A 70,855-nucleotide genomic window follows, 5' to 3' on the forward strand; every position below is an offset into this window, starting at 1 on the left:
CAGATTTCATTCCTTTGAGTACCCTTTGGGTTAATTCCTGCAGGTAGTGGTGTTTGGTTGTATAAAGAACAAGTAGGTTATTTCCTTATACTTTCCTTGACTTGTTGGCACATGATGGAAAATTCTTTTTTACTGCCCATTCCTGACTATATCTTATTAATTGAAAAAATAATGAAATCAATTCTGTATCATCTGGTATAAATTCAGCTGTTTTAATATGTAAAACAACTCTTTCTGCATATGGCAAATCGGTAACTATGTTGTGAGGTTCTTTAAAATTCCTTAGTACCATGAGAATAGATAATAGTTTTGATTTTTGGACCAAACCATAAGGGCTTTGGTTCAATTTACTTACATTTTCTGATTTGCAACCTGCCTTTCCTGATTTATTTGCATCAGTATAGAATGTAAGGGCTCCAGTTATTGGTGTGCCCCATACAATGTGAAAAAGGATCCATCTAGTTCTCTTGAAAAGTTGAATTCTCTTACTTTCGTGATAGTTGTTGCTAATCTCTTCAAAAATACTACAAGTTCTTTGCAGGGTTCATTTTCTTCAAATAATTTGTCAATTTCATTAGTATTAAAAGGTACTATAATTTTTGCTGGGTCTATTCCTGTTAATGGATGAAGTGTTGTTATGAGGTTTATGTCCTGCCCAGTTCCTGCAATCATTAAGTCCCAAAGAAACACACAGAGGTTTATATTGATTGGCCCATTAGCTGAGGCTTCTTATTAACTTTTAATAACCTATATTAGCCCATTATTCTTGTCTGTGTTAGCCACGTGGCTCAGTACCTTATTTGGCAGTCACATCGTGCTTGCTCTGTGACTGGGTCACAACTACAGAATGCACTTCCCTCTTCCCAGAATTCTCATTGCCCCACATCTACTTCCAGCCTGGTTGTCCCACCTATACTTCCTGCCTGACTACTGGCCAATCAGCATTTACTTAAAATATAATTGACAGAATACAGACCATTGTCCAAAGCACTCCCCCACCCATCTTTTTTTTTTTAAAGGAACCAAGAACTCTGAATCTAATACCCTTTGTTTAGCTTTTCTCCTGACCATTAGCCATAACAAATTGTAACCAACATTGTGAACAAATGAAAATATCCATAGTCCATTTGTTGGGAATGTGGATGTAGTTTTCCAGGTTACTTCCTGCTGCTTGGGGGCACTGATAAACTTATGGGGACCTAAAGAAAATTTAGAATTATCACCAAGTCATGACTGGAGTATCCTGTGAGGCTTGATCATCTCAGGCAGCAGTCTTGAATTTGTTTTTGATGAGAACTCAGACATCTGGGCCATCTGTTCCTACCAGATATTTTTCAGTGGTCTTCCTTGATCAGACCTGATTTTTCTTATCTCAGAATAAATTTGTAGCCTCTCATTTTCAATGGAAATAAAAGCAAAACCTCTTCTCCAAAGTAACATACCTTTTGAATTCAATTTTTTTAAAGATTTTTATTTATTATGTATACAGTGTTCTGTCTGCATATATGCCTACTCTCCAGAGAGAGCACCAGATCTCATTACAGATGGTTGTAAGCCACCATGTGGTTGCTGGGAATTGAACTCAGGACCTCAGGAAGAGCAGTCAGTGCTCTTAACCTCTGAGCCATCTCTCCAGCCCTTGAATTCAATTTTGAAGTAAAGGTATTTTCAAAATATTTATGTTTTATTAATCCAGCAGCATTTATAAACAAATATCTTCTAGCAGCTATTGCTCCTTCCTCAGCAGTCAAACATTCTAGAGCCTATATTTCTGAGAATATTAAAAGATATTACAAACGGAGAAAACCGGCCATTTGGGCTGTACAAGAACAAGCAATTGATGTCCCTTCAGAGATACCAACAGCCTTGCCTCTAAAATGGTTGACTGAGAAACCAATATGGACAAAGCAATGGCCTTTAGCTGAGGAAAAGTTACAGGCTTTAGAACAGCTGGTACAAGAACAATTAGATGCTGGACATATAGAAGAATCTACCAGCCCTTGGAATTCTCCTATATTTGTGGTCAAGAAAAAATCAGGTAAATGGAGAATGGTGACAGATCTCAGGGCCATCAACAAGGTTATTCAACCTATGGGCCCTCTGCAATCTGGAATTCCTTTGCCCTCTTTATTACCAAAAGGATGGCCTCTCATAGTTATTGATTTAAAGGATTGTTTTTTCACTATACCTTTGCAAAAAGAAGATAGAGAAAAATTTGCCTTCACAGTGCCTACTTATAACAATTCTCAACCTTCGAGGAGGTACCACTGGGCCGTCCTCCCCCAGGGTATGTTAAATAGCCCCTCCCTGTGCCAATATTTTGTGAACCAACCATTGCAAATAATACACAAGAAATTTCCCAAATCTATAGTATACCATTACATGGACGACATTTTGTTACCTGATTCAAACATGGATACCTTGAACAGACTGTTTGAAGAAATAAAGATACTTTTACCTAAATGGGGATTGCAAATCGCTCCTGAAAAGATTCAGAAGGGAGATTCTGTTAATTATTTAGGTTATAAAATAGGTTTGCAAAAAAATTAAGACACGGGCTGGAGAGAAGGCTCAGTGGTTAAGAGCATTGCCTGCTCTTCCAAAGGTCCTGAGTTCAATTCCCAGCAACCACATGGTGGCTCACAACCATCTGTAAAGAGGTCTGGCGCCCTCTTCTGGCCTTCAGAATATTGTATACATAATAAATAAATAAATATTTAAAAAAAATAAAACTAAATCTATAAAAAAAAAAGAAAAAAATTAAGACACAAAAAGCACAAATTAGGAGAGATCGCCTACGGACTCTTAATGACTTTCAAAGACTGTTAGGAGACATTTCCAGTCTACGACCAGCTATTGGAATAACACCTGATCTAATAATTCATTTGAACAAAACCTTGGATGGTGATAAAGATTTAAACAGTCCCAGAGAATTAACAGCTGAAGCAGAAAAGGAACTGACAATGATTGAGGAAAAATTACAACAGGCACATGTGGACAGGGTGAATCCAGAGCTCGATTGTATTCTCGTCATACTACCATCAAAAATTTCTCCTACAGGAATTTTAATGCAGAGAGATGATATTATTTTGGAATGAATCTTTTTACCACATAAACCAAGTAAGAAACTGAAAACTTATGTGGAAAAAGTCTCTGAGTTAATTATAAAAGGCAAGCTGAGGCTTCGTCAACTAGCAGGCATAGACCCAGCAGAAATTATAGTGCCTTTCACTGCTGATGAACTAAAGAAATTATGGGAAGATAATGAACCACGGCAAAGAGCTTGTGCTAATTTTTTGGGAGACATTAATAACAACTATCCAAAAAGTAAGAGGATTAACTTCATAAAAAGAACTTCTTGGATTCTTCCTCGAATCGTCCGTGATGCTCCAATAACTGGAGCCCGTACATTCTATACTGATGCCAATAAATCAGGGAAGGCAGGTTACAAATCAGAAGACTTGGGTAAGGTGGAACAAAGTCCTTATAATTCTGTCCAGAAGGCGGAATTATATGCCATTCTTATGGTGCTAAGGGATTTTAAAGAACCTATTAATACAGTCACTGATTCACAATACGCAGAAAGAGTTATTTTACATATTGAAACTGCTGAATTTATACCTGATGATAAAGAACTAACCTCATTGTTATTCCATGTTCAAGATTTGATCAGGAACAGGCTTTGCCCTATGTACATAACACACATCCGATCCCATATGGGTCTGCCAGGTCCTCTAGCACAAGGTAATGCAGAAATTGATCAATTATTGATTGGTAGTGTGCTACAAGCCTCTGAATTTCATAAAAAAACGTCATGTTACTAGCAAAGGTTTGAAGAAAGAGTTTTCAATTACATGGCACAAGCTAAGGAGATTGTAAAGAAATGCCCTACTTGCTCTTTCTAACCAAACGCCACTGCCTGCAGGGGCTAATCCAAAGGGCACCCATAGGAATGAAATCTGGCAGATCGATGTGTTCCACTTTGCAGAATTTGGCAAATTAAACTATGTTCATCACACATTGACACTTATTCAGGCTTTCAGTGGGCAAGTGCTTTAAGTTCAGAAAAAGCTGATTCAGTAATCATTTATTAGAAGTCATGGCTATCATGGGTATACCTACACAAATAAAGACGGATAATGGTCCTGCTTATGTCTCTAGGAAAATGAAACGGTTTTTTGATTATTACAATATCAAGCATGTTACAGGTATACCATACAATCCTACAGGTCAAGCAGTCATAGAAAGATCAAATCGAACTATAAAGGATATGTTGAACAAACAGAAAGGGGTGGAAAACACCCCCAGAAATAGGTTACATAATGCTTTGTTGACCTTGAATTTTCTCAACGCTAATGAGAAGGGAACAATGGCTGCAGAAAGACATTGGATAATGGAAAAGTCTACTGAACTAAATCAACCAGTTTATTTCAAGGATGTGCTGACCTCACAATGGAAGCCAGGAGATGTGCTGCGTTGGGGAAGGGGTTTTGCTCTTATCTCCACAGGTGAGGAAAAATTGTGGATACCGTCACAATTAATAAAGGTTCGGTTTGAAGAAGAGAAGCCACTTGGAAAAGATAAGTAACAATTCTTTCATAAGGATGGCGTGCATACTGATGGTAAGAAATACAGATAGGTTGGAGGCAGGGTTCTTTTCTTATCTCCACAGGAAAATGCTCATCTTCAAAGAAATTAAGGGACCCTGAATATTTAATTACTGATGGATGGACATATTTTGTAAGTATTACAAAATTTTTTATATATATATGTCTTATTAAACATTTCTTTATAAATATGTAGAGCTGGTTTTGAAGTTGGACTCTGGCTCAGTCCCTCTCCAATTCCAAGCCTGTTAGTAAGAGAAAAACCCAGAGTTTCTGGAGTTTCTCTCTCATGTCAAGAGCCATGATATGGGACAGAAAGAAATATGAGTTTAGAAAACATCTTTGCTTTTCTTCATATCTATCATACTTTTCATTGAATATATCTATCATGCCTTTCATTGAATATATATATATATATGTATGTCTATATATGTCTATATGATTAATGTTTAAGTTTTTCACAATGAACAATGAGTTTTTCCTGAAGTGACATTTGAAGTTTCCAAGAAGAAGATGGGGCCCCACAACAACAACTCTACCTGGTTGATATGACGTCATGATACTGATAGCGCTACTACAAGACCTGTTTTGGGTACCAGCTGCACAAGACGATCCCAACTTGGTTAGCTGAAATGGTGCACATCTTGTACAATATTCTGGCCAGACCTCCACAAAATACTCAGAGACTATTTGCAATTTTAAAAGACATTGATCTTGAAATTTAACCATCATTTTACTTTCACAGGATCCCCCAGAAAGAATGTCGCCCCCATGACAACTGGAAGTAATTCTAGAGGACGACGTCCCCTCTCCCAGTAAAGTTTGCCCCTGGGTTTAGGGACATCATTTAGGGGTTGGGAGGTTGGGGGAGGAATTTTATAAGCTCAGGGATCATTTTGAAAAAAAAAAGAGGGATGATGGGATAATAGATTTATAATTGTGAGTTACTGTCTTTAGAGAAATATATTGGTATCGATTCTTGTATATTGATACAAAGTTAAATTATATTGACTATTGTATGCATGCATGTTTCTACCTGTTTAAAACATTTTTTATGTATTGACATATATTGTATTGATATATATATATTGTATATATTTACCATATTGCAGCGTACATTTCTACCTCTGATTAAGATACTTATGTAATGTTTGTGTATTGATATATATTTACCATATTGCAATGTATATTTGTACAGTGTTTATATTTGGAGGTCATTATCCTCATTTGTTACCCAGTTGTTTATTGTCTTAGTCTTTAAGTTAGATAGATATTGAGAATTAGATAAATAGTCATCTAAGTTTGTCATTTATAATTAGACTAATCAGGTTCTCTAGATATATAGAGATTATACTTAGTATAGATAGATAATCTTCAACCTCTTCAAAGAGCTGTAGAAAATGGCCTTTAATCTAACTCAGAGTTTCGTGATAGTGAGACACAATTGCTCCTGGCAACACTGCTCTATTCCCAAGAGAATGTTGAGCACCAAAGACACTCCACCTGGAGCCTTTCTATTTGGCAGAACTGGCCTTTGGGCAAAGAAATGCCCATACCTCAACCACTGACAGAGATACAGAGCGTGCATCAATGGATAAAACAGGACTGTCATATCCTGCCAAGACAGGGTAAGATAGTTTTGAAAAGTTCCTTGCCTTTAACAATGGTATGTCAGTTATGTTAGGCCTTAGCCAAAGTTGGATGACTCAACATTGCAAACGAGACTTTGGGTGATTGCCCAGGTAGTCAGTTGTCTCTGTCAATTGTTGCACATTTTGGATATATCTCGTTTGTTAAGTAATATTTATTCCCTTCTCAGATCTTTGACGGAATTGAAGATTATATAGTTGTAGTTACTCTCTACATTATTTAGACTCCTTGAGATAGAATGTTTAGCAAAACTTTTGTTCTCAATATTGTTTGTTATATTTATTGTTATTATTGTATATAGTTGTATTTGGTTTAGTTCTGTCTTATTTAGACAAAAAGGGGAGATGTAGGGATAAGTCCCGCCCCTAAGGGGGCATGTTTGCCTTGGGCTAATGTTTGCCTATAAATTTGGCGAGCGTGCTCCCAGCCGCTGTGATAGAGATATGAATAATTTACATTGATATGGATTTTGTTTTAGTGATTTAAATTTAAGGTCAATTTTGTTATATATATATGTGTTTCTGATCTTGATTAAGGAACTGTGATTGTGTAGTTCATTTAAAAATGTAATGTATAATTAGAAATATAGATGGTTAATAGATAATCATAATAGTCAAGTTTGTAGTCATGTTAGTTAAGATTTTCTAGATGTACATAGATATATTTTAGATAGGCATTCTTCATATCTTTCAAAGATTATAGAATATGGCATTTTAAATGTTTTAATAACTTAGGACTTTTCATGACAATGAGACACTCTGCTCCTGGCAGCACCAATCTATTTCAAGAGGAAGATGGGCATCAAAGAGGCTCGTTATGGAGTTTGATAGCCATTTGGGCAAGAAACTGCTCTTGCCTGGACTATTGCATAAACTGGACACAGAGAACCCACAGAGAGAGGACTACTGAACTTGCGTAAGGTAAGATGATCTTTCGGAGTTCCTGATTCATGAAAGAGTCTGCGAGACATTCTGCAGGACACAACAGATAGTGACTGAACTGACTTTGAATTTTCTGCTTTATGGAAATGTCTGCTGGATAGCATGGGCCTGTAGGCCGAAGATGGATGCCCCAACGGTACAGAGAAACTTTGGATGACTGTCCAGGCAGTGAGATGTCTCTGTCATTTCTAGAGTTTGAAAGTTGCTTTTTTCTTGTTTGCTTAGGTAATATTGTATCTTTCTGGAGTCTTTGATGGAGTTAAGAATAGTTAGTTATAGTTATAGTTTTCCTTATTTATGATAAATATTATTGTAATTTTTACTTGATAACTGTTTTGTTATATGTAATTTTGCTATGTTAAAGCCTTTTTTTTTTTTTGTTATTTAAACCGAAAAAGGGGAAATGATGGAGGAAGGTCATTGGTTAAATAAAAAGAAACTGCTTGTCCCTCATTGGTTAGAAGATAGGTGGGAGGAGTAAACAGAACAGAATGCTGGGAGGAAGAGGAAGTGAGCTCAGACTCCACAGCTCTCCTTTCAGGAGCAGATGCCTCAGAGAGACGCCATGCTCTGCTCTCCCGGGCAGACGCGATTCAGCTCCGACCCAGGATGGACCTAGAATCTTCCCGGTAAGACCGGTGCTCACAGATTATTAGAGATGGGTTGATCAGGATATCAGAATTAGCCAGTAAGGGCTAGAGCTAAAGAGCCAAGCAGTGTTTAAATGAATACAGTTTGTGTGTTGTTATTTCTGATGTAAAGCTAGCTGTGCGGGAGCTGGGCGGGACAAAAAGCAGGCCCGCCACCCTTATTACTACACCGCTGCTTTCCTGGTCTCCGCGGGAACGGTGGTTCTGTAAGTCTATTTCTCCATTAAAGCTGTATATATATTTTTACAATCTGTCTGCATTCCTTTACACCGTTACTGTGGTTCCTGAGGAGGAGCTGGGCATTTGAGAGGATTCCAATTGATAAGGTAAAAGTCTAGCTCTCAGGAATGAAAGTCGGTGGGATTGCTTCCCTATAAACAAAGTTAAGCCTTGTTTGGATTCCCAAGAGACCTCTGGGAGAGAAGGCTGACAAGGCCACCTGTGCCAGTCTTTAAATCTGCTTCGTTGTTGGTCTAAATTCCAAATGGTCCTTTAAAGTAAGAATATTTTAATTACTTATATCTATATGGGTGCAGGTGCCCATGAGGGCCAGAGGTATCTGATCTTAGGGCCCCTGGAGCTGGGGTCACATGTGGCTGGGAGCCACCTGACATGGGTGCTGCGAACAGAACTTGGGTTCTCAGGCTTCTGTGGGTGACAGAGTGGAGCTGCGTTGCTGTCTCCTTGATATAGACCTTCTTCTTAACCACCGAGCCAGCCCTTCACCTACCGTTTCCCCCTTAAAAAACATCTTTAAAGGCAATACTACGTCTTTGTCAGCAGCCTTCAGAGTGCAAGTTCGTTGTGCTGTTATCCTTGATTCTCAACCCAAACTCTAGGTGAGGGCCTCTTTTCCTTTATCCCCATCATTGTCCATCTCTCTAGCCTACCTCAATCCACTTCCTGGGAAATTCATGAATTTTTAAAAAATGAAGGAAAGTATTGGTGTATTGATAAGGAAGTATGTTGCCACACTCAGGCAGTAAGTAGTCTAGACTTTTGAAAAGAAACTGAAACCATCCATGCTAGCCAGAGGAGAATGGTCTTTCAGAGGTGGAAGATGGTGGGGAAGGGGGGCAGGAGGGAGGGGGGACAGCGGCTCCATGGGTTGAACAGCTACCTCAAAGGACCAGGAAAAGGTACTTTAACAAGCCGGAGGGGGGGGGAGGGACTGGGGCAGGCAGACATAGGGAAAAGGTTAGTGATCTGGGAACCGCACTTGGTTTCTGTGCTATGCACATACACTTCTCATGATCCGCCCAGCATTCCAAGGTCTATGCATACATGTTCACATACTATATGCACACCTTGGCAGCCAAGACTCCTGCCTGGATCTGCAAGCGGCATGCACACTTCACTCTGAACAACTGAATGAACATCTCCTCCCCTTAAGGACCATCCCATCCAGCCACAGATTCCATCCAGTCATACACCAGCTACATCCAGTTACAGGGGTGGAGGGGCCCTCTGGCTTGAACTCATCTTGCCTGTGTGAAGTCTGAATGAAAATGGCCCCATAGACTCAGAGGCAGTGGCTTTATTGGAGCTGGTGTGACCTTGCTGAAGGAAGTGCATCACTGGGGTTCAGGCTTTGAGGTTTAGGATGCTCAAGCCAGTCCCAGTGTCACTCTCTCTTGCTGCTGCCTTTGGATCTGCATGTAGAACTGTCAGCTACTTCTCCAGTGCCATATCCGCCTTCATGCCGTCATACTTCCCACCGTGACAGTGGACTAAACCCCCAGAACCAACTGTACGCCACCCCCAATTAGATGTTTTCCTTTATAGAGTTGCCGTGGTCATGGTGTCTCTCCACAGCAATCGAAACCCTAACTAAGAAAGTGTGCTTGTTCAATAAAGCAAATTGAATCCTCTAAGGGAATTTGTAGGGGAAAGTCCCTATTAGCTTTTTTGTGCCCATGCTCAATGCATGTGCATTCCATGTGCAGTAGAATAGAGGATGCAGAGCTTTAAACTGTCTACCAAACCAGCGATCACCCCCACCAAGGCAACAACCTGAGGCCCTGACTACCTTCACTCACTCACTCTTATTTTAATTAATTTATTAAACTTCATTTTATATTCTAGCTAAAGTTCTCCCTCCCATCCTGCACCCTTACCTCTCCCCCCCCCCGCCGGCCTATCTCCCACCTACCCCCCAACAGATAAGAGCTCCCATGGGGAATCAGTACAGTTTGGCACATTAATCTACAGCAGGACCAGCCCCTCCCCTCTGCATTAAGTCCGAGCATGGCATTCCCTTAGAGGGAATGGGATCTAACAAGTTACCTCAACGCACCAGGGAGAGATCCTGGCCCCACTGCCAGGGGTCCCTCAAATAGCTCAAGCTTCACAGTTGTCTCCGGCATATGGAGGGCCTGCCTAGTTTGACCCATGGAGGCTCCACAGCTGTCTGTCGAGCTTGGTTCAGGTGTCTCTGTAGACATCGCCATCACGCTCTTGACCTTCCCTGTTCATGTATTCCCTACTCCTGGCTTCCCAGAGTTTGGCCTGGTTCTTGGTTGTAGATCTCTGCATCTGGTTCCATCAATTATTGGAAGAAGGCTCTAGTTTCTCTGGAGCTGTGGACTGTTATCTGGTTGTCCTTTACTTTCTATCTAATATCCACTCACGAGTGAGTACATACCATGGTTGTCTCTCTGAGTCTGGACCTCACTCAGGATGGTTTTTTCTCGTTCTATCCGTGTGTCTGCAAATTTCATGATGTCATTGTTTTTTACAGCTGAGTAATACTCTGTTGTGTAACTGTACCACATTTTCTTTATCCATTTTTAAGTTGAGGGGCATCTAGGTTGTTTCCAGGTTCTGGCTATTATGAATAATGCTACTATGAATATTGTTGAGCAAGTGTCCTTGTGGTATGATTGAGCATCCTTTGGGTATATGCCCAAGAGTGATATCGCTAAGTCTTGAGATAGATTGATTCCCAATTTTCTGAGAAACTGCCATACTGATTTCCAGAATGGCTGTACAAGTTCTCACTCCCACCAGCAGTGGAGGAGCGTTCTCCTGACTCCACATCCTCTCCAGCATAAGCTGTCCTCAGGATTTTTGATCTTAACCATTCTGACAGGTGTAAGATAGTATCTCAGAATCATTTTGATTTGCATTTTTCTGATGATGAATGTTATTTCCTTAAATGTCTTTTGACCATTTGAGTTTCTTCTGCTGTGAATTCTGTTTAGTTCTCCACCCCACGTGGTACTCTATGTGAGAATTTAGTGTGTAGATGACGAGGAGGGATCGCGGGATGGGAATAGCAATCTGAAACTGGAAAGCAATCTACAACGACACATACTTGACAACAAAGAGGAAAAAGTGCTCAAACTATCTCAGTAGTGACCTACAGACTAACACAACAGGAAAAGAGACAAGTGGAAAAGAAAAGGAAAAAGAAAAGGCAGAAAGCAGTCTTTCTTTAGAACCAGAGCAGATGCCCCCGAGGGGGTGCACCGTTCCTGGAGATACTGCAATACCAGGTCGATGCGTGGAGTGGACGGAGCAAGCTCCTATTCCAACTCCTAGTTCCAAAAATCCATTTAATATATTGTCCTCGGATAGAGGACGTATCAGATATTAAACTGATAAGAACAGATACTACACTTGATCTTAGCCAAAAGGCCGAGAAGCGATAACTCCTTAAGCACACGCGCCCGCTACACTCACCTGCGCGCACACATTTATATCGCGGTCGTCCACACTCACGCGCCCGTGGACTCGTGCCCGATATCCATTCTTCTGCTCTATCCTGACCGCTACATCGTCTGCGGGAAAACCCTGTGAGACCAGCGTGGGCCGAGAAGTTATCGATGCCCTTTTCGCTCCCAGAGTTCCTGAGAGCCGCGGCCACGGCCTTATTTGCATGCCCCGCCCAGTGCGCAAGCCGTCTGTTCTGCGCAGCACAGCGTTACCCGAACGCCCGCCCATCTGCCCGATTCTTAATATTTCACAGTTGACGGTACCCACAAAGGTCCCTCCCTACCACACTCCCCCGCCCCATATCTAGTCCATTGGGCATTTCGCTTGGCCCCAAGATGAGATCCGCGGCTGAGGGGAGATCCGGTCAAGGGGTGGGCGGAGCCTTGGACTAGGGGGCCTTGGAATTTCAGCTGTAAACGTTGCTCTCTGGGGGTTTTTGCCCCGTCCTGTCTCTCTTCGTTCCTTTCTTTCCTTCTTTGTCTTGTTTTCACATGGAAGCCCAGACCTGAAATTTTCGGTGATCATCCTGCCTCAACCTGATCGTGTTCCTTTTTAATACAGAGTTAATTGGATGGTAGTTTTGCCCGCCTTTAATCCCGCAGTGGGGAGGCAAGGGCAGGTGGATCTCAAGTTCTAGGTCAACGTGGGCTACAAAGCGCATTCCAGGACAGTCTTGGGCTAACACAGAAACTCTGTTTCGAAAAACAAAACCCAACCATCCAAACAACCAATAAATAATAAAAACAAAAAGCTGCCAAACAGAATAAACATAACTCTGGGCCGAGGATAGAGGTTCATGCCTGTAATGGCAGCATTCAGAAGGCAGAGGCAGGAGAGATCTCTTACGGAGTTCGAAGCCAGACTAGTTTATGTGAGTGAGTTCCAGGTCAGCCAAGGGCTCCATAGTGAGGCTCTCAAAAAAGAAAAACAGGAAAACCTCACTTACGCACACGCGCACCTATTAATCGTGAGCAATCAACAGACAGGCTGGTGGGTCAGGCCTGTGCTGTGCAGTGAAAAGCTAAGCTATCTGGAAACAAAGGGAGCGCCTTAGGGCGTGGGGTCAATTGGGACAGCGCTATAATTTAAAAGGGGCCAGAGGGAGTCATACCATACAACAGGGCTCACATGTAGGTTTACTGGAAGAAGAGAAAGTGGCCAGAGATCAGTCCCTGGGGACAAGCGGGGTGGGGGGTTGAAAGAGGGGGGAAGTGAGGTGAGCTAAAGAGAGAGAAGGGAGGAGAGAGGCAAGAGATAGACACTGGAGGAGGGCAAAGCCGACCCTTTAAAAGTGAACCAGCGAACGTGCACAGGAGGACCACTCTTAGCGGCTGCAGCTGAGGACCAGCCTCTCAGGACCCCAAGGGCAGGCCAGTATAGCCTGAATATTAACGGGAAGTTTGGGTTTCTAGATAGGAACAGATGTGGGGAGCAAGCCCTCATTTTCCAGGATAAAGAGAGTGAAACTAACCTACTAATTTTTCATTGATCTTTATTTATTTATTTTGGTTTTTCGAGACAGGGTTTCTCTGTGGTTTTGGAGCCTGTCCTGGAACTAGCTCTTGTAGACCAGGCTGGTCTCGAACTCACAGAGATCTGCCTGCCTCTGCCTCCCAAGTGCTGGGATTAAAGGCATGCGCCACCACCGCCCAGCTTCATTGATCTTTATACTCGGCATGAGAGTGCCGACCTTCACACACCACACACATATGCATAATAATAAACAAAACCTTAATAAAAAAACAAATATAGAACTGAGCATATTTGGCTCCCACCTTTAATCCAAGCACTCAGGAGCAAAAGCAGGTGATCTCTGAGATGGAGGCCAGCCAGACCTATATAGGGAGTTCCAGGATATCCAGTGAGACAGTCTGCAAACAACGGAAACAAAAAGAACAAATGCTGGCCAAGAAGGTAGAGGGAAGACGGTTCTCACACAGCACTGATGGAAATACAAACCAGCCTATCTGCTGTGGAAGTCAATACTGCGGTTTATTCGAACTAAGATTCCCACATAGCAGAGCTACCCTGGGTATTTACATGAAGGGTTCCAACCCGTCACAGACACACTTCCACAGTCAGTCGTCTGTTACAGCCCATGCTCAACAGTAAGCTACGGACCTGTCCCCAGTGACAAAACACGGAATGGATGAAGACCGGGTGGTAAAAACCCAGCAGCGGTGGCACACGTCTTTAATCCCAGCAGTCTGAGTTCGAGACCAGCCTGGTCTACAGAGTGAGTTTCGGGAGAGCCAGGGCTGTTACACAAAGAAACTCTGTCTTGAAAAACAAAAACAAGTAACTAAGAAAAGAAAGAAAATGTGGTGTATCTACAATGCAACTGTTTTCAGTCTTAAGAACCAACTTAAGTTGTCTGCCGCAGAAACAGTGCAGATAATCTAAGTAAATTAAGCCTCTCAAACATTTTTTCTTCCTATGCTTCCTAGACTTTACATAGATCCACATATATACATGTATGTAAGACATGACAGAACAAGAGTGGGGATAGAGCTGAGAAAAAGGAGGGTGGGGGAGTATGAGATAGAATGTATGTTAAACATGCAACAAATGCTTATATACACATATTAGCGAGAGAGAGAGACATGGCTGTTGTGTGACAAAACTCTTCCTGGGGAGACAACATCCAACTTCCCACCCCAGACAGGGTCCCAGACAGATGAACACACAAATACCACCAAAGTCCAACTTGTTGAACTAAGAAGGATTTTGTTGTTTTCTGAGACGGGTTCTCTATGTAGCTGTGGCTTTCCTGAGCCAGTATTTTATTGGATGAGAGGTTACTTACAGGAGCAGAAACGACTCAAAGACAGCTGCATCACCATCGACCACCCCAGCATGGGTGACAGCTCACAAAGCCGGGAACCTGGAGCACACTTCACAGCCTACAGGCAGCTCGACAGGCTGAAAAGCGTCCCTTCCAGGAGCCTCAATTGGTCTAAACCTGTTCCAGGTAGCTGTTGGGTCTCCCAGTCTTTGCAGCTGGGCCTGCCTTTGTGTAGGAGGGACTCTCAGCTTGTTTACTCTGCAGGGAGGAGCCTAGTGAGTCTGGTCAGTTTCAGGGACTTCCTGAAGCTGTTTTTTTAAAATATTTATTATTTATTATGTATACAATAGTCTATCTGTGTGTATGCAGAAGGCCAGAAGAGAGCACCAGACCTTATTACAGATGGTTGTGAGCCACCATGTGGTTGCTGGGAATTGAACTCAGGACCTTTGGAAGAGCAGGTAATGCTCTTAACCACTGAGCCATCTCTCCAGCCCCCTGAAGCTGTTTTGAGTTGTTTGCCTTCCTGCTTAAGGAGCTTCCTGCAGGGTTTTGGAAGAAACTGTTGCAAAACAGTGTTGGACTGCTGTAATCCTGGAGTTTGCAGAATGAAGACTGGAAAATTCAGGCAACACAATAAATTTTTCAGGACCCACTGAACTGAGGAGTTCCAGGCTACAGAAGGACACTGTCTTTACCATTTGTTTATTTTGTTTTTTTTTTAAATATTTATTTATTATGTATACAATATTCTGTCTATGTGTATGACTGCAGGCCAGAAGAGGGCACCAAGTCTCATTACAGATGGTTGTGAGCCACCATGTGATTGCTGGGAATTGAACTCAGGACCTTTGGAAGAGCAGGCAATGCTCTTAACCTCTGAGCCATCTCTCCAGCCCTGTTTTTTTTTTTTTTGTTTTTTTTTAAGGTTTATTTATTATGTATACGGTGATCTGCCTGAATGTATCCCTGCAGGCCAGAAGAGGGCACCAAGTCTCATTACAGATGGTTGTGAGCCACCATGTGATTGCTGGGAATTGAACTCAGGACCTCTGGAAGAGCAGTCAGTGCTTTTAACCACTAAGCCATCTCTCCAGCCCCTCTATTTTTTTTAAAAAAAATTATTTAATTTTATGTGCATTGGTGTGAGGATGTCCAATCCTTTGGAACTATAGTCACAGAGAGTCGTGAGCTGCCATGTAGGTGCTAGCAATTGAACCCGGGTCCTCTGAAAGAGCAGCCAACTCTTAACTTTTGAGCCATCTCTCCAGTCCTTGTTTCTTCTAAAAATGGAAAGAAATAATTTGAGACCAGCCCAAACCGTTATGGGTTTGGGACGTTCAGAGATCCACCAGACTGACCACGAATAAATTTTAACAAAAAGGAGGCTTTTATTCAGTATCAGATACTGGCACCAGGTATACATGGGGACTCAGGAGTCCCAAAGGCAGCGCCAAGCCACCTCAGTCAGGGGTTTATAAAGGCAAACAACACAACGTTACATTCCGTCTATGTACAAGCAGAAGGTTATCTTGAGCAAAACAAGCTTCTGTTTAACAGAAGCAGGAATAGCAGATGACCTTATGACCTTGCATAAAACAACAGTTGTGTTAAAATTGTATCAAGACCAGACTATTACAAAAATTAACCTTAAAAGCCTGAACATTGGGAAGTCCTTTTTCACTTTATAGTTCTCTTAAGCACAGTAATTTTAAACTTTTAAACATGAGGTAAACCATCAACAGAACATCAGCCATCACAAGGTTACAAGAGAACCTGTTTCCAAAAGTGTGTGAAGGGAGTGTTGTGGGAGCTGGCAAGACGGCACAGCAGTTCAGAGCACTAACTGCTGTGTCAGAAGACCCAGAGTTCAGTGCCCAGCCCTTGGGCCAGCAGCCTCACAACTGTCTATAAATTTGGCTCAGGGAATCTGATGCCCTCTTCTGCCCTCCCAGAACAGAGTAAAAAATATTTTTTGAGAGCTGGGTGTAGTGGCACACAACTTTAATCCCAGCACCCAGGAGGTAGAGGCAAGAAGATCTCTGTGAGTTTAAGGCCAACTTGGTCTACAGAGCGAGTTCCAGTTTAAAAGGGGAAAATTACAAAGAGCTCCCAGGTCCCATCCAGTCCTAATACGGGGAGAAGTGATTGGGGGCTTTCCATGGTGACACACTTGCAGCCTATCAGGGAGTTCTGTGGCTCAGTGGTTCAGACAGGCTCTGGGCCAACCAATCAGAAGGGGGTGGATTGTGGGTTACACCAGTGTGAGGGGTTTTGGGTGGGGGGACTGCCGTCTAGCCTCAGGAAATTGTGGGTAGCAGCTCAGGGCAGAATGGCAGGCTGGGACGAATGTAGTCTCTGCTGCTAACTAGAATCTAATACACCCACTCCAACCGTGGCTCTAGCACCTCTCTCCCATTCCCTCTGCCTTGCTAAAAACCAGTATCACAACCCTAAAGCTAGCCACCAAGGTCTTGAAAGACCCTCCAAGAGTCCTCTGGGGAGACCCTTCCCAAGGAACAGCGAGACCACTTGTACGGATGCAAACAGCAAGAGGTTTATTCAGATACACAGGTACCTGGGGTGACAAAGTCTCTCGGAGGACTTGTGCACCTCCAGGTCGGGGTAATGGGTTTATATATGTTTTGGGGAGCAAAAAGCGCGGTACAGAAGCAAGAAGCGTAGTTACAGGGTTTTCATTGGTCAGTTTGAATGTGGCCGAGTTCAGGTTGGGACAAGGTCTCTAGTTCCCGAGAATTCAGATATGGGCTGCCTTGGCTCTTATCTAGGGCAGACTTCACCGTTCCTCCCCGCCTGGGACAGACAGCGCCTAGCCACATTCTCGGTATTCCCGTTCCTCCCCCGGCCCAGCCACAGGTGTCTCTAGCTCGTTTTGGCAGCTTCTAAACTGCCCTTTGTTCAAACCCTGAATATTCAGTACAAGCCTTGTAAAATGGCGTTACTGGTGCTAAGTTGTTTAACAAGCTTGGGGGGGGGGGTGTCTTTCAGTCTATTCCCTTATTTGGCCACTTCCTCCTCCTGAGGCCGCCTACCAAGGCCCAGCTATCAAAGTACTGAAGTTCAGCAATCAAAAGCCCCCTTTGGCTCACCTAATTAACACAGTGAAAACTGAATGCCTCTTCCTAACACAGGGTTTCCCAGTTTCCTTTATAAGCCAATGTGCCTATGGGAACGTCTGTGTCCTCTCTATCCAGAGGTAGCCCGCGTCATCCCTCCCTCCCCACCTCAGGGCGAATACTCCCCTCTTCACCTTCACCCTCTATTTCCTGACTTTGCCTGATTCCTGGCCTCCTCTTAGTGGCTGACACCGATTCTTTCAGCAGAGCCCTGTTCTGACCCACTCCATCACCGGAACCACCTTTGGGGGTTTCGGGAGCTGTCGGTCAGCGCGGCACACTCTGGGGTGGAACAGCGAACTAATCCGATTCAGGACGCCTTTACAGTTTCTATTTCTGTGAAGAGACACCATGACCACAGCACGGTGTCTTATAAAGAAAATATTTAATTGGGGTGGCTTGTTTACAGTTCAGAGGTCCAGTCCGTTATCATCATGACAGGGAGCATGGCAGCGTGCAGGCAGACGTGGTTCTGGAGCTGACAATGACAAGTCTTCACCAGAAGGCAGCAGGAAGTTGATTACCACATTCAGTGACACTGGAGAAGACCTCAACCCCGCCCCCACAGTAACACAGTTCATCCACAAGACCACGCCCATTCCAATAAGGCCACACCTCCAAACAGTGCTTCTCCTTTGGGGGGGAGGGTGCATTTTCTTTCAAACCAGCACACACGGTATTGCTCCCCAAAGAAACTGGTATCCTGGAATAAAAACAAACGGTTGTAAACTTCTGTTATGGCGCAGACATTGATGAGGGAGTAGTGGACCCGAGAGACAGGCAGCCTGTGTTATACTGCGGCCCAGTTCCATTCTGCACAGGGACCTTTTCCCACCATTATGACAGGGCTGGAGCCTCCCCTAGACCTCTTCCAAGCCGCCAGGCAGGATTTGGGCCTCACTCTAGGGTGTTCGTGGATGTCAGCAGCTCACTAGTCAGACATGTAGAACTTCCCACGAAAGTCAGAGGGCAGGGCCTGTGACAGTCAGTAGCGCTGGTGCAGTTCTTATAGATTCAGTTCATCTTCTTCCAAGCTAAAATCTGAGAGACATTCTTCCTCCCTTTGGCCAGGCTGAAGGCAGTTGACCTGCAGGATGAAGAAGGCCCACCAGGGCGGTGGAGAGGACACTCTGCGGTCACTCTGGGGTTGATATTCCCTAACCATGGTTCCCAACTCACTGCTGCGTGGGCTGATCCAGGATAGAATCTGTGATCTCTCCTAAACTTCTGCAGAGGGATTTGGGGGTGGGTAATTCAGCCAGAAAGTTTATATCAGAGTTGAGAGCCTTCCCACTGGCCTGGGAAAACATCTGCATACCACGCTGACTCAGGGGAATGGTTACCACGTCACAGAGATCCACCTCACAAAGCAACACAGAGAAGATGCCCAGCTGACTTCTGGAGCCGCTTTTCTAAGCTGTATTATGGTTTGCAGGAGAGGTGGCTCAGCAGTTAAGATCACGTGCTGCTCTTCCAGAGGTCCTGAGAGTGGTTTCCAGGACCCACAAAGTGTGGCTTGCAACCACTTGTTATTCTGGCTCCAAAGACCTGATGCTTCTGGTCTCCTGGGGCATCCACACTCATGTGCCCATAACCAACCATACCCGTGCCCTGACAAAGCTGGGCACACAGTGGCGTGTTTTAAAGTGGAAGTTATTCTGATAGTCCCCTCTCCATTGGTGAATCTACTGCACAAACTGATTCCAGAGTCCGAGGCCGATTGCTACCTCATACAGCCAGAGAGACGGACTTGTTTTCACTTTTTGTACTTTTTGGTTTACTTGTTTTTTATTATTTATTTAATTTATTTATTATATATACAATATTCTGTCTGTGTGTATGCCTGCAGGCCAGAAGAGGGCACCAGACCTCATTACAGATAGTTGCGAGCCACCATGTGGTTGCTGGGAATTGAACTCAGGACCTTTGGAAGAGCAGGCAATGCTCTTAACCACTGAGCCATCTCTCCAGCCCCGGTTTACTTGCCTTTAGACAGTGTCTCACTGTGTAGCCCTAGCTGTCCTGGAACTCACTCTATAGACCCAGGCTGGCCCCAAACTCACAGAAATCTGCCTGCCTCTGCCTCCTGAGTATTGAAATTAAATTTGCCATCACATAGGGCAAAGGCTAGACTTCTTTCTGGGAAGTGGTGGTGCACATCTTTAATCCTAGCACTTGGGAGGCAGAGGCAGGTAGATCTCTGTGAGTTCGAGGCCAACCTGGTCTACAGAGCTAGTTCCAGGACCGCCAGGGATACACAGTAAAACTGTTTAAAAAAAAAAAAAAGAGTAAATGAACACCACAGCCCAAGGGCTACTACTATCCTCACTACTTTCTCACTTTGCTGCAGACTGCCCTAACCTCTCTGGGTGACGCCGCCTTGCTGCTGACCAAGCTTCTGTTTGCCTTGTATCTCCACTGAATTCCTTCTAGGGAGAAAAGAGAGCCACGGAGAAACACTTGCCCAGGAGATCCCTGCTGAAGCTGAACTAAACTATTGCTCTCCATGGAGAAACTTTACTTTCTGAGATGGCGGCCACTCTACCTGTTCAAAGAAAATCACTTCAAAGTCCTGGGGTGCATTAGGTGATCAAAAATCCCCACGTGAAGCTGGGCAGTGGTGGCGCAATGCCTTTAATCCCAGCATTCGGGAGGCACAGGCAGGTGGATCTCTGTGAGTTCGAGGCCAACCTGGTATACAAGAGCTAGTTCCAGGACAGGATCCAAAGCCACAGAGAAACCCTGTCTCGAGAAAAACAAAAAACAAAAAATCCCCACAGAACATTCTCGAGGGACAGACACACGTTGGCCACTACTGCTGGAAAGGAATCGTCTATGTAATCGTGGCTGCTTCCTTGAGACAAAAATGGCAGCCTATCCTCTGTCATTTTTTGCTGAAGACATTCCTATAAGTCTGTCATTATATAACTGACTTATAGGAATGTCTTCACCAAAAAGAATCAAAAACAAGGGGCTGGAGAGATGGCTCAGTGGTTAAGAGCACTGCCTGCTCTTCCAAAGGTCCTGAGTTCAGTTCCCAGCAACCACATGGTGGCTCACAACCATCTGTAATGAGATCTGGTGCCCTCTTCTGGCCTGTAGACAGAATACTGAGAATACTGTATATAATAAATAAATCTTTAAAAAAAAAAAAAGAATCAAAAACAAAAAAATTATAGAAAGGTCTTCTTCTGGAGAGACGGGGGAATGCAGGGGTTTAAATACCACACCGTATTAGAGCCAGTTCCCTGGTGGCACACATCAGCGAACTGCCCTGTTCCGTGTGTTCTTGGGAGTCATGCAGAAAATTCTGGAGAGCCGGGCGGTGGTGGCGCACGCCTTTAATCCCAGCACTCGGGAGGCAGAGGCAGGCGGATCTCTGTGAGTTTGAGACCAGCCTGGTATACAAGAGCTAGTTCCAGGACAGGCTCCAAAAACCACAGAGAAACCCTGTCTTGAAAACCAAAAAAAAAAAAAAAAAAAAAAAAAAAAAAAAAATTCTGGAGAAACCACTGCTCACGCAGCCTGGCTTCCTGGAGCAGGAACCTCCCACCCATCCTGGGGCCACAGTTATAGTCAAGCTCTTAGTGACCTCAGTTCTCTTCAGACTCCACCCAAGGGGGCAGAGGACAGGACTAGTAGTTCAGGAAAAGCCCCCAAACTGCCTGTACTTCAATGCATTTCCTTGAGAATGCTGCACAGTGCAGTCCTGCTGCTGTGTGGGTCCTGACTACCCCAGCTAGGGACACCCAGGGCTCAGGTCCCCACGCACCTGGATTAAACTCTGCAGGTCTTCTTCACTTTCGGCATCGATGGACTCTTCACCGGGTCTGTACTCCACCGCGACCTTGCCACTTTCTGAAAGTGAGAGGCTCAATTCAGGGTTCTTTTTTTTTTTTTTTAATATTTATTTATTTATTATTTATACAGTATTCTGTCTGCTTGTATGCCTGCAGGCCAGAAGAGGGCACCAGACCCCATTACAGATGGTTGTGAGCCACCATGTGGTTGCTGGGAATTGAACTCAGGACCTTTGGAAGAGCAGGCAGTGCTCTTAACCACTGAGCCATCTCTCCAGCCCCTCAGGGTTCTTCTTGTTCTCAAACTTCCACATCAAACACAGTCGCACCAATGAGTGCTTACGGTCTCTAGAGGCTAGAGCATGTCTCCAGAGACGCCACATCTCACAGTGCAGTTATTAACAGAACCATCATTTCATTCACTCTAATGGTGTCCCCAGGAGATGGGGACACCCTCTAGCCTGAGATGGAGGGCAGCTTAGTAACCCTACATGTTTACAGGTCACTCTAGCTATGGCACAGGAAGTCAGTACGCAAACCCAAATGTCCAACACTCATCAACTCTCTTAGTGCCAGGCAAGCAAAGGAGCAGGGCCTGCAGTGACAATCGATACCCAAGGAACAAGAGCGTTTGCTGCCACTTTTCTCCTATACATGACAAAGAACCAACCCGAGACCAGCGCTGTGGGAGAGTCGCATGAATGAAAGCATAATCTGGAATGTTCCAGATAGCCGCATTTTCATACTGTTTGTATTTTAAAATGAACTTTCAGCTCGCCAAGATTCAAGCGCTCCGAATAACTGAGAGAGGCTCACCCAGAACCACGATGGCCAACTTCTGGAAGGCATCTGCCAAAGCGCTCTGGATTGCGAGCTTCTGCGCGGTCTTCCTCTTCATCAGAAACGAGGACTGTCCTGGAGCCAACCACACAGATGGATTTCACATACCTGAAAGGAGACTGCCGGGGGCTCTGTGTTTGCTGTAGAAGCACGAGGACCTGTGTTTGCATATGATGCCTGTGTAACAGCTGGGCCTGACCCTACACATGTCTGCAATCCCAGCAGTGAGTGGGGCCGAGACAGGGGGCTGCTATCTTCTAGCTGGCCACAAAGAAAGACAAGCGCCAGGTTCAGGGAGAGCCCTTACCTCGAATGAATAAAGAGGAGAGTACACCCAACACCTTCTTCTGGCTTCTGGGCTTACACACACAGGCCCACACACCTTATCTGCACACACACATTCGCATACACTACACACAAATGCATCATACACCAAAAATAAAAACATAAGTAAATACTTACACGGAATCATACACCAAAAATAAAAACATAAGTAAATACACGGATAGCAGTTATTCTTTGTTTAAAAAGAAAATTCACTTACGATTCCGTCTGAGATCACTGGGTAACTAAAGGTGCGCACAGCACGAGGAGCTGCCGAATGGCTCTGATGAGCGCACATAAGGACAGGGCCCATTATCTTACAGGCCTGGTGTGTTCTGAAGTTCCTCATGTAGTAACTATGGGGTCCAAATGAGGGACGGACACAAGGCTCCTATCACTGGCCAGTTCCAAAATGACAGACGGGTGCTGCAGCTCAGGGCTGGACTCACACCAGCCAGGTCAGGTGATGCTGTTGATGAATGGCCCTATCTATCCAGCAGTCTCAGGAGACCACCCCACACCCTCCACTAACACTTTATATTTGACTTGGACCCCTCATGCTGAGAACCATGAAGTCTAGAAAAACAAACAAACAAACTAGGGACTGGAGACGTGGCCCAGAGGTTAAGAGCACTGGCCATTTTTCCAGAGGTCCTGAGTTCAATTTCCAGAAACCACATGGTAGCTCACAACCATCTATAATTAGATCTGGTGCTCTCTTCTGGCTTCTAGGCAGAACACTGTATACATAATAAATAAATAAATCTTAAAAAAATCAATTGGAGTAGCTTTTCACATTGGCTTTTTTTGTCTGTTCGAGCCATTCCATTAGTAGGTAAAGGACTGAGTGTCTATACAGAAGTTTATGGCAATGTTAATAACAATAAATGATGTGTCTGTGTGTGTTTCTCTGTGTCACTAGTACAGGTGCCTGAGGAGAAGAGAGGCGTGAGACCCTACTGGATCTGCAGTGACAGGTGGGTTCAGCCACCTGACGTGGGTCCTTTGCAAGAGCAGTCTGTTCTCTTACACTCTGAGCCACTTCTGCTGGGACAGCTGAAGGCTGAGATAAAAAACTCTGACCAATTATTTCAACACAAAGCAAGTCCTTAACCAAAAACAACAGGCATAGGAGTTCCTGCCTCCCCTAACCTCAGGACAGGAGGGCAGTTCTACGGTGAATGTAAGGGTTTTGTCAGGCACGTGCTTACGTGAAAATCTACATTATAAGGCATAAAAATTCTGCCTAGGACTTCAGTAGTTTGGCGATGAAAGGGCCTGACTAGTAGCTGACAGAGTGAAGAGATGGAAGAAAAGACAGAAGGACAGAGAGACACACTCCTGCCGCCCTCCCTCCGCTTAGAACAGACCTTCCTCCTCCGGCTGGTGCAGAGGCTCCTCAGTGATGCCGACTCCGGGGCTCTTGCACCCGTAGGGCGGCAGAACCACCTCTACAGCACAGAAGAACTTGAGGCTCCGCTTCTGCACAGGCCCCGTGAGAGCCCCGTCCTCCGCTCCAGAGAGCTCCTGCAGCTGGGAGAGGTTGGATTCAAGCCCTTCTAGGATTTCGTTACCTCTGAGACCCAAACCCAAGGTTTCACCGCTGCTAGGCCAGCTCTCCACCACTCAGCCCCAGCCCCACCTTGCCTAAGATTCCAATGGAGAAACATAAAAAATAAATCCCAGGTCCCAGCTCCCAGCTGGAGCATTCTAGAGCTTCCAGAGCAAGTAAGATCTGCAGAAGAATGCCATTTCAGGCAGTCAAGTCTTACTAAACACACAGACTACTAGGGAAACCATGGACTCCATCAGCCAGTGAACTGGGAAGGGTTTTCCTAACTCTCAGACACATCCACCTATCCTCACCCTTGCTGGCCCCTGACGTCCTCCCCGAAATCTAGGATTCTAATGCGGAAGGAGAGCCACTTACCCTGATGATCCTTTTTGACCATCCATTGAAGCCAAAGTAGTAATTCGCCAATTCTTGGCACCGTGAGCTGTTTAGGGCAAAGGTCCGGTGCCGCAGTGCTTTCTGTCTGGTGCTGAGACGAACCTGCAGTCAGGAGAGACCCAGAAATTGCACAGCCTGCAGAGTCTAACTTGGAGATACCTGAGGTCAATCAGTTCCAGCTCCATAAGTGACAGTGAGGGTCAGGTGGATGGAAGGATGGCCTCAGTCCTGCATCAGAGTGAGCCCCAAGGGCTGGAGAGATGGCTCAGAGGTTAAGAGCACTGGCTGCTCTTCCAGAGGTCCTGAGTTCAGTTCCCAGCAACCACATGGTGGCTCACAACCATCTGTAATGAGATCTGGCGCCCTCTTCTGGTGTGTGTGCAGGCATGCAGGCTAAATAAATAAATATTAAAACAAAAAACAAAGTGAGCCCCAAACACGTGCTATCTGCCCATCCAAGCCTCAGTGCTGTCCTCCGTCATTTTTAGGATCCCTGGTTAAGTGGCAGTTTGCCCTGGGAGCTGGAGATAAAGCCCAGTTGGTGGGGTGTTTGCTTGGCATACAGGAAGTCCATGGTTCAAGCCTGAGCACTGGTGAACTGGGTGTAGAGCAGAAGGAAATAACTAAGAAGCCCTGCAGAAAGAGTCAGGTTGTGAGCTAGCAAGGATATTGTTCCGGGTTTCCCATCTAGTCGTTGCTGCTTGAGATTATGACCCAAGAACACGGAGATGAGATGAACCTTCAGCCACCCAGCTCCAAGTCAACAACCCCTGTTACAAGTTGGGCACCTAGATACAGGGTTGGGTACTGTGATCACAGGTGAATCACACGCATGCCTGGTGCCCAGGCTGAAAGGGAATATGGAATCCCTAGGAACTGTAGTTACTAGAAGCGATTACGAGCCATTATGTGTATGCTGAGAATCAAACTTGGGACCTCCGGAAGAGCAGGCAGTGCTCTTAGTGACTGAGCCATCTCTCCAGCCCCGGTATCTTAACTGTTATTTCCTTCACCACTCTATCAAAACCTAAGGCTTATGAAATGGTGTCATTGTCCCAAGGGCACTGGAAACTCGTGCTTTGTAATCTTCCCAGCACCACATACAATATCTACCTGAGACATGGTCACAGGCTGAAAACAAAGTCCAATAATTAAAGGACGACTGACAGGCAATCACTTCAGTGCTCGGAAGAGGATGATCTAGGAGAGAAGAGGGTCTTGAACAGTGTACAGAGTAGAGATAATACGCTTGGAATCACTACTGACTAGAATTCTCCGATTCAATCAAGTGGAGGAGGAAAGCAATAGGGACGAGAGTAGACCAGACCATGGGTCAGCAGCAAGTAGGCAGATCAAGGAGCCAGTAGCACAGGTAGTGGAAATGAGATGTTGTCCTGCGGCTCTGGGCAAGCTACGTGGTTTGCTGTTAATATTGAGTGGAGGTTAATAAGGATGCTTCTAGAACCTGAGGGGGTTCTGGACAGGCTGTTTGAGAATAAAGACAATCAAGCATCCGTCATGTTACAGCTATCCGTTTATCAAACTCACATTTTAAATCCAAATAAAATAGAAAACGCTTATGAATATCTCTTAAATTTTAGGGCAACAAAACGACGAGGGATTTTCATCGTTACATTTGGGTTTGATCAGTTACTATCATGATGAACCTTGTATTACCAGCCATCCCGAGTTTGAGTTTCTTCATCTAGGAATGCCTGGAGGCTCAGCGAAAACGCACCTGGAAGCTCCCTGTAAAACCAGAGAGCCGCACAAACGCTAGCTCGCTGTGGTTCTGGGAACTTCATTCCAGACCCCGCATTTGCACCCACCTTCACGGGCGAAGTCTGAAAAAGAGGCTTCCCGTCACATGCCTTTTGGGCTTTCTGCGCGTCCCTCGATGAGTAAAACTTGATGATGGCATAGAAACCAGGGCGAGCCACGGCAGCGTTCGGGAAGACTCGGACTGAATACAGAAGGCCAAACTGGGAGAACACTGCGGACAGAGAATGCTGTGGGAGGCCCACGACGTGAGTGCTCATCTCCAGTCACCGAGAAAACCCAGCTCCCACGAGTCCCCGCAGGAACAAGGGCTTCCTCAGAGGAGACAAGCGCGGGTGGCTAAGGGTGCACGCTTGGCTCACCAACAACCGGGTCCCCCTCCGTGCGGGTCCCCGTCCGGTTCCCTCCTCCTTTCCCTCCGCGCGGCCACTCACAATTAAGGCCTCAGCTGGGGGACCGGCGCTTAGCTCCCACACCAACAAAACTTTGTCACTCTGGGTGGGAACAGCGAAAGAAATCAACTCCGCCATGGTAAAGCCACTGCGCCTGCGCAAGGAACTACCGCGAACTTCCAATTAGGAGTAGCACAGAAGGGGCGGCGCTAGATGAGGACGGGGCGGAGCCCAGCCTCCACGGCTTTCGCTTTCCTAAAATTTAACACAGAGCAGGTATTTCAGTGCCAGTCCTTACACATATTTGGACACACCCTACTGGGTCTACGTGACATTTTGTTTTTTGTTTTTCGAGACAGGGTTTCTCTGTAGTTTGGGAGCCTGTTCAGGAACTAGCTCTTGTAGACCAGGCTGGGCTTGAACTCACAAAGATCCGCCTGCCTCTGCCTCCTGAATGCTGGGGATTAAAGGCGTGAGCATCTTTAAATGAACAACGTTAAAACTTATTCTCACATGTGCAATGTCGCTTAATACAATTACCATTATGTACCTAGGCACCAAGCTTAAAGACAAAATCAATCCCGTTTAACCATAACCACTTTAGAAGCAAAGAGTTTAAAATCAGTTACTTTTGTAGAGACCAGATTCCTTAACAAAGCCCCTAGCCTCCCATGTTATTAATTGACTGATTTTATACATACTGCTTACAACAAACAGGATCATACAACAGAAAAATCCTCGCTGCAGTCTCAGAACCTAGAAAACCCGCCAAGAGGAGCAAGCATATTAACTGTCACTATTACAAAACCCAGGCCACTTATTCTCACTTTTGAACCGCTCGATGTACCCCGAAGGGATGCACCGTTCCTGGAGGTACTGCAATACCAGGTCGATGCGTGGAGTGGACGGAGCAAGCTCCTATTCCAACTCCTAGTTTCAAAAATCCATTTAATATATTGTCCTCGGATAGAGGACGTATCAGATATTAAACTGATAAGAACAGATACTACACTTGATCTTAGCCAAAAGGCCGAGAAGCGATACCTCCTCAAGCACACGGGCCCGCTACACTCACCTGCGCGCACACATTTACATTGCGGTCATCCACGCTCACGCGCCCTCGGACACGCGCTCTCGGACACGCGCCCGACACCGACTCTCCTGCTCTATCCTGACACCGCCTCGTTTCCAGGGAAACCCTGTGAGATCGCGTGGGCCGAGGAGTTTTCGTTGTCCTCTTCGCTCCCAGAGTTCCTGGGAGCCGCGGCCACGGCCTCATTTGCATGCCCCGCCCAGTACGCGGTCTGTCTCTGCACTGCAGAAGGCCCGGGTGAACGCTGGTCTCTCTCAGCTTTTCTACCAGGTTCTTTGCAATCTTTCAGACACAGAATTGGCAGTAGCCACCACAAGAAGTACTCTCACTCTTTCTCATTTCCCTTTCCATTTCCTGTCCCCCTCACTTTATATATGGTTCAGAGTGTTTTGTTGTGAAGTGGCAAGATCAACAATGGGTTTGGGTAGGGCTTCGATGGTGAGTATAACCCTCGGAGAATACACACTTTGACCAGCTCAAGGGATAGCAGGATTCTTGAGTAAACGGGCCTTTCGATTTCCAGCATATATATGTATGTATATATGTAAACCTTAAGTTCCAGGGGAGCTAACCGAAACACACACATACAGAAAAAACATTAATACATATAATATATAAATCTAAAATATACTAAATATAAAATATAAATTGAAAGACCCGGATAAATCCAGACCTTCCCTGGGGTGGGGTCGCCAATTGGCAGGCTTTCTTGGAGGTGGAGTTTGGACTGAGGCAACCCCCAGGGAAGGGAGCTTTAAAATGAAACTTTCTGCCTAACATTGCAAAAACGGATGCCAGGGGGCTGTAGTGAAGCCCCCTAACTAAACAATCCCAGACTCTTTGTATAAAGGGGTGCCAGGGAGCTGAGGATGCTTTTAACCAAACAACTCTGAGGAACCCTGTCTCAAAAAAACAAACACAAAACCGAAACAAATAAACAAACAAAAAAAGAGTAGGACACAGTCGCGTGCTGAGTTAGAGAAACAAATTTGCAGAGAGATGTGTGCCCTGTTCTGAGATGAGTTTGGGAGTGACAAGCTGGAGATAGGTGTCAGACAGCCACGGTCAAATGACAGTTAAATAGTCATGCTGGGATGAGACCTGTCTGCAGATTTTTTTTTTTGTGTCCCCGTAGCTCCCAAATAAATGACAGAGACGTCTTATGAATTAAGAAAGCTCGGCCAATAGCTTAGGCTGGTTTCTAACTGGTTCTTATAACTTCAACTGCCCATTTCTATTCATTTACATTCTGTCTCATGATTTTGTTACCTCATCTCCACGTGGCCCAGCCTGCTTGCCTTGCATCTCATGGCGTCTCTGCCTTCTTCCCAGTGTTCGCTCTGCCCTGAAAATCCTGCCTAGCTATTGGCCACTTAGCGTTTTATCAAACCAATCACAATGACGTATTTTCACACAGTGTAAAGAAATATTGCGCAACAGTGGGGACACTTTTTTCCTGTTAGTGGCACTAGAGATTGAAGCCAAGGTTTTGCACATTCTAGGCAAGAGTTCTACCACGGAGCTATGCCTTTGGCCTTTCTTAATACTTAGAAAGAGGGCCTGGCTAAGTTGCCTAGGACCTGAACTTGTGATTTTCCTGCCTCAGCTTCCAAAGTACTTAGAATTACACCCATGGGTCACTGTGCCCTGCTGGGAGTTTCTTACAACATGTTAATAGCTTGTAGCCAGAGACCACCAGGAACCTACCTACAGTGAAGCAAATTCGGCTTTTCCTTGGGGCACCTTGGTGAGACTGTGTTAGGAACAACTTGGCATGTGGTCTTGTGACAGGTGCTTTAAAGACAGAAGGAAGTAAGGCCTTCCTTTGAACAGGGTGCTCTTCTTAAGAAGTGGGGTCTAACTGGGCGGTGGTGGCGCACGCCTTTAATCCCAGCACTCAGAAGGCAGGGGCAGGAGGATCTCTGTGAGCTCGAGGCCAGCCTGGTCTATAGAGTGAGTTCCAGGACAAGCTCCAAAGCTACAGAGAAACCCTGTCTCAAAAAAACAAAACAAAAAAAGAAGTGGGGTCTGTGCGTCCTTGCAAGTGTCTGAATAGGTAACACAGAGATCTCCCACAGAGGAGGGGAGAGGAGAGCAAGGACAAGGTCACAGTCATTAAAACGGTAGCCCTCACAGGTGAACGCCAAAGCAGCTTCCAGGGCTTCTTCCACCATTTCCAAATGCAAGACACATGTTGAGAGCTTTTCCTGGGTCTCAGGAGAATGATTCCCCTCCCCAGGACATCTCCTTCCCCAGGACAGGATCTCACTAGGTAGTCCTGGCTGGCCTAGAACTTGCTATGTAGACCAGGCTGGCCTGGAATGAACAGAGATCCACTCTGCCTTCAATAAGAATTAAGTATACAGTGGTCTGCCTGCATGCATATGTGCAGGCCAGAAGAGGGCACCAGACCCCACTACAGATGGTTGTGAGCCACCATGTGGTTGCTGGGAATTGAACTCAGGACCTTTGGAAGAGCAGGCAGTGCTCTTAACCACTGAGCCGTCTCTCCAGCCCTCAGTAGGAATTCTTTTGACCATATAAAAACCATGTAAATAAGGAAATGGGATTATAGCAGGCTCCCTTAATAGTATGTGAAACCAAGCGGGGCACTGTCTACCAGCCCGGCTTACATAGCAAGTTCCAGGACAGCAAGGACTACATAGACCTTGTCTCAGCCAAACCAAAGGATGTGAAACAATCATGATGGCACCCTTCAGCTGTGTCACCGAAAAAACGAAGTCATCTTTCTAGAGGGTGAACAGAAAGACAAAAGACCATTTTCTTACTCAGATTATTGTTTTTGTACAACACACACACACACACAAAAACCCACAAAAGACAATGTGGTGGGCATCTTTAATCCCAGCACTCAGGAGGCTGTGTCAGGCAGATCTCTCTGAACTCCAGACCAGCCTGGGCTACCTAGCCAAGTTTCAGGCTGGCCAAGCTACACAGTGAGCCTAGTCTCAAAAACCAAAGCCAGTTGTTTGTGCTGCCAGCACTCCTGCAAATATCGCGAACATCCCTGTGTCTTACATTGACTCTCTGCAAGAAATGCGGCAAGCAGCAGCTCTGCAAAGTGACACCATATGCGAAGGGCAGAGATTCTCTGTGTGCGGGGAAAGCGGTGTCATGGCAGGAGAGAGAGGCTGCGGTGGAACAGAAAGGCTGAGGCAACGAAGAGGGGAAGAGGGCCGTGCTGAGGCGCAAGCGTTCGAGCCCAGGTGCAGATCTCACGGTGCTGGCTGGTTAGAGGTGCATTTGGACCTGGGAGGCTGGACAAAGAGAAGGGGCCAAGCGAGCGATGCAGCTCTAAGTGGGCTTTGCTACAGCGAGACTGAAACCATGAACCGCTACTCAAAGAGCAAACAGACACAGAAATTTCAGGCTGTGCATCGTGTTCAGGCCTGTAATCCTAGCACTCAGGAGTGGAAGATTAGCTAGAGTTCAAGGCCAGCACAGAGAGAGAAGCAGCCAACAGAACTAAATAGTAAGGCTCTGTCTTTAAAAAAAAAAAAAATCATAAATTTTGTTTTTGACTTGCGATGGAGTGTTAGTTGAGGGAAGTTTCCCAGGTGCTGGGATTACTGGCCTGCTCCACCATGCTTGGCAGAATTAAAAATATTTCAGTTGTGGGTACTGGGAGATGATGGGTCAGCAGTTCTACAGCCGGGTGGTGGCGCACGCCTTTAATCCCTGCACTTGGGAGGCAAAGACAGGAGGATCTCTGTGAGTTCGAGGCCAGTCTGGTCTACAAGAGCTAGTTCCAGGACAAAACTATAGAGAAAATTTGTCTGGAGGCGGGAGGGGGGAGAGGGGGGGATAACAAAAGCTCAAGAATGTATTTCAGATATTGTTAGTCAACACCCACAGTGGCAGGGGAAATAAAATCGAAACCATTATCAGGAAGTGGGTGTGACGGACAGACAGCTGCAGCCTAGACTGGGACTGTGAGAGAGATCACATAAAGCAAGGGTCTCCATTCAAACACTGGAGTAGGGGCTCAGCAGAACTCAGAACTGTCAGAAGCTTAGAGGGGAAAAGCTCCTTTGGCTTCTACATTTGGAGTATTTGAGGATAAGAAGAGCTGGGATTTCAGAAATGTATTTGAAATCTGGAATCAGATTTAGAGTTTTGTGGTTCCGGGTTTAGGCATGACCATCAGTGAGCATCCCTGCTTTGGGAGGATGGCTCAGATTTCATGGATAGGGACTTTTACATCCTGAGAACAATGGAAATATGGGGTGTCTAGTGCTATGGCTCAATAGTAGAATGTGTCCCTGGAATACATGGGGGACAGAGATCAACGAAGTAAATCCATACTTTTCATTTTTGTTTTTTTTTTAAATTATACCTTTATTTTTATTGCATAAATGTTTTACCTTCATGTATGTTTGCCACATGTGTGCCTGGTCCCTGTGGAGCTCAGAAGAGGACATCAGATCCTTTGGAGCAGGCATTACAGGTGGCTGTGAGCCACTGTGTGGGTCCTGGGAACGAAGACCCGGTGAAGATTCACTGTGGCGTGACCCTGGCAGGTCCCCTGGCAGATGGGAGACCACGGTGATGAGTGAGAGGCAGTTCTGCATTGTGGAGAGAGCTTGGGTATAGAGTTTAATGGGTAAGGGGATTGTGGAGGGAAGGGAGAAACAGAGAGAGGAAAGGGAAAAGGAGAAGCGAGAGGTAATGGTTACCTCTTCAGGAAGGACAGAGAGAGAAGATGGAGAGGAGGAAGAGATCAGCTTGCTGGAGTGGCAAGGTGTGTGTGTGTGTGTGTGTGTGTGTGTGTGTGTGTGTGTAGAGGGGGGGATTGGGAGTGGGCGGAGCTTGTCTCTTAAAGGGACTGGATACCAGGTGACAGGGAAGGTCAGCAAAATGATAATACCAGGTCTTCTGGAAGAGCAGTCAATGCTCTTAACCAATGAGCCATCTCTCCAGACCCTGCATTTTATTTTTATTTTTTTTTTGAGACAAAGTTTCTCTCTGTAATTCTGGCTGTCCTGGAATTCGATTTGTAGCTCAGGCTGCCCTTAAACATACCTGCCTCTGCCTACAGAAAATTGCGTATTGGGATTAACGATGAGCACTACCACCACCATATTTAATATGTTTAAAGTCTCTTCCTCCTCTTTCTTTTTAAGGTGCTGGGACTGTACCTATGACCTCAGTTTATGCCAAGCAACACTGTTCCACTGAGCTACATCCCCAGCCAGCCTCTTCACACTCAGCCTCCTCACACCCCAGCCTCCTCACACCCAGCCTCCTCCCACCCCCAGCCTCCTCCCACCCCAGCCTCCTCACACTCAGCCTCCTCCCACCCCCAGCCTCCTCACACCCCAGCCTCCCCACACCCAGCCTCCTCACACCCAGCCTCCTCCCACCCCAGCCTCCTCCCACCCCAGCCTCCTCACACCCCAGCCTCCTCACACCCCAGCCTCCTTCCACCCCAGCCTCTTCACACCCAGCCTCCTCCCACCCCAGCCTCCTCACACCCCAGCCTCCTCCCACCCCAGCCTCCTCACACCCCAGCCTCTTCACACCCAGCCTCCTCACACCGCAGCCTCCTCACACCCAGCCTCCTCACACCCAGCCTCCTCACACCGCAGCCTCCTCACACCCAGCCTCCTCACACCCAGCCTCCTCAGACCCCAGCCTCCTCCCACCCCAGCCTCCTCCCACCCAGCCTCCTCCCACCAAGCCTCCCACCCCAGCCTCCTCACACCCCAGCCTCCTCACACCCAGCCTCCCACCCCAGCCTCCTCCCACCCAGCCTCCTCACACCCCAGCCTCCTCACACCCAGCCTCCCACCCCAGCCTCCTCACACCCCAGCCTCCTCACACCCAGCCTCCCACCCCAGCCTCCTCACACCCCAGCCTCCTCCCACCCAGCCTCCTCACACCCCAGCCTCCTCACACCCCAGCCTCCTCACACCCCAGCCTCCTCACACCCCAGCCTCCTCACACCCCAGCCTCCTCACACCCAGCCTCCTCACACCCAGCCTCCCACCCCAGCCTCCTCACACCCCAGCCTCCTCACACCCAGCCTCCTCACACCCCAGCCTCTTCACACCCAGCCTCCTCACACCCCCAGCCTCCTCACACCCCCAGCCTCCTCACACCCAGCCTCCTCACACCCCAGCCTCCTCACACCCAGCCTCCTCACACCCCAGCCTCCTCACACCCAGCCTCCTCACACCCCAGCCTCCTCACACCCAGCCTCCCACCCCAGCCTCCTCACACCCCAGCCTCTTCACACCCCAGCCTCCTCACACCCCAGCCTCCTCACACCCCAGCCTCCTCACACCCCAGCCTCCTCACACCCCAGCCTCCTCACACCCAGCCTCCTCACACCCAGCCTCCCACCCCAGCCTCCTCACACCCCAGCCTCCTCACACCCAGCCTCCTCACACCCCAGCCTCTTCACACCCAGCCTCCTCACACCCCCAGCCTCCTCACACCCAGCCTCCTCACACCCCAGCCTCCTCACACCCAGCCTCCTCACACCCCAGCCTCCTCACACCCAGCCTCCTCACACCCAGCCTCCCACCCCAGCCTCCTCACACCCCAGCCTCCTCACACCCCCAGCCTCCTCACACCCAGCCTCCTCACACCCCAGCCTCCTCACACCCCAGCCTCCTCACACCCCAGCCTCCTCACACCTCAGCCTCTTCACACTCAGCCTCCTCACACCCAGCCTCCTCACACCCCAGCCTCTTCACACCCCAGCCTCCTCACACCCAGCCTCCTCACACCCAGCCTCCTCACACCCAGCCTCCCACCCCAGCCTCCTCACACCCCAGCCTCCTCACACCCCAGCCTCCTCACACCCCAGCCTCCTCACACCCCAGCCTCTTCACACCCCAGCCTCCTCACACCCCAGCCTCTTCACACCCCAGCCTCCTCACAGCCTTAGCCCCCTCTGTTTTATTATTTTTTTATTTTTTTTGTTTTCGAGACAGGGTTCCACTGTGGATCCCTGGCTGTCCTATAACTCCCTCTCTAAACTAGGCTGGCCCCGACTCTCAGAGATCCGCCTGCCTCTGACACCCAAGTGCTGGGATTAAAGGTGTGTGCTACTGCCGGGCGGTGGTGGTGCACGCCTTTAATCCCAGCACTCGGGAGGCAGAGGCAGGCGAATCTCTGTGAGTTCGAGACCAACCTGGTCTACAGAGCTAGTTCCAGGACAGGCTCCAAAGCCACAGAGAAGCCCTGTCTCGAAAAAAACAAAAACAAAAAAAAAGTTGAAAAGGTGTGTGCTACTGCCGCCCAGCTATGTTCACTTCTTAAAAGTTATTCAATACTAGCAATAAAAGGAGCCTGGTAGGACCCTGTAATATTGAGTTTGAAGTGTCACCCCAGCCCCTGGCCTGGGACTTGCCCTGGTCCAGACTCCAATTCCCATCCTGCCAAGCTCTGACCCCTCCCATAGGGTATTTAGGCTCCAGCTGGAAAAAGGTTTGCTGGGCTCCTCTACCTGCCATGCTGTCCCTGTCCATCCAGGAATGTGGCATTTATTAAACGTGGGCATCTTTGATTTGGTCTAATCTGGTTTGATTGGAGTTCTTTGCGCTGGCAGAAAGGCTCTTTTTAAGGAATTTTTTTTGTTGGTTTTTTTTGTTGTTGTTTTGTTTTGTTTTGTTTTTCGAGAAAGGATTTCTCTGTAGCTTTGGAGCCTGTCCTGGAACTCATTCTGTAGACCAGGCTGTCATCAAACTCACAGAGATCCACCTACCTCTGCCTCCCAAGTGCTGGGATTAAAGGCGTGCACCACCACCGCCCGGCCTTAAGGCTTATTTTTAACAGCCCCCAGATGGCACATGTGGGTATCTGTTGCCCTGCAATTCTGAGGGCAGGGTTACGCTGTGCTCAGTGGGGCGGGTTTAGTGCTACATAGCTAGTGTTTCAAGCTAGCCAGCTATGACAAAGCAGCGAAGGGGGATGGGAACGCTGTGGGAGGAGCGGGTGGGGGTCTGTGGGGGAGGAGTGGGGGTAACACTGAAAAGCATCAGGCAGCCCAGACAGCAGAATGCAGAGCATACTAGTAGATATGAAGTGCCGATCTAGGGATCGGGTAAAGAGGTAGCTGGAGTAGGGCCAACATCCTCAACTCGAGAGGGATCATCTGTGTGGCTGAGGAGATCAGCAGCCATGACAGGACAGGTTGGAACGATGAATTCAGAGCTTGTGTTCCTTGAACTGGGGGTTGTTCAGGGATAGCCATGACAAGGGAGTTAGGGCTTACCAAGAGGGGAAAGGGGAGTGTCAGAGACAGACCTATGATGAGGGGAGAGGCTTCCAAAGCTGCAATGGAGTTGGAGTTTGGGCAGACAGATGCAGAATTGTAACATTAAACCAGGAAGCAGGCACAGCCAGGAGACCTGGGGCATTTGGAGGAAGCTGATGAGCCCAGAGATGATGGACTCCCAAAAGCTTTTGGTGTGAGTGTGGGGATCACACTAAAGGACAGCATAAGTACATATTTTATAATATTTTAATAATAATTCTACTACAATGATCAAGTCACTGCATGGAACAGACTAGTAAGCTCCGTCCTGTCTCCTTGTTCCACTTAAGGTGTTCTGCTGGGATAAAAGAGGCTCATGGGATAGTAAATTGGAAAGAACAGACATGACCAGTGACACACCAAAGTGCTGAGAAGTAGCGTCAGCTACAAACGCCTCCTCCACAGTCACATGTGGTGAGCACCCTGGCAGGGGTGGGTGCCTCTGTTTCCCTGCTGTTCCTAATCCACACCCCTGCAATGTGCCTGGCACAGGTTTCTTACTCTCTCCTAGCCTTTTGCTTTCTGGGAAGCACATTCTTTTCCGGGAGGGGTGTGGCCACCACGGGCCTCAGGCAGCACACCATCTAGGCTCCCAGGTGTAGTTGAGAGGGCACGCCATGGCATGTGTGTGGTCAGATGGCAGCTTTTTACAAGTTCTCCTCCACTGTGTGAGTCCCAGAGATAAACTCAGGTCATCAGGCTAAGTGGCAAGAACCTTTACCGGCTGAGCCATCTTACCGGTCCCATATAGGTGTCTCTTAAATGCACACTAGAGACCGCGTGTCTCGTTTCTAAAATACAAGTACCTCCCGTTTTATAGTGTGTTGTAAGGAATTGTGTCCACTCATCTAGGGCTTTCCTACCTCATGCCTCTCCTCACACTCTGGTCAGTCTCCGGCGCGTGCGCTGCTAGAAACAGAAGCACAGACACAGGTATTAAATGTGCTCACAATTACCGTGCATGTTTGCTTTAATGTTTTTCGTCTTGAAGGATGAGATTTCGTACCCAGGACAGTACTCAGCGTCCACCTGGCCTTTGACATTTGCTGAATGGACGAATGTCCAGTGATTCAGTGTGCACAGGGCAGACCATCCTCCCTGCTCCAACGCGCCAGGCTTCGCCATTTGCTGACTGCTGGCTGTCCTCTAAGCTGGCATCCCTGAGAAGGCTGTGTCCTGGGCTGCAAGCATGAGATTAAGTGGGGAGATGTTTCACTGCCAAATGAACATCACATCTAAACGGCGTCCTGTGTAAACCATCCTTGGGAGTCTCACAGATGTGCATCCAATCTGGATAAAACAGGAAGTAAGCATATCTGAGGCTGAGCAGAGCTGGGGGAAGCTGAGGAGCAGCCCCGTGACCCAAAGCGCGTCTAGAGCAGCTGAGATACTCCACACAGGCCTGCAGAGAGCAGGGAAATTATCTCTGCCTTGTTCCTCTAGCACCCGCCTTGCCTCTAGTTGTCCATGGGTCTGTATTTTAAAAAGCAAAACAAACCAATGTGAATTTTCCACCAGTTTGTTAGGGTGGAGATCAGGCCAGAACTTGAGTTTTAGGACTTGGAGGGGAAAAGACCTAGGTCCACAGAGCAGTAGGCCAAGGGATGCAAGTATCCCAGTAACCCTGACTCCTCTGAGTGTACAGGAGGCAGGAGATCCCCTGGGGGCCATGGGGGCGTGAGTAGGCTAGGAATGCCAGGCTCTTGATGAGCCAGAAAAGTTACCAAGACAACTGGGATTTTATCCGAGTCCTCAGCCTTGAAAATAATAGGCCCTCTGCCTCTCAGGGGCAACTCGTGCTCCGCGAATGGAAAGTTATTTTATAACCGAAGCTGAGAATCCTGTATTTGAAAACAGAACTTTGCCTGTTGCCCAGACAGGGTGAGGTCAGTGTCACTTTGGACCCTCTTCTCAGGGGCCCACTTTGTGTGGGGCTTCTGGGAGAGCGTCGTTGAACTCCTGGAAGAAGTACAAAGTTAAGCTGATTCGCGGAATGCCAGTTAAACTTGTCTTTCCCTCTGAGATTTAGGTTAGGAATTTTAAGTCACCCCAGCTACTTCCCCTGCGTCCTTGTGGACAATCTCATCCCTGTTGCAAGAATCCTGGCAATCCTGGTTTTACTGCTTCTGAGCCTCATTTTCCTCTTGTGTGGCACTAAGAGCCTGTGCATCCTCTCCCAGGGTTATATAAGAAGACTACCTGTCTCAACAGTGACCGCCTTAGCGAGAAAAAAATCTTTCCAGAAACAGAACAGGAAGTAAGAGTTCTCCTTCCCTTGACCGTCTCAGTCCCAGCACCAAGCCTGGAGCTTATGTGACTCTCATGTTCCTGTAAGCACCTGCACTGTAGACACCGAAAGTAAGCTCCCTAGGAGAAACACCGGCATAAGACAATTACCCATCGTGTCTTTTCTTTTTTCTTCTGTCTCTCCCAAGGTGCACCTCAGGCCCTATTGAGATACACCCGGAGCTCGGTCCATAATCACAAAGAGCAAAATCATCCAGAATCTGACATGGAATTTGCAAGGTCCTCATTGCAGACCATGGCGGCCTCTTTGAAAGCATCCGTCAGAATCAGGAGTGTTTCTGAAAAGGTGGTTTCCTTGGCATTGGTTTGCCACAAGAGAGAGGGGACGGGCTTTTGTGCCCACTTAATAGCTTCTTGCCTTTACCTCCAGCAGCCGCGTCTCCTGAAGCAAAAATGGCCTAGGTGAAGTCCGTCCTTTGGTTTTGACCTCGGAGAGTGAATTTTACAAATGGAAATGTCTTCCATCGTGGACCGTTTCGGCAGAGAGAAGTCTGCTGCCCTGCGTTCCTCTGTGAGTGAGGACTCGGGCGGGAAGAAATTCTCATTAACTTTCTGGGCTTCGGCAGCCTATCAGGCCGCTGTGGCTCCTGAGTTAGCGCCCCCCACAGGTGCCTGGGGGCTGGGTTCCTTTAGCTCACCAGTCAGTCCCTCTCTGGGGTACCATTTCTGGACGCTTTCTGGCCACTTGAGGCCTCTGTTCATCCTCTCTGCACTCTCAGCTTCTTCCTGGACTTTACAACTGTACACATCTCAGCAGTCAATGATGCTGAAGGCTCTGTAAGAATCCCCAAAGTGGTGAGGACGCACACCTTTAATCCCCAACACTGGGGAGGCAGAGGCAGGTGGATCTCCTGAATTCGAGGCCAGCCTGGTCTACAGAATGAGTTCCAGGACAGCCAGGACTGTTGCAGAGAAACCCTGTCTCAAAAAACAAACAAGCAAAAAAAGAAAAGTCCCCAAACATGGGGATCACAACGGTTCTGGGTCGATGAACACACATGCACAAGGGAGGAAAGTTCCGCCCCCAGCACCATGCTCCCGGAGCCTTTTCAGCTCACCTCACCTATGCACCTCTTCCCCTGGCTGTTTACTGCTCCCCAGAATTCTTTGTCAGCAGTAGGAAGGGAACTGTTTTCCTGGGCTCTGAGTCAGCCTAGCAAGGGATCACCCTGAGGTGGCCGTCTAGCTAGAAGGATGCACTAGAGACAACTTGGACTGTGACTGCCATCTGAACAGGGACCACGGTCGAGCCAAGCCCTTATCTGAGCAGTCTGGCACTAATTCCAGTTAGAGCCAAGTTCAGTTGATTCTAGGACACCGATCTGGTACCTCCAGAGAATTGTATTGTAAAGTTGCTTGGTGTGCCCCCCTCTCCAGCTGGCGTCAGAAGTGCTGAGAATCAGAGGAGTGGCAGAGCAAAGAGTGCTTACCCTGCATTCAGGTAATTTAAAAATAGGCCCGCAAATTTGGCTCTTTCAAAAGATGGTGTCTCGCGGCCCCTTCCCTCAGTTGTGGGCTGGATTTGGTGGACTGAGGCAGAAGTGGTGCAGTGGGCCTTCTAAAGATAGGCCATGACGAACATTGCCTCCTCTTTGTCCTTCTCTTCCTTCTCGTCCTATCTCTTCTGCCCCTCCCTTTTCCACCTCCCTTGAGCCTCATCCCGCGTGGACAGACCCCTATGCACAGGAACTACTGAGACGTGCCGTTAATAAGCAACACCACTTACTGGGCATACGGCTGAGCAAACAACCTTCACAATGGAGCCTGCAGCCTCAGTGAAGGTGCCCGATGGCCATAGCCCTGGCCCGGATCTTGAAACCCTCATGAGAGATGCTGAGCTCGAACTGGGGAAGCCTCTCCTCAGTGTCTAACAGGTACAGATTGTGTAGAATCAGCACTTAAAACATTTAAGCCGCTGTCTTGGGGGTGGTGTCCATATCAAATAGACTGGAGGCCCTCACAGCCAGGAGGGTAACGACCACCCGTGGGATGGATGGGGACTTTGGCCCCAGACTGCAAACTGTCACTTGAATACAACCGTTGTCATGCCAGTATCTCACTGACTCTCATAGGCACAAATCTCCCTGTGTCCTATCACATAAAGGGGACGCTATCAACATATTCTGCAAATATAAATTGGTTTACGTAAAGCAGAAGGTTTTAGTAATAAAGTGAGCATACCCATTCCCATGCCAAGTGTCCAGAGGAGAGGCAGCCCGTGTACCAAGGTGGGGTTTCCACAGGGAGAGGATCGACCTCAGAACGCCCTGCGCATGGATGGGGATGGGGATGCAGGTAACGTCTCCTCCGCTAAGAGAGCTGCTAGTGACAATGACCATCTCCTTAGGCTGTGGAGCCCAACACTCCCATTGATGTCACCGGTTCCTGTGGAGCCAGGAAGGGCCTTACTCTTCAGGCCCCCGTCTAATGCCCATATTCTCCTGAGACTTCCTGGTAAGTCTGTCGGTACCTGCAGTTTTCTCCTGCTTGTCACAACTCTACTTTTTGGCCAGCATCTGAGGACTGTCCTCCACCTAAGCTTGCTCAGGTCATCTCACTACTTTATACCATGGTTCCTATGCGCTCACCAAGGCCAGGGATCAGGTTCCTTGTCTCTCAGGCTTCAGAGCAAACACATCTGGAAGGGCCAGGCCTCTCTGTTATATCAACTAAAACACCTCCCTTATTCTACTTCTCTTTCTCCAAAAGCACCTCTTCCATTGACTCAGCACAGAACTGAACCTCTTCTTTATACACAAGCCACTGTCACCTCCAAGCAGTCTTTTTGTTCTGGATTTAGCTCTCTGCCCCTTCTACCAACCAGGGGCCCGAAGCTCTTCGGAATGCTGCTCTAGACTTCGACAAGCTGGGTGGCACAAGGGTAGCTATTCCTGCTTTCTTTCTATTCCCTTGTGTCCATAGCTATTGTTGGCATCAACACACCGGCTCCTGTTATCAGTTTGAGCTGACCTGAAGGGTCTGTGTCCTTGTCACAACATTGTAACTAAAGTGTCTAGCACTGTAGTGGTATAGGATTGATTGATGGCAATAGCAGAACAGCATAATGGAGGCTGGCTTAAAAAGCTAAGTCCTTATTTGGATGCAAGATCTAGGACTCTTGCGTAGGCTCCTCTCTACCTACATGTTTTGTTTTGTTTTTTCAAGCTGCCAACAGTTAATTTCGAGACAAGGTCTTGCTCTGTAGTCTAGGAAGGCCTGGAGCTCACTGTGTGGTCCACACTGGCAAGTGGTACTCAACTTGTAATTTATCTTCAGCCTCTTCTGCGCCAGCTTTACCATTGTGTGCAATCATGCCCAGCAGGCGATAACTGTGAGTAGGTCTGCATCCATTGATTGTTGGGTTAACTGGCCTAAGACTTAAAAGGTCCAGCCCAGGGCTTGGCACCGAGTACACACACACCATGCCTAGGGGGCAGCGGTGGGTGCAGCTTCCACTGCCTCCCCTGTCTTCAGGGTACTCCTTATTCTTGTCCTTTAAGTTGCCTCGCTGACGACACCTCAGGGAGAGACACCTGATATCCATGCTCAGGAAGGAGCTTCCAGAGGTGCCTCCTTTGCAGCCAGCTCACTGACCAGCCAGGTGAGGACTAGAGGGCCACTCGCTCTGCTTGGACCCATAGCCAGCCAGGCAGGCCAGTGGTTCCCCAGGCACACTGCTCCTCTGGGGACCAAGGCTGCTGAGCATCCATGCCGGCGCCAGTCTTTGTATCACCAGGATGGCAGCATCTCTGTGATCAGTAGGCGCATTCTCAGCTCTCAGACATTTTCTTTTCTTTACAAAAGGCTTCTAATTCTCACGAATCTATTAAAAATAACTTAGTATTTTTCATGTGACGGAGGAATATAAACCTACAGGATGGGGTGGCTCCGTCAAGTCAGTCCCTTCCTCAGGCGCTCCCCTCTCTTCCCACTGAGGGGCTGCTCCTCTCAGGAGTCTCTGCCAGCTCTTCCTAATGCCAAAGCTTCTAACCTTGAAAGGAGCAAATGAACTTGTCCTTAAGGCCTCATTTTAGCTAATCCCCCCAGCCATTTCCTCTGCATCCCTTTTGAAAATCTCCTCCTAGCCCAAGGACTCCTTGCCTTGTAGATTCTGAGCCATGTTTTCCTTGGGTTGGCAGGCTGGGTCTGTATAAATCCCCAAGCCACAGTGGTCACCTGAGTCAGAAAAAATCCTACCTGGGAAACAGAAAGGGGAGCCATGAATTCTGCTTTGCCCTGTCTTCTCCAGTCTTTGCCAGGATTCAGAAGCATTTGATTCCGTCTGATTGTTCTATAGGAATACTGCCTGTAGAACAGTAGTTCTCAACCTGTGGGGTGCAATCCCTTTGGGGTTCCCTTTCACAGGGGTCACGTATCAGATAGCCTGCATGTCAGATACTTATATTACGATTTATAACAGTAGCAACATTACAGTTATGAAGTAACTACTAAAATAATTGTCCAGCTGGGCTCACCACGACTTGGTGAGCTGTATTCAAGGGACACGGCATCAGGAATGTGGAGAACCAATTCTCTAGTAGGTTCTGGAAGATGGAAGTCTGACAAAGAATTCTCCAAAGAACTCATATCTCCTAAAGATGAAGAGGCCCCTCCTTAAGGGATCTTCCAAGGCTTATCATTGAGAAGCTTCATCAGGAGGCCGGTTCTGGAGATGAGCTTGGCACACGGGGATCAGAGCAGTCCTTCTTCAAAGTCCTGATAACGTGAGAAATAAGCTTTCTCATGTTGTTGTTGGGGATGAGGGGCCGCAACTGCTGGTTTAGATGAGATCCAGTGTTTACCTGGTGACATCAGCAATGAGTAAGCAAATTCTTTGAAATGGTCATGGGAGTCAGATCCCAAGGTTAAGTCTAACTGTGGCTCGCTTGTTTGCTAAGCGGCTGGAATTAAATCAGATGTAGGCCCATTAGACTCTACAGTAGGATTCTCAGGGGGAATATTTTCTGATGCAGGTTCTTCAGACACAGGGATGGTTGGTTTGAGGATGTTTTCTTCAGTATCTGTTGCTGCCTGATTTTTTTTTAATTTTATGATTTATTTATCTTTTATTTTATGCGCATTGGTGTGAAGGTGTCAGATCCCCTGGAACTGGATTTTCAGACAGTTGTGAGCTGCCATGTGGGTGCTGCGAATTGAACCCGGGTCCTCTGGAAGAGCAGTCAGTGCTCTTAACCGCTGAACCATTTCTCCAGTCCCCTGTCTGATATTCTTCAAGAGGTTTTTCTGTAGGAGGTTCTAAGGTAGCTTCTGCATAATTCGTGTCTCCTAAAGATGAAAAGACCCCTTCTGCAGGGGAATTTACCAGGCTCCTCACTGCAGAGGATGCTGGACTCTTTGCAATCAACCGGAAATGAGATTTTTTTCTTCCTAAGGTTTCCATGTCTCTTTTCAGACAGTAAACTAGGGTTAGACCCCTTCGTTCTTTTCACATTGGCATTTGCACTTTCTTAAAAGTTAATTACTTTTATTTTATATGCATTGGTGGTTTTCCTGCAATGTATGTCTGTTTGAGGGTATCAGATCTTGGAGTTATAGTTGTTAGCAGCCACGTGGGTGCTGGGAATTAAACCTGGGTCCTCTGATAGAGCAGTCGGTGCCCTTAACCTCTGAGCCAGCTCTCCAGCCCCAGCATGTGCACTTTCTAAAACAAAAATAGTGTAAGACAAGTCTTTTTGTCTGCCTTTGAACTCAGGTAGTAATTTTGTAGTGGGAGTCTTGTCCACCAGCGAACGTTCTAGGGAGGAAGACACTGCCTCTCTGTGCTCCTTGGGAGCAAGGGCTCTGGGTGGGAGGAATTTCCCACTAATTTTCTGATCTTCTGCAACAGACAGAGATGCTGCAGCTCCGCTGTGAGTGGGCTCCCGAGCTGCCCGTCTTTGGCGATACTCTCCACAGGTGTCTGGACACTCTGCTTATCCCACAGGCTCTTGTCACTTGCTTCCCTGAAGCGCCTTTTCTGTATGCTTCCTGACCCCTTGAGCACTCTGTTCAGGCTGCAGAGTCTTTGCCTTGTTAATCTCTGCAAGACTGTTTTCCTCGGCCTGGGCAGGGTCCTGTCTCTTTTCAAATATTTCTCGCTTAAATTTGTAACTCTAGCGGCCAGACTACTACATAAACATGGCAGTTTTCTCTTTCCTGTTCACCTCATCAATTTGTGCATCTAACAAATTTTCTAGAAAAGCAGAGCTTTATTCTTGTAGCTTGAGTTATTAGATGTGGGTTAGAGTAGGACTCTATCACTTTGCAAAGAGTCCAGGGTAATAGAAAAACTAGTATAATAAATGGTGACAACATTAACATTTTATCTTCCAGATTTCCCTCTGAGAAATACAGCACTATGTAATTTAGGGCACTAACAACATCACTTTCGTTGTTTGAGCCGCGCTGCTCACTCATGAAGCCCGAAGAGCTAAGACCATCTTGTTCTTTCTTTCTAAGTTTTTTTTCAAGATTGATTTATTTTTATGTGCATTGGTGCATTGTCTGCATGCATGTAAGTCTGTGTGAGGGTGCCAGATCCCCTGCAACTGGAATTACAGACAGTTGTGAGCTGCCATGTGGGTGCTGGGAATTGAACCTGGGACCTCTGGTAGAGCAGTTGGTGCTCTTAACCGCTGAGCCATCTCTCCAGGCCCGATGATCTTTTTCTTGAATAGCCAGCCCCTTTCTGATTCAGCAGTGAGGTCGATGCTGGTGTTCTTCCAGGCCGGCAACACCTTCATGGATGCTTCTGGGTTCTCTATAGATGCTTTAACTGTCAACAAAGAGGAGAAATTATTTTGACAAGAGGACTGGATGCCCTTCCACAGTCCACAGCCATAGACCCCAGCCAAGCAAATCCTGGTGTACCATTAGTACAAACTTAAACTTAAGCCACAGAAAGAACGACATTGGCAAACGAGCTGCCTACTCAGATCACTGCAGAGTGCACTAGGGAGTCTCCTGGGCATAGGCCATTGCCCCATCCTTCCAGGGCTGGAGGAGAAATGTTCACCCACATCTGCAGATCTGAGTGAGCAGAAGGAAAGCTCTTCACACCCACACTGTCCTGCTTCACACAGAGTGGACAGAGCTCCCTCCATCCTCGCCTCGTGCACAGGGTACAGACGGTCTTCTGAGGGATCACAGGCAGACGGACTAAAGCAGCCGGCTCTCACCCTCAGCAAGACAAACCCTTCTTCATCTCCACCCAGCGTCTTCCCATGGAGCCCTGGCTACTGGGGAGCTCTGACCCGATGTATCCTAGGCTCCCTAACAGAAAGCTCTTTACAGGCGGGGCAGTGGTGGTGCATGCCTTTAATCCCAGCATCTCTGGGAGACAGAGGCAGGTGGATTTCTGAGTTCAAGGCCAGCCTAGTCTACAGAGCAAGTTCCAGAACAGCCAGTGATACACAGAGAAACCCTGTCTTGAAAAGCAACAACAATGAAAAGAAAGCTCTTACAGAAAAAAACATATCATATCCTTCTTTTTTTTTTTTTTGGTTTTTCGAGACAGGGTTTCTCTGTGGCTTTGGAGCCTGTCCTGGTATCATATCCTTCTTGAATATTGTTGGAGACCTGCGGTTTTAGGGGAAGACATGTTTAATTTGGCTGTTTTATCCCTAAGTGGAATTGATCAACAGAGCAGTAGCAGTTTCCAGATGAATATTACTCAAAATCTTAAAATGCACAGGACCAGGGGCCGCAGGGCCGGCTCCACAGTTAAGAGCACTTGCTGGACTTGCAGAGGACCTGCATTTGGTTCCAACACCCGCACTGTGGCTCACAACACATGTGTAACTCCAGTTCCAGGGGAGCCGATGCGATGCCCTCTTCTGACCTCTGCTAGCACAGGCTGAACACGTGAAATAAACACATATGAAATAAAATAAATCGAAAAAAACTTTCATAAAGTGCACAAGGTCAGAGCTACCCTGCTCTCCCGTCACTCCCTACTGTTCCAGCTTCAGCTGAGAATCACACAAAGCTTCTGGTAGCATGGGAGTCAGGTGAACCCTTGTGTTGGTGGGTTCATTCCCCCAGAGAATTAAGATTTTAAAAAAGGTTTTTAAGTGTGCATGGGTGTTTTGTTTCCATGCATGTATATGTATCATGTGTGTGCCTGGTATCCAGGGAGGCCAGAGAAGGGATCAGATCAGCTGCGACTGGAGTTACTGACCATTGCGGGCACCACGTGTCTGGTAGTTACCCGGTCTGGGTCCTCAGGCATCACGTGTCAGGTGGTTACCCGGCCTTGGTCCTCTGCAAAAGCGGCAAGTGAACCATAGCTGTCTCTCCAGTCCCTCCTTACATTGTTATGGTTACACTTTTATCTTTTTTTATTCCAATTTGAAGTTTCTTGAACGCATGGTGATTTTAGAGTGACAAAAATATTTGCACTAACTCAACTACTTATAAAATAAAGGGGGAGGGAGTCGTAGGAAAGTGACCGTTTGGAAGGAGTCAGTTTAGAGGCGTGGCTGACTCCTGTTTTGCACATCTACAGTGTTACCATTTTGTAACCAGATACCCAAAATGCCAAGCAGTGGAGACATTTTTTTTTTCTTTTTGAGACAAGACAGAGTCTAGGTAGCCCTGGCTGCTCTGCAACTTGCTGACCCCAACCTCACAGAAATCTGTCTCTGCCTCCTGAATGCTGGTGTTAATTTAAAGGCGTCTTTAATTCACACGCTGGAATTCTATGGTGCGCTAACCAATTGAAAGGAGCGTTTTGGTCCAAGAGGTGTGGTTTTCATTGGGAATGGACAGAACTTAAAAAAAAAAAAAAAGAGGCGTTGCCGAGGGATGCGTGGGCCTTTCGTACCTGGAACCAGGAGCCGGGCCCCAGACGAGGCAGTTAGATTCCCGTTTAGCTTGTGATGTTTGTGCACGGATCTTGTTGTTAATAAACGGACCATCCTTTATCAACCACACCCAGCCAATAACTGAATTTTTAAATTGGGCTCTATTAAGAAAGTCGAGATGGATAGCTCAGTGGTTAGGAGCACTGGCTGCTTTTCCAGGGGTCCTGAGTTCAGTTCCCAGCAACCACATGATGGCTCACAACCATATATAATGGGATGTGATGACTTCTTCCGGCCTACAGGCATACATGCAGACAGAACACTCATGCCTACAAAATACATAAATAAAATTGAAAAGAAAGTCAGGTGGTGGTGGTGCACGTCTTTAATCCCAGCACTCAGGAGGCAGAGACAGGCAGATCTCTGAGTTTGAGGCCAGCCTGGTCTACAGAGTGAGGTCCAGGTCATCATCTCTGAAGATAGTGGATTGACACCCTGAAAAGGAAACACCTTGTATCTAATCTCCAGCTGAACCTTAGGAGGTCAGTCATTCCAGAGCACAGTTTTAACATCTAGCCAGAAGGTCATCCACATTTCTGGGACTCCTGAAGTCTGTGACACGTTATCACCCCTTGTACTCCTTCCTCATTCTCTAGATGCCTGGACTAAAGCACCCTGGAACAGTCTAGTTAGTACATGCTGGTTTCAAGCCATATTCCTCTATGCACTGCCAGGGCTAGAGAGTTCACTCAGAACAATTGCTCCTTGCCATGGTCACCCATACGGGGTCTCACTCTGTAGCATCCTGGCTGGCCTGGAACTTACTAGGTAAACAAGGCTAGCCTGAAACTCAGAGATTCACCTGCCTCTTCCTCCCCGGGTCGGGGATTAGAGATGCGTGCTGCCACACCTGTCTGCAAGCTATTGAGCAGAGTGTACTGCTAAGTTACTAATAACATGGACACAAGATTCCTCTCTGTAACAGGGAATACAAAGCACCCCATAGCTCTCCCCTTGTCACCTGTCAGTCTGCACATCTGTGCTTGTGTCCCCTCTGAGCCCATGAGTTCTAGAAGGTAGGAACTCCCTACCACTCACTTGCGTGCCTCTAATACTAGCTAGGGACAGCAGTTAGCACAGGCTATTTTAACTTCTATTGCTGTTGCCAGGCATTTTTTTTAAAAGAATGAGGATACATATCATAACATGGAAGAATTGGTGTCAAAATATAAACAATCAAAGGCCTATCAGGCGGTGGTGGCACAGGCCTTTAATCCCAGCACCCAGGAGACAGAGGCAGGAGAGTCTTGAGTTCAAGGCCATACTGGTCTACAGAACTAATTCCAGGACAGTCAGGGCTATACAGTGAGATCGTGTTTTACAAACAACAACAAAAATCAAAGCGGTGGTGGGGGGCGGCTTAGGGCCTAGAAGGACTATTTCTAGTGCCTCGCTAAACCTGCTTCCGTAAACTCTCCTATACTTGAAAGAATCATCTACTTGTCTAAAGTGTCAATAATTATCTCTGTAAGCCTTAATGACATCTACGCTTCTGGACCTGAGCATAAAGGATGAAAGTGAACCTTTCAGGACCTGTGAGATGGCTCAGTGGGTACAGGCACCTGTCCCTCAGGCCTGACAAGCTGAGTTCAATTCTAGAGTCCACCCGGTAGAAACAGGGAACCAACTACTGCAAATTATCCTCTGACCTCCACATATGCACCCCGGCATATGCACACGTGTTGGAGTGCGTGCGCGCGCGCACACACACACACACACATACACTAAGTAAGTATAAAAAACTTAAATTAACTTTTCCCAGTAAAGAGTACACTATTTTCTTCTCCAAACAGGCAGAAATGCTATGTAGGAGGGTAGGTATGCTGGTGCCCTTGTGAGGCAGAAGCAGGCGATCTCAGTGAGTTCAAGGCCAGACTGGTCTACACAGAGAGTTCTAGGACAGCCAAGATTCAAGACAAACAACAACAAAAAAGGTGTGGGATCCTCTGAAACTGGAGTTACAGACGGCTGTGAGCTACCATGTGGATGCTGGGAATTAAACCCGGGTCCTCTGGAAGAGCAGCCAGTGCTCCCAGCTGCTGAGCCATCTCTCCAGCCCCAGACTCATCCTCCTTGGTAGGCTCTGAGATTATGGAAAACCCCACATCCACAGGCCTCACTGTAATGTGGGGCAAGCTAAATGGTGAGCTTCATTGTGACCTGGTTAGACTGTCACTTCACGAACTGGGGGATGTCAAGTACCTTTTCATAGGGGACGCCGGAGTCTGAAGTGGACTTTTGCTTAAATGGAGCCTTGACTTCCTCGGGGTCTCTGCAGAGATAGCTGAGGCTTCCAGCTGGCTTCCAGGACTGATCCTGCCTCCTCAGGAGACTCAGAGGTCATGAGCTGTTCCTGCTTACTGGAAATGGTTTATCCTTCCGAAGAGGGCCTGGAGGCTGAAATGAAATGTCCTGTTGTGGTAAAGGCTCTGCCTCCTCAAGTATTCTGGTGGTTCAACCTGGCCTCCAGATGGCTTCCTCATGATTCAACGCCCTCTGGAGACTTGGAAAGCTGAGCTGGCTGGGGAGGAGGCTGATTAGGACCTGGAGGCTGAGCTGCGAGTCCTGCTGATTAGAGAAGATCAGTCTCCTTGGGAAGCTTGGGAGTTATTATGGGTTGTGTATTTATAGGCCGAAGAGTATAATGGTGAGTTCGATCTTGACCCAAAGGCTAAAGTCTTGCTGGATTTTCAGCTTCACTCTCCACAGAAGATTCTGGAACTAGAACTAGAGACTCTTGCTGGACTGCCTCTGGGCTTTGCACTGTTAACCTCAGTGTCAAGGTCTTCAAGGAGCCTGCTCAAGGGTGAGTGGAGGAAGTTCTGCTTCCGCAGAGAGCCCTGTAGTTGCAGCTAGGGAGGCTGACCTGGGGCGGGCTGTCTGCTTGGAGTAAACCGAGCCTCCTTGCCTGCCTCTGAAGCTATCATAACCTTGATATATGCAGGCTACACTGCAGTGTTCAGCAAGCTTGCGTGCTGAGTGGTACTCTTTGGAAATGAACCATTTGCCTCGGGACAGCACAGACCCCTCGGAAGCAGCTGATGTTGAGCTGGCGCCTATTTCTGGACCCGGGGCGGCAGGGGACTGTCAGAGCAGACTTGGGACTTCTTGCCAGAAGGTTGAGATGGATCAGACCATGTGAGGAGTCCCCGGATTTTTAATGTGGGTCTCCAGTTGGAACTGGGAAGGTTTGACCTGCTCAGGAAGCTCTGGATGCTCACCGGAGTTATCCTGGGTCGCAGAGGTAGACCACCTAACAAGCTGTGCTTGTATTTGGGTCTTCATGATCGTCCTGCAAGGTGTGTATTTAAAGATGAGGGTTCGGAAACCCCGGACCAGTAACAACCTCAGTGAGTCATCTTTGCTGAACTAGGTCCTTCCACAGCTCCGGAGTGAAACAGAAAACTTTGTTTCCATTCAACTCTGATTAGCTATCTAGAGGGGAGTAAGTATTTCAAGGACTGTGATCTTCAACCCACTCTCTGATGTAGAACATTCAGGAACATTTCCTGGCTCTGGAGTCAACTCCTCAAAATCATCCACAGAAGCAAATGTCCATCACCTCCTAAGATGGCATGAACATCTGGGAGGGAGGACCCAGTTAGATTTGAACTGGGGCTAATCGGACTACATTTCCCTGCAGTCTTTCAGACAAAAGGCAGGCACCCTGCCCAAAATGTGTCTGTGAGTCTGCAACATGCTCCTTGAGTAGCCAGGACTTCAGAAGAGAAAAGCTAAAATCCAGGAAACACCGTTTTCTGGCATTCCCTTGGCATAGGTAATTCTGGGATCCCTGCTGCAGTAGGGAGAGGCAAACAGCCCCACAGTCCCTCTGAGTTGATTTTTTGTTTGTTTTGTTTCATTCATGTTTGTTTTGTTTGTTTTGTTTCTGAGGCTGGGTTTCTCTACATAGCTCTGGCTAACCTGGAACTCAGAGAGCTACCTGCCTCTGCCTCCCCAGTGCTGGGATCAAAGGCATGTGCCACCATGCCTGGTACTATCGGTGATGGAGAGCAAATTCCTAGGTGTCCAGATTCAAGGAGAAGGACGGGTGCCAAGGAACTTAAGACACCAAAGAATTACGGGTCACCTCTGCCTAACAAATACACAGCCATGCGCCCTTCCTTCACTGCAGCACGCCGCTACTGCCAGCAGAAGAGACGACTGCAACAGGATCCTTCTCAGAACGCCCTTTATTGGAGCACTTACACTTGAGGTTTGAAAGAGGCAAGAAGACCCCGTCCCCGTGGAAGCAGAAGAATATATGCGGTGCCAGACAAAGCCCTGACGTGTCATCAACCCAATGGCTCAGGCCAGAATGGAGCGATAAACGTGCTAAATAATGATTGGCCAGATCGGATGGCCAGATCGAAAGACTCCCCACGCTGGAGGGGAGCTTGTGCGCATGCGCACAAGTTCTCTCAAGTTTGACAGGGAACAGTAAACGGCGCCCAGGCTCCATGCCCACGACATGACAGCGCCATGGTGCGCGCTACATCTGACAGCGCCATGGTGCGCGCTACACTTCACGAGACCCCCACATCCTCTATTTACACCATAGCAGATTCCTTCCTTACCTCCCCACAGAGGCCTTTTTGCTCTGCTGGGTGGTTTGGATTGTTTCCTTTCTCCTCCTCCTCCTCCTCCTCCTCCTCCTCCTCCTCCTCCTCCTCCTCCCCTCCTCCTCCTCCTTCTTCCTTCTTCCTTCTTCTTTTTCTTCCTTCTTCTTTCTCTTCCTCTTTCTCTTCTTCTTCTTCTTCTTCCTCTTCCTCTTCCTCTTCCTCTTCTTCTTCTTCTTCTTCTTCTTCTTCTTCTTCTTCTTCTTCTGGTGTTTTAAGACAGGGTTTCTCTGTAGCTATGGAGCCAGCCAGTCCTGGAACTTAGCTCTGTAGACCAGGCTGGCCTCTAACTCACAGAGATCCGCCTGCCTCTGCCTCCTGAGTGCTGGGATTAAAGGCGTGCGCCACCACCGTCTGGTTTCCTTTTCTCTTACAACCAACTTCACTCTTCATCGTTAAATAAATTATTTGTTGTCCTTAGTCTTTCTCAGTGTCCTTTATGTACCTGAGACCGCGTAGACTCCAGCCACTCAAAGTCTCCTGGGATGGCAGGAACTGTAAATGCATAAGATAATCGGGTAGGGGAGATGAGAAGAGTGCCAACAGCAGACCCTGGTCTGCCCTGGGGGCTTAGAGCTCATCTGCATTGCATCACAGGACCACTCGGGAACTGTAGTCAGCTGAGCCAGCAGGCAAAACAGTTGTGAGAGAGTGGGGGCTGGAGAGATGGCTCAGAGGTTAAGAGCATTGCCTGCTCTTCCAAAGGTCCTGAGTTCAATTCCCAGCAACCACATGGTGGCTCACAACCATCTATAATGGGGTCTGGTGCCCTCTTCTGGCCTGCAGGGATACACACAGGCAGAATATTGTATACATAATAAATAAATAAATTAAAAAAAAAAACAGTTGTGAGAGAAGAAGCCTTGGAATCCAGAGGCAGGACAGGGCTATGGAGGAGGAGCCTCTGCTACCATGACGACTAGAAATAAACCTTACAGTAGCCACTGATGTGCAGAAGCCTTGGCCTCTTTGCCTGGTCCCATTCCCTCATTTACAATAGGCTCTCTGTTAGGAAAGCCAGTTACTAGACAGGGCTCTAGCTTCCTTCATACCTGCAGAAACAACAAATGTTTGCAGGGTGCGCCTACATACATGCACACGTGCATGCACACGCACACGCACAGGCTTGTGAAGGTAGGGAGGGAAAGCCCTAGACAGGATGTTAGCCACCCCACTGGCTGGGCACAGCAGAACTTCTCGACAAGGGTAAAAGCTGGGGCCTCCGGCATATTCAGAATTGCTACTCCAATTCCTGAAGGCGACTCTTCCTCTCCCCATCTGATATCCAGGGGATGATCTTCCTCTTGACTTTGCTGCTTCCAAATAAAGAAACTGTCCTGCAAAAATACAGGACAGTAGACAGAACACACATGGCCATTCCGTGGCATTGTCTTTTCCTCCACTGGGGTCCATGATCTATAACTCAGCACTAGGTTAGGGCTACCACAGGGTCAGTGATGATGCTAAAATTAGTGTGGAGGGCACCTCCTGTCTGTGAAAGGATCTGCATCCAGTTGAGAGATCTACTTGTTTATTCATTTATTTTGGTTTTTTGAGACAGGGTTTCTCTGTAGCCCTTACTGTCCTGGAACTCGCTCTGTAGACCAGGCTGGCCTCGATCTCACAGAGATCCACCTGCCTCTGCCTCCCGAGTGCTGGAATTAAAGGTGTGAGCCTCCACCACCCAGGTTCCTTGGCTGATTTTGAAACTAGGTTAACCAAGGAAACTGGCCGCATCTTGGTGACAGTACCTCCTGTCAGTCAGAATGCTTCTTTGCCTTTGGGCTTTAATATTATTAAAGCTGTAGCCAGATTCTTCCTGCTACATCAGAATCTCAGGTGCTAGGGCAAAGAGTTCGGATACTCAAAAGATACCGGCAGCATTATATATAACAGCATTTGCATTGTGGTTTTCACTACTTCCCATGTAGAGGATCATGAAAAAAAAATCCCCTAAAGAGAGGTCTGGGCCACCATACTCTGAGAGGAGAAAATTGCTATGCCCAGTCAATGGGGCTGCTAAGCTGCAAACTGCCAGATCTGTCTGCCAGAGTTCTGTCTATGCTTTCCCTCCCTAACTCCACACACCCCGTGTGTGTGTATGTGTGTGTCTGTGTACCTGTGTGTCTGTACGTGTGTGTCTGTGTGTGTGTGCCTGTGTGTGTGTGCCTGTGTGTGTGTGCCTGTGTGTGTTTGTCTGTGTGTGTGTCTGTGTGTGTCTGTGTCTGTCTGTGTGTGTGTGTGTGTGTCTGTGTGTCTGTGTGTGTGTGCCTGTGTGTGTGTGTCTGTGTGTGTCTGTGTGTGTGTGTGCCTGTGTGTGTTTGTCTGTGTGTGTGTCTGTGTGTGTCTGTGTGTGTGTGTCTGTCTGTGTGTGTGTGTTTAGGAGCACCCTGTATGTTGGGAGGCCCCAGTGGTCAGGGCTTGTACTCTACCATATCTCGCAGCTCTCTTCACACAATATGGAGGACCCCCTCCCCACTCCCAGCGGGACTTCCTGCTCTCTGCTTAACCTTATCTGAAGGATGTCTCAGGCCGGATGCCTGACTTATCTCAGGGATGACCCTTGACACAGTTCCCTGCCAACGCTCTTCCCCTGCTGTCCACATGCAATTAAGTAACATGTTCTAGCTATTTTCAGAGGGTCGCGCTTCCACTAATCCAGCTTATATGATAGGTGTGTGCCACCTAATGCCAATTAGGGCACGCCCCAGCTGCCACCCCAATCCTGTACATCCCCTATATTCCGGAATAAAGTTGAGCTGACTCACTGAAGCTCTGTCATTACTTTTTGTCCCTTCATCCAAAGGTGGCCAACAGACCCCACACCTCCAAGTATCTGTTGCTTCTGCAGGCAGCTTGGGCTCTGTCATGAACCACCAATGGCATCCACCTTAAAAATATTTGTAAAAGAATGTTTTTATTTTTAGAGACAGGTTTTCTCTGTGTAGTCTTGGCTGTCCTGGAACTCACTCTGTAGACCAAGCTGGCCTCAAACTTATAGAGATCCGCTTGCCTCTGCCTCCCAAGTGCTAGGATTAAAGGTGTACACCACCATTGCCTGGCTCATAAAAACTTTTAAAAAGACTTATTTTAAGCCGGGCGGTGGTGGCGCACGCCTTTAATCCCAGCACTCGGGAGGCAGAGGTAGGCGGATCTCTGTGAGTTCGAGGCCAGCCTGGTCTACAAGAGCTAGTTCCAGGACAGGCTCCAAAACCACAGAGAAACCCTGTCTCGAAAAACCAAAAAAAAAAAAAAAAAGACTTATTTTATGTGTATGAGTGTTTGTGTGTGCGCGTGCGCGCCGTGTGCTGTGTGTTTGTGTGTGTGTGTGTGTGTGTGCGCGCGCGCGCCGTGTGCTGTGTGCTGTGTGTGTGCCGTGTACATGCTTGGAGTTCTGAAGTGGGTGGGGAATCACCTGGAACTGGAGTTACTGATGGTTGAAACACCACCTGGGTCTCGGGAACTGAACCCCGGTTCTCTACAAGAACTTGAACAAGGATTAACCACTGAGCCATCTTTGCCGACCCCGTGAAAACAGCTTAGAATGCTGCTCTTCCAAAGGTCCTAAATTCAATTCCCAGCAACTACATGGATGCTTACGATCCTCTATAATGAGATCTGGTGCCCTCTTCTGGCCTGCAGGCAGAACACTGTATACATAATAAATAAATCAAGAAAGAAAAAGAGAGAGAGAGAGAGAGAGAGAGAGAGAAAGAAAGAAGAGAAGAGAAAAAAGAAAAAAAACCCACAACTTTGGCTGAGATGGTATATACCTCAACCGGTGACAAATTCCTCCCTCCTTTTGGAGCTGTACCTGGGACACCCACAACAGCAGCGTCTCCACCTTTTCTCCTCCAACCACTGCAAGCTACATACAGTTCACTCACCTCCTGCACCGCACGTGTTTCTCAGGTTGAATCTTTTCAACAGCAGTCTGATGTACAAACACATCTAATTTGGTTCCGTTTGCACTTAGAAATCTATATTTCTGACACTGAAACGTTTGAGTCTCTAGGACTTTGGACCTGGGGCTTGCTTGTTGGAGGCCAGTGGGGTGGCAGCGCTGCGGACTGTTCTTGCCTTGCGCCGCAATTCCTCCGTGGTGGTGGTGGCGGCGGTTGGTAACTGGAAGCGGTTAGCAGGTCCCGAGGAGGAGGCACGTGGACGTGGAATGTTTTTGCTCAGGCCCGTGCGAACTCCGGGGCAAGAGAAGGCAGGCGGGGGAAGAACTTTAGGTTGGGAGAGGGTCTCTCTTTCTCTCTCTCTCTCTCTCTCTCTCTCTCTCTCTCTCTCTCCCCATCCCTCCCTCTCCACCTATCTCTCTTCTTTCTCCTCTCTTTCTCTCTTCCTAAATAGTCTCACTATGTAGTTCTAGCTGACTTTAACTATGTAGACCATACCGGCTTCAAACTCGCAGAGATCTGCCTGTCTCTAAAGACGTGCACCACCACATCTGGCTCCTGGACGCCTCTCTTGGCGTTTTACGTTCCACAATCTTTTTTTTTTTTTATTTTTATTTTGAGAGGTGAAGGAGGGAACAGGGTCTTGTGTAGTCCATGCTACACAACTTTCTGTGTAACCAAGGATAACCTTAAACTCCTGATCCTCCTGCCAACACACACACACACACACACACACTCACGCACGCAAGCACGCTCGCGTACGCACACACACCTCATGCTTGGATTACAAGCCTGCACCCCACCACACACTATTTCATGGGGTGCTGGGGATTGAATCCAGCACTTTGTACATGCTAGGCAAACACTCTCCCGATTGAGCTACATCCCAGGCCCTCTGACACTTTTTTTTTTATTACACACCACACAAAACACTGGAGAGAAATGATGAAATTTGCTATCCAAGCAGCTGAGATGATCGGCAAACAGCTGTTAATCATCAGAAACAACCACTCGCTCTCACCAATGATTGACATCTCCCACATCCTCGCCACGGCCCAGTGCAGCCCTTCATTCTAAAGGCTGAGATTACAATGTTTGGAGAGTGGTTATTCAAAGAAAATCTGCTGGGTTTCCCTTGATCATCTCGTGTGACCATCTATGGAAGCCAAAGGAATAATTGGCCTGTTCGTGGAATCCTGAGCTCTTTTAGGGCAAGGGGCCTGATGTTAAACTGCCATATGTCTGTTGCCGAGATAAACCCAAAGTAACAAAAGTAAGAACGCACATATCAGAGATTTTTAACTTGCAAATACTTGAGACCTATCGGCACTGCTTTTCCAGTGTAGGGATGAAGATTAAACGCTATAGGGAGAATATTTAAGCACCGTACTCAGGATAAGCCCCACATCATGTTAGTCTGTTTGAGAAGTAGTATGTCCCTGCATCTTTAATTGGTTCAGGGCCCTCTAGTGGTGAACACCGATGCTGAAAGCAGTCAAGGAAACGGAAGAGAAAGCACAGGGTGGTGGGTAGCAGAGAAATCTCAGTCTTCCCATCTAAGAGGGTCCTGCTCAAGACTACGACCCAAGGAGCATGTGGGACGAAGTAGATCCACCTCCAACTTCTCAGTCCCAGCTGGAGGACCTAATACATATCTCCCTATGGATTTTACAGACAACCAAAACTACTGAGTGCTCATCCCCATTAACAAACCTTTTTTGACAATGCAGATTTCTCATACTTGACACCTTACTGTGGATTTCTTTGTTTATTTGTTTTGTTTTTCAGGAACGGGTTTCTCTGTGTAGCCCTGGATGTCCTAGAACTTACTATGTAGACCAGGCTGGCCTTGAACTCAGAGATCCATCTGCCTCTGCCTCCCAAGTACTGGAATTAAAGGCCTGAACCACCACTGCCAAACTCTGTGGATTTATTATACCACCAATTCTTTCTTAGTTGTCTCTTTGATTTTTATATTGCATTGTGTATTCATAAAATTTAAAAAGTTTGAGCAAATGAAGTCAGTGCGCTATTAATTTTTTTGTTTTTATTGAAGTTTACAATTTTTCCACTCCCCTCCCTTTCTCTCCTCTGTCCTTCTGCCCTCTCCTGTGACCTCCCCCCCATGCTCCCAATTTACTCAAGAGATCCATGTATGTCTCTCTTAGGGTTTGTATCTCTGGATGTCCTGGAACTCACTCTGTAGACCAGGCTGGCCTCAAACTCACAGAAATCTGCCTGACTCTGCTTCCCTGAGTGCTGGCATTAAAGGCGTATGCCACCATTGCCTGGCTACATTATTAATTTCTTAAAATTTATTTATTAATTAATTCATTTATTATGCATGCAGTATTCTGCCTGCACATCAGAAGAAGCCATCAGATCTTATTATAGACGGTTGTGAGCCACCATGTGGTTTCTGGGAATTGAACTCAGGACCTCTGGAAGAGCAGGAAGTGCTCTTAACCTCTGAGCCATCTCTTCAGCTTGCATTATTAAATTTTTAAAAGATTTATTTACTTTTATTTGGGCAGTGGTGACATATGCCTTTAATCCCAACACTTGGGAGGTAGAGGCAAGTGGATCTCTGTGAGTTCGAGGCCAGCCTGGTTTGTGGAGTCCTGTCTTAAAAAAAAATATTTATTTTATGTGCATTGGTGTTTTGCCTGCATGGATGTCCATGTGAGGGTGCCAGATCTTCTGGAAGTGGAGCTAAAGACAGTTGTGAGCTTCTCTGTGGGTGCTAGGAATTGAAACTGAGTCCTCTGAAAGAGTAGCCAGTGTTTTTAACAACCGAGCCATATCTCCAGCCTACATTATTAAATTCTTTTTTTTTTAAATATTTATTTATTTATTATGTATGCAATATTCTGTCTACATGTATGCCTGAAGGCCAGAAGAGGGCACCAGACCTCATTACAGATGGCTGTGAGCCACCATGTGGTTGCTGGGAATTGAACTCAGTACCTTTGGAAGAGCAGGCAATGCTCTTAACCTCTGAGCCATATCTCCAGCCCCATTATTAAATTCTTATGTGTCTGTTTATACATCTTTTCCCTCAACCACTAGTTATAAACTCCAAAACGCCTGAGGAACCAATATCTTATTCTTTTCTTATTTCCCTTAGCCCAGCACAGATTTTTATATCCAACTGGTTGAGTGAATAAATTAAAAAATTAATAATTAGGACTGGAGAGATAGCCCAGTGCTTTCTCTGAAAGCGTGGGTACCTGAGTTTGAACCCCAACACCCACATAAAAGTTGGCCACAACATTTTGCATCGGTAGTATAGCCATTCAGTGGTGACAGTTGTATCCCATAGTGCTGTGGGAGCTCCTTTGGCCAATAGCCTTTAAGATGCCAGCCTACTTGGGCATGGTCTCTTATACTATAAATGTAACTGTAAAGCTTATGGTCGCTCTCTTGTTTCTAGCTCGTTATTACAGCTGCTAGACTCTGTTCCTGTTCCCCATTCATGCAGAGGACTGTGATCTAGGACAGTGATCTGTAAGTCTCCCCTAAATAAAAAAAAAACCTTTATTATATGTAATTCTGAACTAGTGTGGGATTATTTTGTGTCTTCACTGTGCCTATCATCTGGCAACCGAATGTGGGGAACAGTCCACAGTTTTTGGGGTCCGTCCACCAGTGGTTCATTGGCCACTGACTCTCCCACCCGTGGCTCTAGCTGGACACAGACACAAGCCTCAAGACACAACAGGCTGCTGCTCAGTGCTCCCCGGCTCGCGACCCACACGCTGCCTCCCTACGTGTTACATGCCAGCCCACACACTGCTGCCTGCTATCCCCGAAGTACACACAGTCTGCAATTCCCACTGACGGAAAACTTTGGGTTTATTCTTTCTTTTGACCCCCAACTCTCGGAATCATTTGATTGACTTACTGACTGCTCTTATTTGTTAAACAAAGCGTATTTGTCAGTACCTAAGTAAGCAGTAAGTGCTTTTCGCTGCAGCTAGCAACTAACGTGGCTGCAACTGCGATACCTGCTGGCCGATCACTATTATTACACCTACTCCAATTCGTTGTGATTGCCTTTCAATTGCACAAGCCTTTAATCCCAGCACGGGGCGGGAGGGGGCGGGGATACATCAAGCAGGAGGGGAATATTTTCATGGCCTGGACCATGCTGCAAACCCTCTCTATTTTAGGTGTTCCGCAGTGTAAAAATCCTTGCAGGGTTGATATTAGCACTCAAGAGAGGACCAGAAGGCCCCCACCCTAGACTTGTAGCTTTGACAAACACAAATTCTTTCTAGTCAAAGAAGCCAGAAAATCCATAGTGGGACCCGTGGATAAACTGTGAGTGTGCAGCTGGGGTAGAAGGGCGGGCGAGTGGTGCTCTGGCTGTCTAGTGTTTAAAAGTCTTCAGACCAGTAAGCTGAATTTTGTTGTCTTGTTTCAGTTTTTTTTTTTTTTTTTTCTGGAGTCTGCTCTGGCAGGAATCAGCAGGAGGTACCTGGGAAGGGGCAAGATGTTAAAGAAAATGGCAGATTGAGGGAAACAGAGACAGAAAACACAGGGTAGACCGGGAGGACTGAAGGTTAATACCAAACAGCCCGAGTTTATTTCTAAGCCAGCATATTACTAATTACAGGCAAAAGGCAGAACAAAGAGCAGCACAGTCAGCTAACATCCTCCCTGCAGTGTCCTTGGGAGGAACTTCAAGCATTATCTCACCCAAGAATTCAGCTAGCAAGCAGCTTCTAATCTCTAATGAGGAGTGCCTCCAGCCCAAATCTTAATAGAATAATGTACTCTTTCATCTGGGCGAAAAGATTCTTTCTTATGGGTTAACACAGAAGTTACTCGCAGCCTGGAAAAAGCAGAGCAGGCAGGCTTGAACTGAAATGGCTTCTTTAAGTCAGAATTGATTGCAGATGGAAACTGAATCACACGTGGGTTTCAACTCAGGGCAGTAATTCTGCCTCAGGCTCCCAAAACGAAACACAGAGATTACAGCCTGAGCCACCATGACCCACTGAAAAAGCTGTTAATGAGAAACACTCCATCCTTGGAACTGAAGAGATGGTGCAGCTGTTAAGAGCACTGACTGCTCTTCCTCAGGTTCTGAGTTCAATTCCCAGTAACCACATGGTGGCTGACCACCATCTGTAATGAGATCTGAGGCCCTCTTCTGGCCCCGCAGGTGTACATGCACGCAGGACACTATACATAATAAATTAATTAAAAAAAAACACTCTAACTTCACAGCCACCCAAAAATCCCACTTAATTGGATAACATATTTAAATGTTTCCAGCTATTTTTCTGTATGACAGAAAGTAAAATACCAAAGAGGGCTGAATTTACTTAATTTAATTTTTCAGGATCAAATGTCTGTTTATTAAGAGAACCGGTGGCCATATCAGTGACTTGTAGAAGTATACTCTCTGCATTGTCTTTCTGGTTTTTAGTATTTATTTATTATTTATTATGTATACAATAGTCTATCTGTGTGTATGCCTAAGGCCAGAAGAGGGTTGTGAGCCACCATGAGGGTTGCTGAGAATTAAACTCAGGACCTTTGGAAGAGCAGGCAATGCTCTTAACCACTGAGCCATCTCTCCAGCCCCTGCATCGTCTTTCTGGAAAACTTGTATTTCATACAGTGATCTGGTCCTGGGTGGGAGTTCCTAGTGGCGACAGCAGCTGCCACTCAGAGCAAAGTGACAAGGTACCTTACTTTCCAATGATCCCTTCGCTGTCACCGTACGTATTAGTTGGTTTAGTTATTATGGTGGTGTTTCCCGTTTCTTTTTGTCTAGACTGGCCTCCTGTTCCATAGGAGTGGACTTAACCACTGAGCCTAACTCTAGCTCCTTGTTTGTTTTTCAAGACAATATAGCCCTCGCCTATGGTGTAACTCAGACACCAACCTACCTCTGCCTCTCCGATTAAAGGTGTTAACCATCCCCACCGGTTCAAAGTTAAACATTTAAAATGCTTTTAGTCCCAACACTCAGGAGGAAGAAGCATGCAGATCTGGAGTACAAACTGTGTTCCAAGACAGTCGGTGGTACACAGAGAAACCCTGTCTCCAAAAGCAAACACATTTAAAAAATATATATGTTGCCGGGCGGTGGTGGCGCACGCCTTTAATCCCAGCACTCGGGAGGCAGAGGCAGGTGGATCTCTGTGAGTTCGAGGGCAGCCTGGTCTACAAGAGCTAGTTCCAGGACAGGCTCCAAAAACCACAGAGAAACCCTGTCTCGAAAAATCAAAAAAAAAAAAAAAATCCATCGCTATATTTCCATAGCTCAATAGGCAAAGGCAGGCCGAAGAAATAAGACTTAGCAAAAAAGACAAATACGGTAAGCTACAAGGCAAGAACGTAAGGGGGATATTTAAATCCAACCTGAACCCGACAACAGCAAAAGCTACCAGAAACACCACACATACAGATGTGTAAACGGCTCTTTGTGGCTTTCTGTAGACAACAAGAGACAGGCCTGCAGAAACCCAACACATCGCAAAAATCAGTAAGATGTAAGAGTAAAAGGCGTGCGAACAACTTTCTTTAGAACCAGAGCAGATGCCCCCGAGGGGGTGCACCGTTCCTGGAGGTACTGCAATACCAGGTCGATGCGTGGAGTGGACGGAGCAAGCCCCTATTCCAACTCCTAGTTCCAAAAATCCATTTAATATATTGTCCTCGGATAGAGGACGTATCAGATATTAAACTGATAAGAACAGATACTACACTTGATCTTAGCCAAAAGGCCGAGAAGCGATAACTCCTCAAACACACGCGCCCGCTATACTCACCTGCGCACACTCATTTACATCGCGGTCGCCCACGATCACGCACCCCCGGACACGCGCCCGACACAGACTCTCCTGCTCTATCCTGACACCGCCTCGTTTCCAGGGAAACCCTGTGAGATCGCGTGGGCCGAGGAGTTTTCTTTGTCCTTTTCGCTCCCAGAGTTCCTGGGAGCCTCGGCCACGGCATCATTTGCATGCCCCGCCCAGCGCGCATGCCACCGCTGCCTCTGCTGCGCAGCACAGCGTTGCCCGAACGCCCGCCCTTCTGCCCGATTCTTAGTATTTCGGCGTTGACAGTACCCACGAGAAGGTTCCTCCGCACCACACACTCCCCCCGCCCCATATCTAGTTTACTGGGCATCTCGTTTGGATCCGAGATGGGATCCACTGCTGATCCGCTCAAAGGGTGGGGGGAGCCTTGAACATTGGCCCTTGGAATTTCAGCTCCTTTTTGCTGTAAACGTGGCTCTCTGGGATTGTTTTTTGGCCCCCCTCCCCCGCCGCTCTTCGTTCCTTCCTCTACTTGTTTGTCTTGTTTTCACGTGGAAACCCAGACCTGAAATTTTCGGTGATATTGCCTCAGCCTGACCCAACAGCCCCGTTTCCTATCTCTGCATCCCTGGCCAGCTCAGTACTTGCTATGTCGACCAAGCTGACCTCAAACTCACAAAGATCTGCCTGGCCCTACCTCCCTAGAGGTGTGGACTACCACACCAGGCATAGTTCCTTTTAAAATAGCGAACTAAAACCAACTTTGGATTGAGCTTTATGGTGCAGACCTGTATACAACGCCACAGGCTGCTCCATAGGAGGATCCAGTGTTCCAGGCTGTGCAGTGAATGCCATATGCAACTAAAGGAACACTTTTGGGCAGGAATACCTTTAGGTCCAGCGTCTATGCTTGGAGTCTCTTCCTAATTCCTACTTAAGAAATCCTGGTACTTTAGTGAATGAGGAAGAAAGCATCAGTGTATTCTTAGTGTAATCCTAGTTCTTGGCCGACTGAGGCAGTCGTATACTTGAAGGAAAAAAACCTGTGTGTATATGCGTCCGTGCATGTTTGTAGCTCAGTCGGTTGCTCTGCATGCGCATGCGCAAAGACGTGCTTTGATCCCCAGCATCATATAATCTAGCCTCGTGTCTCATACCTGAAATGGAAGTACTCTGGGGAGTATAAGTGTGTGTGTGTGTGTGTGTGTGTGTGTGTGTGTGTGTGTGTGTGTGTGTCAGGAATGCCAACGTCAAGCTGGGCGGTGGTGGCACACTGGGGAGCCAGAGGCAGGCAGATCTCTGTAAGTTCGAGGCCAGCCCAGTCTACAGAGTAAGTATCAGTACAGCTAGGGCTGTTACACAGAGAAACCCTGTCTCGAAAAACCAAAAAGAAGGAGAAAAAAAGAAAGAAAAAAAAAGAGAAGAGAACAGAGAAATGCCAAGGTAATTTTTGGCTGTATAATGAGTTTGAGGTCCTGGCATACACAAGCAAGCAAAAAAGAGAAGGAGGCAGGGCTGTAGATGGAGCAATTAAACAAGGAAAAGAGCCCAGATTCAACGGTCAGTCTGAAAGACCCTCGCTTTCAAGGGCAGTGGGAGAAATCCCCCAGTCTCAATAATTCAGGCCAACAGATGCAATCAGCAAGAGGTGTCTTTATTGATCACACAGGCGCCTGTGGGTGCATCAGCAGCTTACGCCAGCTGAGCACACCGGGCAAATTCAAACAGCCATATTTATAGGGAAAAATGATTATATAAGAGGGTAGTATACACACAAGCATTTCATTGGCTCTCAAATTGGTGGGCTTAGCTCATCCTGGGAATGGCCCCATGTCTATTCTCGAATTTCCCCGAAAAACCATAAAGACAGATAAAACATCCTGCAGCCAGTTGACAGTTTAGATAGAATGTCTTGGGGGGTGGAGTATTCCCTCTCCTCAGTCCCAAAAAAACCACAAAGCTAGATAGAGCACTCTGCAGCAAGTTGACAATTTAGATAGAATGCCTTGGGGGGTGGGGGTGGAGTATTCTCTTTCCTTAGCCTAGTCAGTGAGTCTGCAACCATAGGTATCCAGTTTTAGCATTGGCTGAGCCTGGGGGCCCAGCTAAATTTCAGCAGAGTTTAACATAGTACGTGGGCACGGGGGTCCTTCAAGTACTGGGGGGGGGGGTCTTTCAAGTCAGCAAACCAACAAGTCCATGTTGGGCAAATGCTGAGAGGTACTGGCGCAAGAGGCCATGGGAATATACAACAGAGACAATTAGTGCTTAACAGTCGACCCACCAGATGGATGATCTGATGGGAGAGCCCCACCTGGCAAGGCTGGGGGGTCACGGGCTGCAGATAACGCTATCTGTAATTTTTTTTTTCATGAGCCCCTTCATTTTTTCCCCTGAGAACTTCATTTCTTCCCTAAGAACAGCTTTGGGTGTATCCCCACTGCTTGTGTGTTTATCTCGTGTAAATCTTCCACCTATTGGGCACACGTAGTTGTGGATGGCCAGGAGAATGATCATAGGGTAAACAAGAAGATGGACATAGGATTCTCAGTTACAAAGACAGCCTTTACACAGACAGCTAATTTTGGACTTAAGAACAGATTCCAAGCAGGCTGGTTGCCCCTAGAGAATCCACAAGGTCATTTTCCCAGGTGTTTTACTGATTCAAGGTCAGAGCTTGAAGCAGCTTTAGTCTACGAGTTCTCTCTACAGCTCAATGTCAAGCTAATTAATTGTTAATTGTTAAGTCTTGGTTTCCAGTGTCAATTTCTGTCTCGGAAAGAGCTATGAGCATGGTCAGTGCGACATTCCTCACCTGAGAAAACTATGTGGCTTATCATGCGTTGTGAGTATGGTCTGGGCCTTGAAAATGTAATTTAGAGTTGTCCAGAGTTTGACTGTGGAGGAGGAGTGGAGGCAGCAGAGCGGCAGCGACCGTGTAGAGAGCAAAAGAGAAGGAGGTAGACCTCTTTTTTCTTTGTTTTTCTCTGTAGCTTTGGAGCCTGTCCTGGAACTAGCTCTTAGAGACCAGGCTGGCCTCGAACTCACAGAGATCCATCTGCCTTTGCCTCCTGAGTGCTAGGATTCAAGGCGTGTGTCACCACGGTCTAGCTGAGGAGGAACTTTTTTTTTTTTTTTTTTTTTTATTTTCAAGACAGGGTTTCTCTGTAGCTTTTGGTTCCTGTCCTGGAACTAGCTCTTGTAGACCAGGCTGGCCTCGAACTCACAGAGGTCCGCCTGCTTCTGCCTCCCCAGTGCTGGGATTAAAGGCGTGCGCCACCACCGCCCGGCCTGAGGAGGAATTTTTTAAGAAGCAGTAGTAAAGGAAGTGACTTTAAGATTGTGTGAGCCTTTTTTTTTTTCCCCTAAAGGCCTTTTTAGATAGATAATTTCCCCCTAAACCTTTGTTACCGTAAGCCCTTCTTTTTCTGCCTGCCTCTGCCTCCTGAGTGCTGGAATTAAAGGCGTGCGCCACCATCTCCCAGCTTGCTCTATGAATTTAAAAAGAACTAAATAATTAAAGGCTCATAGCCAGTTAACAACTTCGACATTTCAAATACGACGTCTGAAGATTACATACTTTACACATTACTGTGAATGAAAGGGGGTCTTGGAATTGGCACAGAACACACTTGGACACCAAATTCTCAACATAAAATTTATTACCCTAGAGGAGAAGCGGCAGTGGTGGTGGAGGGGTCTGGAGGCTGCAGGTACAGATAGCAGCAAGCAAGGCTTTTTGTTTGTTTGTTTTCAGGAGTTGGTTTTTAAGGGGAAGAGGGGGAGGCCTGTGCTGGGGTGAAGAGTTACTAAGTCCTGACTGCACACATTAGCCCGCATGAATTTTGATTGCTGAACCTTGGAGTTCAGTCTCAGGAATGAGTCAGTGGCCAAATAAGGGGATGAACCTTGGGGACTCGCTTAAGGAATGTGATCTAAAGATTTAGCAGGGAGAAGGTTGCCTTGTTTGCGACATTCAGGCCTGTTAGAGAGCCCTTTGTCTTCCATTACTAATTCCTTTTGAGAAGTCTCCTTCACCATTAGAAAGAGTTGTTGATTCATAAACTTGAACAATACAAATAAAGTCAACATATGACGAGTTATATATATTATGAGTCTGTTTACCCATCTTCCCACATCAGCGGTGCAAGAGCACCTAAGTATACCAGGCACCAATCCCTGCATTTTCTGATCCCCAGAACCAAGCGTGGTTCATAGCATCTAATGGAGGACGGGGAGTCTGCTGGTTATGTGAATAAAAAGTAATTTTAAACGAAATCTGGAGTTTGGAGAGTTGACTTGGTGGTTAAGAGCCCGTGCTGCAAATGCCAACAGGGCTTCTTTCCAAATGTCCCCCGAATCTAGCCTCTCCTGTCCCCTACGCTGTCACCACTAGGACCCAAGCCTGGCCATTGAATGACAACGAGGACATGAGCGCTCCCAGGTATGGTTGAGGAGGTTTTATTGTAGCTATGAGGGTGAGCACAGCCAGAAGGATGGGCTGAATATGGCCGGCAGAATAGACCGGGCTAAGAGAGGAGAATGGGAGAGGGAGAGGAACCAGAGGGAGCCAGGAGGACCAGGAGAGATCTAGAAACAGAGCCAAGAGGAGGAGGACCAAAAGAACTCAGAGGGCACGGCAGCCAAAATGGCTGCGCTACACAGGAAGAGCAACTGGGGGAGGGAAGCAAAACCAAGGGGCTAGAGAGGGTTAGGGTAGGGGATGGAGGGGGCTGGTGACAGGTCCTGAGAGGAACCAGGATTCTCTAACGGGTACTAGTAATGCTGAGCGAGACCGGCAGTCAGTCCGCTTTACCAGTGTTTCATAGGTACCTCAGCAGGTTGGAGTTTCTTTGAGGTCAGTCTTAGGAAGAAGCAATCAAGCACCTTCTTCCCCCAGCCCCTACCTGGTTTTCTCCTTAGGTTAGTCGGGGTATTTGTTCTATTGAGGTCTTGTTCGTCCAACCAACCCCCAGCCCTTTTTAAACTTCTTGCCTTCTTCCATAGCCTCTTCCAGGAGACTAGCCCTTATTGATCTAATGTATAGTGTTCTGCCTGCGCGCCAGAAGAGGGCACCAGATCTCATTATAGGTGGTTGCCGGGAATCAGGACCTCTGGAGGCGCAGCTTTTAACTTAACCCTGAGCCATCTCTTGAGCCTCATCTCGGCTTTTTAGGTCCTTTCTCGCTGCAGCCCACTCTGCTGACTATTGGTGCCGTCCCTTGAGCATGTCAGCTGCAGCTCTGCGTTTTCAGACTCCAATAAAAAGGATGGAATTCTAAGGGTCTCTTTTCCCAAGGGTCCGTGCCCCCCTGGGCCTGGTATGAGTAACTTGCATAACTGGGGGACTGGATTGTGACCACTGGCACCCTCCCCAACTGATTGATGATTGCATCTTTTTATAGAAAAGGCTCCTGGGCCCAGATATAAAGGTAGAGAAAGAGAAAAAAGGGAAGGAAGTGGGAGAGAGTAAAGACTTCCTGTGGCCCTCAATCCTGTAACTGAAGCTTTGTGAAGAGCCTGGCAGAGCTTTGGGTCTGTGGATCTGACGCAGCGGACAGACGGAAGGAGCCGGCCTACTTGCTTCAGGCTACGAGCAATTCCAGTGACTGCTGTACGATGGGCGGGACATGCAAATGAAGCCGTGGCCGCGGCTCCCAGGAACTGTGGGAGCAAAAAGAGCATCAAAAATTCATCGACCCACGCTGATCCCACAGGATTTCCCCAGAGACGAGGCGGTGTCAGGATAGAGCAGAAGAGTCGGTGTCGGGCGCGTGTCCGTGGGCGAAGGAGCGTGGGCGACCGCGATGTGAATGTGTGTGCGCAGGTGAGTGTAGCGGGCGCGTGTGTTTGAGGAGTTATCGCTTCTCGGCCTTTTGGCTAAGATCAAGTGTAGTATCTGTTCTTATCAGTTTAATATCTGATACGTCCTCTATCCGAGGACAATATATTAAATGGATTTTTGGAACTAGGAGTTGGAATAGGAGCTTGCTCCGTCCACTCCACGCATCGACCTGGTATTGCAGTACCTCCAGGAACGGTGCACCCCCTCGGGGGACATCTAATGGTTCAAAATAAGAATTGCTCTACAGTTATTAGCTAACGTTCTACTAAGACTAGTTGCTTCATAGTTTTTCACCAACTTTTGTCCATTTGATCTTTTAATATTATTGTAGGCAGGCTATATAACCAACCCTGTTCGTCCTTAAAAACGTCTAAGGTAGGGCTCTTTGTACCAATAAAAATTAGGTACTTGAAATATCACAGAAAAGGAAATTTGAAATCCTGCGAACCATACAAGCCGGGTGTGGATGGAAGCTTTGAGTCTGGCCAGCTTACGTACAAATCAACCCTCCACAACTGAAATTGGAACTTGTGCTCTTATAATGCTAGTTTTTCTTTTTTTTCCTCTACTTTCTACTTCTGCGTCTCAAGTGCTGGGGATTAAAGGCATGCATCACTGTGCTCGGTTCTGTTAAACATTTTTCTCACCAAAAAAAAAAAAAAGTACATTTTCTAGCCCCAATCCGAAACATACGTTCAAGTTTTACTGTCAAAATTAATTTTAGGAATCAAAAGGACCCAAATTATCTTCACGTCTTAGAAAAGTTAAGCAGTGACAAATTTATCCACCAGGAGGCAGCATCGGCTAATTTTCAGCCCTAGGCACTAAAATTAGTTTAGGCATGAAGGCTCCTGTTTGGGAAAAACGTCCTTTCAACACCTTGCTCCAGCACCCTTTATGAGAGACAAGTTGCGTGTATTTGTGTGTGATTGCTCTTTTTCCCTCTTTCCCTTTCTGTCTCTTTGAAACAGGGTCTTACAGCCTAGTGCACGGTGAGGCTGGTCTCAAAATTAAGACAATCTTGCTTGGGCTTCCTAAATGTTGGTCATGGGTATTCACACAAGGCTTTTTCTCCAATTTATTTATAAAATATAAAGAACTGGGATATGAAAAGTAAGTCTTCGGAGGAGGCAGAGGTGTGGTGGAATGGATCTCTGTGAGTCCCTAGCTGATAGCTTCTCCTAGGCCTCACTACTCCCTGCAGCTCCTGCAGACCTCTTCCTTCCTCTGTTCACCAAACACGTATGTGGCTAAGATGCTGTCAGGGCAGGAATAGTGCAATGTTTTGTAGTCACATACTCGGGGCAGAGGCAGGAAGACCTTAAGTTCTAGGTCAGCTGGGCTGCAGAGTCTCAAAAGACACCACTCACCTGAGGGACTGGACTTACACCTTTTTTTGTTGTTTTGAGAAAGAGTGTCACTGTTTAGCTCTGGCTGTCCAGGAACTCACTTTGTAGCTCCACCTGCCTCTGCCTCCCAAGTGCTGGGTGTGTGTTACCACCACTTGGCCATATTCACTTTTTAAAAAATGTTGATAGGGGCTTGGGAGGCAGAAGCAGGTGGAATTCTGTCTGTGAGTTCAAGGCCAGCCTGGTCTACAGAGCGAGTTCCAGGATAGGCTCCAAAGCTATAGAGAAACCCTGTCTCAAAATAAATAAATAAATAAATAAATATCTGTTTATTTTATGCATCTGAATGTTTTGTCTGAATGTACGTCTGTGCATCTCGTGTATGCCTGGTGCTCAAGGAGATCAGAACGGGGCATCAGATCCTCTGAAGCTGGAGTTACAGATGGCTTTGAGCCACCATGTGGGTGCTGGGTACTGGATATGGTCCTTTGTAGGAACATCAGGTGCTCTTAACTGCTGAGCGAGCTGTCCAGGCCTGTTTACTTTAGTTTATAGTTTATGTTTTGTGTGTGTGTGTGTTGATGTGTGAGTATATGTTCAACAGTGTGCCTGGGGAGGCCAGAAGATAACTTTGTGGAGTCTGTTCTCTCCTTCTGTCTTTATGTGGGTTCGAGATTTAAACTCAGGTTGTCAGGCCTGTGGACTAAGCCATGGTGCTGGCCCCTCCCCAATATTTTAGGAAGGATCTCTTATAGCCTAGGCTGTCCTCAAACCTAGTTTGTAGCTAAAGATGATTTTGAACTTCTGATCTTTGGGTTTTTTTTTTTTGTTTTTTTTTTTTTTTGTTTTTTTTTTGGCTTTTCGAGACAGGGTTTCTCTGTGGCTTTGGAGCCTGTCCTGGAACTAGCTCTGTAGACCAGGCTGGTCTGAACTTCTGATCTTTGAAATGTAGCGTTTCAGCTCCAGTCTGAGTCCGCCATGACCTACAGAAACCCTGCAGGCTCAAGGCCCCCAGACTGGTAATCTCCTGCACTGAAGGTGCAGGGGAGCCTCTGTATTCAGGGACTCTCCTCGGTGTGTTTAATCATTACACCATGCAGAATTTCTGGCTTAGTGGATGCCACACACAGTATGTGCTCAATGTAGCTGCAGATAAGAAGAGCAAGCTTCCACCCTCCAGGGTTCAAAGTGCTGACCAAACAGCTGGACTCTGGTCTAGGTGGGAAACCGAAAAAGG

At 47.1% G+C, this 70,855-nt stretch overlaps 1 protein-coding gene and 4 non-coding genes across 7 annotated transcripts; 1 reads left to right on the forward strand and 4 right to left on the reverse strand.

The window, feature by feature from the left end:
* Positions 1–11,308: 11,308 nt before the first annotated feature.
* LOC121436347 lies at positions 11,309–11,499 on the reverse strand. Its single transcript, XR_005972684.1, has one exon. It is a non-coding gene; the product is annotated as a U2 spliceosomal RNA (small nuclear RNA).
* A 5,774-nt stretch (positions 11,500–17,273) lies between these two features.
* Positions 17,274–27,717, reverse strand: Rdm1 (RAD52 motif containing 1). 3 transcript variants are annotated; one of them, XR_005972655.1, is made up of 9 exons: positions 27,649–27,717; positions 26,616–26,828; positions 26,232–26,411; positions 24,382–24,504; positions 23,822–23,984; positions 22,104–22,202; positions 21,260–21,345; positions 18,420–18,574; positions 17,274–18,190 (listed from the first exon to the last, which is right to left on the reverse strand). XR_005972655.1 is itself a non-coding variant. In XM_041635824.1 (8 exons), the coding sequence occupies exons 2-8, from the start codon at positions 26,709–26,711 to the stop codon at positions 18,494–18,496; spliced, it is 828 nt and encodes a 275-aa protein (XP_041491758.1). In that variant the 5' UTR covers positions 26,712–26,828; positions 27,649–27,717; the 3' UTR covers positions 17,274–18,493. The 3 variants fall into 3 exon arrangements, 1 of the variants encoding a protein (XP_041491758.1); XR_005972656.1 differs by having other exon boundaries at positions 18,389–18,574; XM_041635824.1 differs by having other exon boundaries at positions 17,274–18,574.
* LOC121436349 lies at positions 27,425–27,615 on the reverse strand. Its single transcript, XR_005972686.1, has one exon. It is a non-coding gene; the product is annotated as a U2 spliceosomal RNA (small nuclear RNA).
* A 34,492-nt stretch (positions 27,718–62,209) lies between the features above and the next one.
* On the reverse strand, positions 62,210–62,400 carry LOC121436348. Its single transcript, XR_005972685.1, has one exon. It is a non-coding gene; the product is annotated as a U2 spliceosomal RNA (small nuclear RNA).
* A 5,884-nt stretch (positions 62,401–68,284) lies between these two features.
* On the forward strand, positions 68,285–68,475 carry LOC121436346. The gene has a single exon (XR_005972683.1). It is a non-coding gene; the product is annotated as a U2 spliceosomal RNA (small nuclear RNA).
* The last annotated feature ends 2,380 nt before the right edge of the window (positions 68,476–70,855 follow it).

Source organism: Microtus oregoni, unplaced genomic scaffold (assembly GCF_018167655.1).
Source record: "Microtus oregoni isolate MIOR12 unplaced genomic scaffold, Mior012 000048F_ref0000485, whole genome shotgun sequence".
Lineage (NCBI taxonomy): Eukaryota > Metazoa > Chordata > Mammalia > Rodentia > Cricetidae > Microtus > Microtus oregoni.

What these genes read in the sequence shown, in the direction of transcription:
- Rdm1 (XM_041635824.1), bottom strand. Translation starts at nt 26,711, where the DNA reads ATGGCGGAGTTGATTTCTTTCGCTGTTCCCACCCAGAGTGACAAAGTT. An exon ending in CCCCAGCTGAGGCCTTAATT is followed by an intron (nt 26,412 to 26,615) that starts GTGAGTGGCCGC and finishes GGCCTCCCACAG; the next exon opens with CATTCTCTGTCCGCAGTGTT. An exon ending in GGTCAAAAAGGATCATCAGG is followed by an intron (nt 23,985 to 24,381) that starts GTAAGTGGCTCT and finishes AACCTCTCCCAG; the next exon opens with CTGCAGGAGCTCTCTGGAGC.